Source organism: Myzus persicae, unplaced genomic scaffold (assembly GCF_001856785.1).
Source record: "Myzus persicae strain clone G006 unplaced genomic scaffold, MPER_G0061.0, whole genome shotgun sequence".
NCBI lineage: Eukaryota > Metazoa > Arthropoda > Insecta > Hemiptera > Aphididae > Myzus > Myzus persicae.
In genome coordinates, this window is record NW_019103784.1 from 1,079 (window position 1) to 73,167 (window position 72,089).

Genomic DNA, 72,089 nt, shown 5'->3' on the forward strand with positions numbered 1-72,089 from the left:
ATTGACTATAATTGCTATATTTTTGTGTATAGAACAATATAGGAAATTACCTATATATTAATCAATCGTGAAAAATTAAATATAATATACGTATAAATGTATAATGATAGTTTATGAACCATTATATAATAAAATAATAATTACACAAAGTACACGATATACGTATTGTCCATTTCATGAAATGGATGTCCATATACTGTATTTTCGTCAAAATTCACTATCTGGACGAATTTCGCTATCTGGATATCCAGTTCACGAAATGAGTAGTTTCACTATGTGGATGCGACATATATATAGCTCATTTAATTATTATTTCCGTGTATGTGTGAAAGCGTTTCTTGTCCCGAGGGTTCAAATCTACCGATCAAACTCCTCACCTGCGAGCGCTCCCCACTTTGCAATCTCTATGGTCCGAGCACACTCGACCGATACCGTGCATAAGAATATCGGCCGACTAATTTAAACATTACCCATAATGCTCACTATCTCTCTTACTTCCACTGTCTGCCTAACTCGTCGTCTTTACGTGAGTTTTGGACAGGCGAAGCCGGAGGTGGATGACACTTATTTTTAACCCACCGATAGCACCACGGCATGGAGGAGTAGACAACCGGTTTTGTCGCTGCGCTGTCGGGCAGCGTGGTAGGGACACCATTTGTGGCCGGTGATGTAGCCTTTAATAATTATTTTTCCTTGCTTTTTCATACACTATGGCCGGTATTCTTGTGTTTTATATCATTATTATTTTTATAATTATCATTATATACGCCCAGTAACCGTCCAGAGGGACCGGTGGGAATTGTTTTTGTACCCACCTTGTATGTGTATGCGTGTATTATTGATTTATCCACTTATTTATTATTTTACTTATCTTGTCATAGTCTTATGCTTGTTGACTTTCTCAGCGAAAACTTTCATAATTTATATATATATAACTTCTTTGACCTCATGTCCTCATAGCGCGTCCGGGTTTTATTATTCAATGTTAATTTTTCCGTATGAGTTGTATAAATCCACAGCGATCCGACTTGCCCGGGTCTCGGCTCGTGGGTGGCGACCTACTTTAATCCAAAGGCGATCACGTGATCACGTGCCTATTTTGGAACCTGCGGAGTTTGGTCGAGATGTCACAGATGGTGACAGTTGGCAGGATTTCATCATGATTATATTTATAGAAAAATTATAAATTATATTTTATTAATTATAATTAATTTAAAAAAAAAACACACATTCCATCGATTGAAATACGTCACGTGTATGTAGTTGCATTATCCCGGGTCCAAGTAAACAGGTTTCTAAAACATTGGATTTATACATTTTGGATCCGTCTACAATAAGGTGTAGGGGTATTTTCTTATTCGTCGGAAAATACCGACCAAGTTGAAAAATAATGCTCTCGAAGAACCATTATTGTTGGCTGCGTGGAATTTCAGGAATGCCCCTGGTAAAAGCTCAAGTACTGTGTAGTAGTGTCACACATGTTATGCAAGGATTGATGTCATACTGCGCTACGGTGAGACCCTGTGGCCCTCGTCGTGAAGCCGCAGGGCGACGACACTTTTTTTTAACCCACCGAAAACACCACAGCATGGAGGAATGGACAACCGGTATTGTCGCTGCGCCATCACGTACTCCACCATCACCTCGATCACCGTCGCTGCAGGCGTCACGGAGTCTCGCATCGGAGCTGTATGACATTGCGATCACCGGAAGTCGCGTTGGAGTTTGGTCGGCGGCCAGTAAATAGTAATAGGTTTGATTTTAAGCTTAATTTCTGCACACGTCAGCGACAATACCCTCGTCGTGAAGCCCGGGGCGACCACACTTATTTTTAACCCACCGATAGCACCACAGCATGGGGGAGTAGACAACCGGTATCGTCGCTGACGTGTGCAGAAATTAAGCTTAAAATCAAACCTATTACTGGCCGCCGACCAAACTCCAACGCGACGACTTAAACTTCCGGTGATCGCAATGTCATACAGCTCCGATGCGAGACTCCGTGACGCCAGCGACGGTGATCGAGGTGATGGTGGAGTACGTGATGGCGCAGCGACAATACCGGTTGTCTATTCCTCCATGCTGTGGTGCTTTCGGTGCAGGGTTGAAAATAAGTGTCGTCGCCCTCCGGCTTCACGACGAGGGTCACAGGGTCTCGCCGTAGCACGGGCACAGCATGACACCAATCCTTGCATAACATGTGTGACACTACTACACAGTACATGAGTTGTTACCAGAGGCATTCCTGAAATTCCACGCAGCCAACAATAATGGTTCTTCGAGAGCATTATTTTTCAACCTGGTCGGTATTTTCCGATGAATAAGAAAATACCCCTATCACCTCGTAGACGGATCTAATATGTATAAGTCCAATGTTTTAGAACCCTGTTTACTTGGACCCGGGATAATGCAACTACATACACGTGACGTATTTCAATCGATGGGACGTGTTTTTTTTTTTTTTTTGAATTAATTATAATTAATAATATAATTTATAATTTTACTATAAATATAATCGTGATGAAATCCTGCCAACTATCACCATCTGCGACATTTCGACCAAACTCTGCCGATTCCAAAAATTCACGTGATCGCCTTTGGATTAAAGTAGGTCGCCACCCACGAGCCGAGACCTGGGCAAGTCGGATCGTTGTGGATTTATACAACTCATACGGAAAAATTAACATTGAATAATAAAACCCGGACGCGCTATGAGGTCAAAGAAGTTATATATATATATAAATTATGAAAGTTTTCGCTGAGAAAGCCAACAAGCATGACTAGGACAAGAGAAGTAAAATAATAAATAAGTGGATAAATCAATAATACACGCATACACATACAAGGTAGGTACAAAAACAATGAAATGTACTTCCCACCGGTCCCTCTGGACGGTTACTGGGCGTATATAATGATAATTATAAAAATAATAATGATATAAAACACAAGAATACCGGCCATAGTGTATGAAAAAGCAAGGAAAAATAATTATTAAAGGCTACATCACCGGCCACAAATGGTGACCCTACCACGCTGCCCGACAGCGCAGCGACAAAACCGGTTGTCTACTCCTCCATGCCGTGGTGCTATCGGTGGGTTAAAAATAAGTGTCATCAGTCATCACCCTCCGGCTTCGTCTGTCAAAAACTCACGTAAAGACGACGAGTGAGGCAGACAGTGGAAGTAAGAGAGATAGAGAGCATTATAGGTAATGTTTAAATTAGTCGGCCGATATTCTTATTCACGGTATCGGTCGAGTGTGCTCGGACCTTGGAGATTGCAAAGTGGGGAGCGCTCGCCGGTGAGGAGTTTGATCGGTAGATTTGAACCCTCGGGACAAGAAACGCTTTCACACATACACGGAAATATTAATTAAATGAGCTATATATATATATTAAATTGTGAACCCAATTCTGGTGGTCACACAATTTTCACTAATTTTTATAATACAAATTTCAAAAAATTTTAATGTTTTAAATTTTTTTAAATTTTTTGGAAAGTCTCTAACAACAATTTTGAACAAAATAATTGAAATAGTAAATTTAATAAGTATAAGCTCTGAACAGAATAATTTTAAGAGTAAATCCAAATCATATTTTTAATAAAAATAAATAAATTATAAAATTAGATGTAGGTACGTATGTATATTTAGTTAATTTAGATTAACATTAAAAATCTATTGTTCAATTTAATAAAACAAATACACATTTTAAAGATTGCCAAAATATTTATCTGGAATTTTGAAGATAATAAGCTTCCTTTTGATATTATTATCAAAGTTGCTACTAAATTTAGATTTTTATTTTCCCAATTATATACAAATATTTTTGAAAACATTCAATTTTCCTTGTGTTTGCATACATTGAATGTCTTGATCAATGGCTTTTCAATGGAATTTTAAATTTATACATTTTATTGATTCAGATTTGTTGTTGAAAACTATAAATGTAAATTGTAATTAAATAATAATACATTTTTCTGAAATTTGTGGAATGAAAATTAGTTTAAATGCTTTCAAATTTTCAATATAAGATAAGTGTAACTAAAACATTTAGGAAAGAGTACGTGCTCAACTTGATCTAGATTTTACAGAAGGAACACTAAATTTAGCTTTTTTTTCCCAATTCCAAACAAATATTCTGGGAACCAATATAACTTGCTTGTGATTTAATTATATTTAATTATATTTTGAAGAATAAATTTTTAATTTAATTTTTTAAAATTATTTTATGAAGATTTGTTGTTGAAAACTAAAATTGTTAATTGTAATTGAATAATATTAAATTTTTTTGGAATTTGTGGAATGAAAATTAGTGAAACTGCTTTTTAATTTTCAATATAAGATAAGTGTAACTAAAACATTTATTAAAGAGGAAGTGTTCAACTTGATCTAGATTTTACAGAATGAACAAAAAATTCTGAAATTGCTACTAAGTTTAGATTTTTATTTTCCCAATTAAAGACAAATATTTTGGAAATATTCAAAATTTGCTTATGTTTTTATAAATTCAATATCTTGAAAAATAGATTTTCAATATAATTTTAAATGACTAAAATTATTTTATGAAAATATGTTGTTAAAATCTAAAGTAAAAAAACCTTTAAATTATTAACATTAACATTTTCTGCAATTTGTGGTTTAAAAATTATTGAAACTGCTTTTAAATTTACAATATAGAATAAGTGTAACTAAACAATTTTGAAAAAAATACGTGTTAAACTTAATTTTGTTTAATTTAATGTACCTATAATTTAATTATTTCCATTAAAAATATGATGTGAACCTATTCTTAAAATTTTTCAAAAAAAAAATGTTTGTACCTATTTCATTATATTATTCCGTGCAACAATAAGTAATTTTAAATTTATATTACCTATGTTTAATTATATTACATGATGTTCATCAGTCCGCAAATAGGTACATATATTAGGTACTTAGCTTCAGTTAAAAAGAACGACTCTGGGAAGATCAGGAAATTTGATAAAAGGAATAATTTCAACGTTCAAAAATAATCGAAGTGCTGAACATTTTTCCTTTTTTTGGAATGATTTAAAAAAAAAATTGTTGTCAACATAACATTTCAATTAATATCACATTACAAGGTAATGACTTACCTACACTATAATGTTATACATCAGTTTAAAATGTTTAAATGCAGAAAATACAGTTTAATGATGTTAACAGGATTTAAAAGACTCAAAAATGAACCAACTTACTTAAGTGACCATGATGTAACTGTTTCAACAGCCACAGAAGAGACTAACAATTGTTTGAGCGATGACTATTTGGATAAAAAATAATATTGGAAATTAAACGCGTTCAATGTCATCACGGACACAATTATTTCCAGCATGAAAATACGATTTTCCGAAGAAAGTTTACGCCTTGCTACTTCTGCTAGTAGACTAATGTAATTTGATAATGAAGGAAGCTCATTCTTGGTTGAACATTATAAGGTACGTTAGGTAAAATTTAGTATTTACAATTTAAAACATTTCATAGTAAAATGTATTTTCAGGATATATTAAACATTAACGAAAATAATTTGAAAAGCGAAATGTCGGAGTTCAAAATTGTTATTATTGGTGATAATATGAATATATTCAATTTTATAAAAGAAAATTTGAATAAAAAAGTGTTTCCGAATTTGTGTTTAATGGTACAAGTAGCTATTACCATGGGCGTCCCCAGGGGGGGCAAGACGGGGCACTTGCCCCCCCCTGGAATAATGTTATTTCCACAGAAATTGGTAAAATTCCAAATGATAAACAGTCACTAAGAGCGAACCATGAAACTGAGAGTTGTGAAGATTATTACCGGAGTTTCAATTTTTATACCATATATTGATTCAATTTTACAATCTATAAAAGAACGTTTTGATAAAAAAAATGATAATGCATTTTTACTACAATATCTTCACCCCAACATTTTTAAGAAATTGGAGAAAAAAATGTATTTTGAAAGCATTGAAAAAATTGCTGATTTCTATAAAATTGATAATCTCCAAGCTGAAGTGGAAAGTTGGTACAGTTTTTGGCAAAATAAGGACTGCCAAGATATTAATTTTACCGTAACTGTACGTTTTTTCCAAATATAGCTGTTGCTTTGGAAATATTTTTGTCTTTTCCGGCTACAAGGTGTACAGCAGAACGTACTTTTAGTACATTAAGGCGTGTTAAAACATGGTTACGATCAACGATGGGCGATGATAGACTGAATGGAATATGCATGTTGAGTGTTCATAGAGAAAAAGTAAATTCAAATAAAGAAAAATCTATTGAAAATGCACTGACACAATTTGGTAGAGAATGTCCACGGAGATTGAAATTTATATTTAATGAAAAAGAATGATGTATAATAATATTTTTTTATGTTTTAATTGTAATAATAATAATACCTAATTGTAATATTTTAATTCATAATTTTAATAATGACGAAATGTAATAATTTACTATAAATAAAAATGTATAAAAAAATTTTCATTTATTTTTTAAATTAATTTTGCCCCCCCCCCCTAGAAAAATGTCTGGGGACGCCCATGGCTATTACTTTGCTGATTTCATTTGCCACATCAGAACGCTCTTTTTCAGCTTTGAGGAGGATTAACACATACTTACGCTCCACAATGAACCAAGATAGGTTTAGTAACCTATCAATACTTCATATTGAAAAAGACAGTAAGATTCAAATTGAACAAATATTTAAAAAATGTATTGATAAAAATAAAATAAAAATGAAACTTTGCATAAATAAGTATTTGTTGGTGTGTTTTTATATTTTAAAGTGAATATATGGTGGAGCGACGCCCCCACGTGTTACTTTTCATGTATAGTCAGATGGGGGCTACCCCCCTTAATTTGTAGAAATCGATATTGTTATTTGTAATGACTATCTATGTTACTAAATTAATATCAATTATTGTTCCTTAAGTTTTGGTAAAGTTTGGAATTCACTTACATTAGTTACATTGTAAAAATAATTTTTGTTTCAATATTTCATAAATAAAATGTCAAAATAATTTTATACCAATTGTTTGTACTAGCTTATCAGAAGTTAATACAAATTATGAGTTCTGCTGTTTGTGAAGGGTTAGAGTTTGCTTACATTGTGAAATTAAATAATTATGTACTTGTGTAAATTATGTAAATAATTAAGGTATTTATTTCTATTTATTATCAGTAAATGATACATATATATATGTATGTATATAATTAAAGTAATTTAAATAATTATCATAAATAGAAAATATTATATTTAATCATTTCTTTTATATCCGACATTAAATTACATAATTTACATATTACAATAATTAATATTTAATAATATGTACAATACTAAAATAAATTTAATCAACAAATCATTTATTTTTGTTGTTACAAAAAAATTGTTGACATTGAATGCTTAACTTATATAAAAAATATTTAAAAGTTAAAATAAAACTAAACCATGTAATTATCGTTTTCTCCCAAGTCTATCATTTTCTTTCCCTTCCTCATTCCTTCTTGTAGATCTATCATTTTCCCTTCTGTCTTCATTTCTTCTAGATTTTTCATTTTCATTTCTTTTAGATTTGTCAATTTCATTTCTATTATGCCTGTCATTATCCTTTTTTTCTTCGTTCCTTTTTGGTCTATCATTTTCTTTTCTTTCATCATTTTTTCTAGGTCTGTAATTTTCTTTTCTTTCTTCATTTTTCTTCGATATATCATATTCATTTCTATCTTCATTTCTTCTAGATCGTTCATTATCCTTTCTTTCTTCATTTCGTCTTGATATATCATTATCTCTTCTTTCCTCATATCTTTTAGGTTTCTCATTATTTTCTTTCCTTTCATCATATCTCCTAGATTTATCGTTTCTTTCTTCGTATTTTCTTGATTTATCATTATCTTTTTTATCGTCATTTCTTCTCCAATTATCATTTTCATTTTTGTTTTCTTTTTGTCGAGGTATATCATTGTCCCTTCTTTCTTCATACCTTCTTGGTTTTTCAATTTCATTATTTGTCTGTTTTTTTTTAAGTTTTTCATTTTCCTTTCTTTCCAAATTTTGTTTCGATTTATCATGATCTTTTTTTTTTTTAATTCCTATAAAATACAAGAAAAAATATTAATTACATGTTTAAATTTATGTTAATATTTAATTTGAAATTATGTTATTTTAAAACATCTACAATAATTTATAAAACTATATTGGAATTTATGGTCTTTTTCTCATGGTTTATTTATTATGGCACTAACAGATTGCAAGGTTATTCCTAATCCTTTTAATTTTACATCAGGTGTTCCACAAGGCTATCATTTAGTTCCATTATTATTATTTTATTAATTTATGATTTACATTAGTAAAGTGATGCAATTACTAAGCATTCCATTCTTATAATATAGAATATACATTATAGATTGTTATTGGGCAATAGCCCATCTGAATAAATAAATAAAACATTCTTCATTAAATTTACTTGCAATATAAACTTTAATTATGGTATTTAAAACTTTTTAATTTATGAAATTTAACATTTATAACATATCTGAAAGCATGATAAAAATACAATATTGATGGTGATATTGCAGAATGGTATAGGTGACACTTTGGGTTTAAGCAGCATGGCTTATATTATTGGATTGAAAAATATAAACTGCCCATGGTGAGTACGCAAAATCATCACAATTTTAATGTTAAGTTTAAGGTCTAAATGACACTTAATATTTTGTCTTATAAAATATAGGGTCTTAACAACAAAAATAGGGAATAAACAACACAACCACAATTTTTTAGGGAATAAGTGACATGTATGGAAGTTGAATGGCGCTTGTCCGTAATTTCCAGTACTACTAATATTTCTAAATATATTATTATATTGTAGTACGACCGGCATTGATTTACAGCAATACTACAATCTTAATTGATATGTGAAGATTAAAACATCTCATTCACATTGGCCAGACTAGTAACTAATGGTAAACTAACTTTCACGTAAAATATTGTGTACTATTAAAAAGTGTTGTATATGCATTTGGTGTTATTTTAACCTTAGTTTAAAGGAGCACACAACACAAAAAATAAGTTTTTTTTATTTGAAAGAATGTTCAATTCTAAGGATGATGGTATAGGTTTTACGTTTCTACTCACATTATTGAATAAGTTATGAGCAATTGAAAAAAGACGTGTGACGTCACTGGGCCGGAGTTATCGTAATTGTCTATCTTATACATGTAAAAGTTCCTCGCTTCACACAACGATTTATCAACCTAAACACTTTATTTTTGCAATTTAATTTGCATGTAAATATGTGGTTTTATGTGTTTAAGACGATGCAAGTATCAGAATTGCAATACGATGTTTAATTTTTTAAATATTAAATATCTTAAAAGAGACATTTTGGTTAAACCGCACGTCATGGCGAGTGGCGCATGGGGTTCGAACAACGGGTCAGCCATTTAACCAAAATGTCTGTTTTCAGATTTTTAATACTTAAAAAACTAAACGTCATGTTGAAATTCTGATTCTTGCATCATCTTAAACACATAAAACCACACATTTATAAGTCAATTAAATTTTAAAAAGAAAATATTTAGGTTGATAAATCGTTGTGTGAAGCAAGGAACTTTTACACGTATAAGATAGGCAATTACAATGACTTCGGCCCAGTGACGTCACGCAGCTATTCTACATCTCTTAATATCTATTAAAGTAATATTTTTTTTTACATCGTATCTTCACAAAATCATTTCATATAACCATAACTACAATAATTTAACATTTAAAAAAAATTTAAAGAATTTTTTTATTTGTGTTATGTGCTCCTTTAATAGTATTTAAGTACAAAATAAATTCTAGAAATATGTAGTTAATTCAAAGAGACTGTTATAAAAGATTAAATTTATTTATTTTTATTTATTAACTTTGATAAATTAAGTCAAGTGAGAAAAAGCAACTTTCTATGCTATTGTTATTAAATTAGGGTCTTAAATAAAAATAACTGTCACTAAAAAACACAGTAATATAATGAAGATAAATGCATTAGAATCATCGGGTCAATGAAGTAAAAAAATGAGGGATAAGCGCCAAGATTATTGAATAAACTTATTCAAATTGCAACATACGCGGAAATAATAATCAAACGCTACAAAATATGTACATACAACAAGGATAATATAAAAACAAACAAAAAGTATTCTATGAAAAAATTCCCTGTTCTTACTGTAAAAGTTATAAATTGTCTAGAAAAAAAAGATTTAAATTATAAAAACAGTTTTTTAGTTCTCCTGAAAGCTATGAATTATGTCTCTTAGACTCTTTTGTCGTGTCACCATCATATTTCAATTGAAAAAAAGGTAAGTTTAAATTAATTCAAACAAATATTATATTATAATATACTGTTTACTGTTAAGTGAATGTTATTAACTATTAAGAGGCCATCGTGATAAAATAAAACTAATACAATTCTCAATAGATGGTGTTGTGGGGGGATATTCTGTTTTTTATATAGTTGAAATGAGTACACGTTTAAAAGGATGCTACATAGACATTTGCTGTCTCCGTCTTACAAGTGCGCAGCATACCAAATTGTACGCTCAGAGGATAATGTTTAGTTACATTAGCTTAACAATTTGAGTGAATTGATCTCATATAAAATTAAAAGATAGGATTAATATCTAAGGCATCTCATGGGCTTTTTAATATATTTAAATTTTAAGCGATATCAGTATTTTAAAAAAAATTGAAAATTCTTTGTACATCTTAGAATACTCATTTAAAAATAAAATATAATAAAAAGCCTATGAGATGCCCTAGAGGATAATCTTACCTTTAAATTTCATTCACACTATTTTAAAGGGTAACGGAGCTAAACGTGATCTGCTGAGCATAAAATCTGCTATCTTACGCATTTGTAAGACAGAGATAGCAAATGTAAGTGTAGTGCTCTCTTAATTTGTATACATTTTTTTTTCTTCAAATAATATAAAACAGCATAGCATAAAACTTCTACTTAGTTTGCTGTCATACTAACTTTTGTCGTTTGAACTATTACTACTGTTGCTGCTGCTATCGCTGGAACTACTACTGCTGCTGCTGCTGCTGCTGCTGCTACTGCTGCTGCTACTACTACTACTGCTACTTGAACTACTGTCACTGTCACTATCTGATGATTCCGATAGCTGGTCAATGATTTGAGCAACAGCAGGCACTTGTTTAGGTTGTACTTTTAAAAAGTCTCTCAATTCATCACTATAATACCAAATAATTTATTGATTAAATAATATTAGTAAACAATTAACATTTTAAAAATATAAACAAAAACTTACGTTAAGCCCCCCAAACCAATAGAGGTGAAAAAATTGATAGAAAACCTAGTATTTTTAGGGTTATCTTTGGGGAAAATTCCTTCAAAAGCTAGTTTTAATTCCCTGCAACAATCAATAATCAACAAATTATTTATATATTAGTAGTTAACAAACCTAAATTGAATGATTAAAATAAGTCTTGAAATATATTAAAACAATTTTTCTTACGGATTCTGAACTCGAGCATTCAATTTATTAAGTCCCATGTGTTCGGCTAATTCTTGGAACAGAATTTTAATATAAATTCTACTAGAAGAAGTTGTTTCTTCTTCATTTAGATGTATAGTAGATAAGACAACCCATGATATAGAGTCTGTAAACAATAAATGTGCAAAGAATCTTGCAACATTTCGTAATTTGTTTGTCTCTAAACGGTGGACAGTTGCATAACTGTCAATAAAAATTTTTTCCAATGGTTCAATAAACACATTATTTATTTGACAAAACCGCTGTAAATAGTTTAAAAATTAAAATTAAATCACGAGAAAATATAAAAATGTTCCAATGAATAACACTAGATTCTTTAAAGTATTTTTAGTTTCTTAACTATATTTTAGTTCAATATTTACTTGTGCTAAAAGGCCAAAAAACTTTTCATAGGTTCTTTGTTCACCACAACAATCCAAAAACATATGACACATTTCTATTTCTTGACCCGGTTTCAATTGCATTTTCATTAATTTATGAGCACATTCCTCATAATCCAATGATGAATGTATCGTTAAGTAAATGGTTTTTCTTAATGATATCATATTTGTTTCTGTGTTGTCTATGATTACTTTACCTTCTCCTTCTAAAAAATCAATACAAAACTTTAATAAATTATTTTTTTATATAATTAATAAAATTATTCCTAATCATTAAACATACAAAGTACACCTGCGTTAAAAAACTAAAAAATATTAATATTAAGATTACATAAAATCAGGGAGTACAAATTATCTTGTTTCTACATAATTCACATACATATTATAAACCCAAACATACTTTAATTGTGTGATTAAGTCAATGATCTTTTTTTCAAAGTTTATGTTAGTTAACATTACATTTATCAATAAGCTACTTTATTAATTTAATATATACAGTGGATTCCGCTTAATGTGACCACCGGTTAATATGGGCATCCGCTTATTGTGGGCAAACATGTCTGGTCCCAATACAAATGTATATTAACGATGTTAAATAAAACCGAATATTATGGACACTCGATTCGGTTTATGTGGGTAGTTTTATTTTATCATAGCGTTAGAATATACTCATATGTATTTAAAAAGGACAAATTTAATCAGGTTTCGTTGAATCTATGAGATTTTTTGGCAACCAGGCAATTGGGTAAGATACATTTTTTTTTTACAAATAAGTGTGACATAATAATATAAAAGGTTTAATAATAAAAAATGTCTAGACTAAATAATAAGAGTTTCAATTTTAAAGTTGTGTTGTTCAGAAGGTTAAATGAGTTTGTTCAATCCTGTCACCTGGAAGAACACGAATATGTTAGGTGATGGCACGACTGGTCCAAGTTTGTCATATAAGTCGGCGGATAAATGTTGCGGTTCCTTGCATCGAGGTATGCAAAGCATTTCGCGAGGATGTGTTTTATTGTGAGTTCGACCCCGCACGTCATACGTGAGGGGGGCTCATCTCAGGGCATTTGGTAACCATGAGTTATTCTGGTGAGACCTATTCCTAGTCTCTTGATTATGAATATCTATGAGATTGTGTTTATCGAAAGTATACCTTCTACATCCAAAGATTAATTTTATTTAGTATATTATATGTATTTAGTTTTATTTGTATACCTAGTAATTATTTAACATTTTTTCAATTACATTTATGATAATACAAATAAAAACTTTTTTTACTATAATTTTTTTTTTAAACCCGTTTTAAACTAATTTCGGTTTTTATGGGCAACCGCTAAATGTGGGCAAACAGGGCTGGTGCCGACGAGCCCACATTAAGCGGAATCCACTATATATCTTTAATAAAATTGGAATACTGACTAAGGATAATATTACTGTTAAAATCAATTAATAGAATTAGATAACAAAATACTTAAGTATCATATTTAAATTGTAAAAAAAAATTTAAGGGATGCATTTACAAAAGGTTTCAATTTTAATAACCTTACAAATGAATACACCAACTTGAACTTTTCGCCAATTTAATCATTTGTTTGAGAAATCAGAATTATTAAAAAAAATGGAATCACATTTTATTGTAGTTTTGGATTCTTCATATATGTAGATCGACAAATTTCAAGAGAATTTCAACTTATCCGCTATTAAAAATAAATTGAAAATTTTTAGAAATAAAGAGAAATCCTATAGAGCAGGACACTTTATTATATGACAATAAAACTAGTTATCAATTTAATAACAAATGATTAAAACATCAAAAATATTTGATATAAGGGGAGAGCATCGACTAAACACGTACCTTTAATTGGGATACTTATGTATTATTAAATTAATCAATGTTATTAAAGATTAAAACCAGTTTAGCAGCTATTAAGAGGAGAATACACTTGCATATTTTGTCTTAGTCTTATAAACTTACAACATAAAAAATGTTTGATCAGTACAGGTTATTTTGTGTTTCTAACTCTGATAGTTTTCTACTCCAAAGAAAACGGTGTCGGAATCTATTGGAAGGTTCAATCAGTTGTCTAACCGCTTATAATTAAGTTCACAAATACTTAAAAACAAGAAAATAAATAAATAATGTTGCACTTTATTACTGAATGGTCTCCCTTCTCGCATATGTTATTGTTGTTAATTTCTGTTTATGTTTTATAATTTCATTATTATTCCTCAAAGCATAGATGGTAAATATTCTTTGAAAATAAAAAAAATCTTTATTGTTAGAGTTATTTGGCCAGTTATCATACAATTTAAAGGTAAGAATATTATCTAGGGCTAATGTAGATTTCAGATTATATTTTAAGTGAGTTATGAGCATATTAAAATTATTGTAATATTTTTCATTGCTATAATAAAATTATAACGTAAAAGAATTACTTATATTAAAATTATAATATATGTATCAATACAAACGTATGATATATCCAAGACAATATTCTTACATTAACATATTTAATAATAGATTCAATTTAATATTAAGGCTAAAAACACAAAATTAATTCTGTCAAACCCAAATTGTTTATGTTGTATGTTGGGTTTAGTTACGTAAGGAAATAAAACATGCATGTAAGGCATACCCATAGACATAGAAAAACATCTTGACTTGGAAACGTGCTATTTTATGATAGAAGTAAGTGTTTAGCCATCTAAAATTATATAGTTCTCCGGTCTAAGAAAAACTGTGCAAAAACTAGAATAATTTAAAATGTACCATGGTTCATACAAAATAACAATCTTCACTAGAACTTCAAAATACCAACTAATTTCATTCATACACTAACATCAAATTCTAAAAACTGTTTTGTTATCAAGTGAAGCACATTTCTATGAATTCAGAATTTAACATACATCCTTAAGATTTTGCAGAAATTTATAAACCTAAAAAAATAGTTTTTAAGTTTAATTGCGTAACTCACCTAACTACTGTGCACAATTATTTTTACAGTATACATATAATATTATTGTTACACATTACTAATAGGAAAGATAACTTCTATATGAAAGTTAAAAATATAATACTAAGGTATAACTTGGCAATACAACTTAATTATATAATCATAACAATTTAAAAATCTAGAACTGTATTGTATATTAAATTTAACGATATGTTAACCAATAACTCTTAATTTTAATTGTATAGTAATTAAAAAAATATTGTTACTAATTCTGAACTGTATTGCTTATTTTAATTTATAAAACAGATATATAGATTATTGAATGTTTAAACTATGTACTTTGAAACTTATAAAATAACTATACATTTTAAGAATTAAAAGAAATAACATTTCATCACGCATTTAAAAAAAAAAATTATTTATAACTCATTAAGTTGTAATTAAATAATTAATTTATACCACTCAAAAGTAAAAATTGATTTTAATTTAAATAAAATTGTACCTTTTTCTTCACCATCGTCTTCTTCATTGTCATCATCATCATCATCGTCATCATCACCATCATTTTCTGAATCACTATCATCGTCATTGTCTGACCCTAATATTTCTGATCTTAATGACTTATAACGTTCTTCATTAGCTTCAAAGTCCGGATCAAATTTATATACATCTAAAAAGGGCAACTTTTTTAGATAAAATATTATTTCAGAATAAATTTATAATTACTGAGAATATCTTGAGGCTCTTTAGCAGAGTCTAAAGTTAGTAAATGTGTAAACTGATCCTCTTCAGGTACTAAATCGAGTTGTTCAATTACAGCTGGGTGATCTTTGAATCCATCTTTGCGAATTTGAAACATTACTTCTATCATATATTGAACCTATAACATTTTAACAGAATCATAAAAAAATTACTTAACAAGCATGCAGTTAAGCGCACAAATAAACAAAATATGCAACTACAAAAAAAAAAAATGAGTTTATTAAACATTTTTATAACTAGATTCGCATGTTTTTAAAATGAAAAATTACATTATCAAAGTAAGTTAATTTCGAATAAATAAATGAGTCTTGATAAAGATATGAAAAAGATATAATGAGTCCTCTTTACAATTGCAATTATTTTAGTATTCAAAATTCTAAATATAGTTGTTTGATTTTTGGTTTTTACATTAAAGTTGTTTGAAATTTGTTTCATACAAACTATGTTTACTTTAATAGTGCTTATAATTTACATTTTAATTTGTGTTTTAACAAATATTTTTATATGACATGAACCATGTATACTATGTATTTATTTACCCTTTTATCGAGTTGCCCATCATGTAATATATTGCGTAACATATCAAAAATGGCGTTCATTCCTTTTTTACTGACTTGACTCATTTTTTGGCCACATTCTTTCAAAAATGCAACAGCTACTTCTATTGAATCTTCAGTAGGTGTCTCTACAAATAAAGTTAACAACTCTAAAGCCAAAATTTCATGCGCCTAAAATACAAAAAAAAATAATTAGTAGTCATACGTATTGTTCAACATAAAAAATTCAAAGATTAAAACTTACAACACTTTGATTAATCAAATGAGCAATAAATGTTACTGATCCTAAACATTGGGATTTTTCACTTCTACGATATGCTCTTTTAAATTGTACAATACACCTTGTCAACAGTAATTCTCCTATGTTTGGAAACTAAAAATATATTAATGTAATTGTTTATTGTTTATTTGTTAATATGTTTTAATAACTTAAATTACTTTTGTGTTTATGATGGCCACTAAAGCAGCATACACATGGGTATACGTTGTTGAAGCTAATTGAGCTTGCATAATGGACCGGCATAGTAAACCTCTACCCCGAACAATATTCTCTCGAAGTAGGTCTCTAGTAACTTTTCCTATATTGTCTACATTAATCTTGTTGGTTAAACCATGTATTGACTTTTTCAAAGCTTCCCAGGCAATCCTTTGATATGCAGCACTAAAATTATCATAAATTTCAATTAAATGAAATGCAAAATTTAATATTGTTATTAGAAAAATGTCATTAATTAGACTTTTTTTTTTTAAATCTTTAGACAACATATAATTATTAAAAAAATATGGAAATGTTTAATGCCAGTGCTACAAATATTTTTATTTTCATATGTTATATGAAATGTGTATCAACCTTTTTATTTCAATGACATACTATATTTTACCACACAATAGTTATTACTTATCACTAATCATACATACAAGCCACACACATTAAATTTAACATAGTGGTTTAAATTTGACATAGTGGTTGAGAAATACAGGTCATAAACAGACAACCGTTTTATAAAACACATATCTGAAGGTACCTAATGTGCAGTTCTTATTATTATTTAAAATAGACAAATTAAATTAAATTAAACAAGCACCTTGATTTATCGGTGATACTTTCTTGCATCATTCTCAATTTTGCAGGTGGGATGTATGCACCTCCAGTTTTAGAGGTAAGTAGTTCCACGGTTTTTTTCTGATGTAATGGTACATCATTTATGTCACCCTAAGAAAAAAAAATATAATTCATATTTATCACAATTATTATTATGTTGATTATATACACATACATTTGGTTTTTTATCTTTATTTGCATATTTGTTCCAATAGTTTTCACTATTCTTTCTTTGAGTATCAGTTTCTGTAGAATAGTACCGTTGTCCAATTTTATCATCTTCATCGCTGCTTGTTTCTTCACCACTCTCGCGTTCATCAATCCCTGCTATTCCACCTGAATAGTATGGAGCCCCGATTTTTTCCTCTTTTTTGCTGTCTGCATTTCTAGATCTGTTTTCTTTCTCATGACGATCTCTACTCCTATGACGTCGTCTATGCCTAGACTCATCCTTATAACGATCTTCACCTTTACGGTTATCAGTAGTAGCAGCACCACCCGAGTAGTACGGATCACCAACTTTTAACTGTTCATAATTACGACTACCACCCTTGTCATATTTATCTTTCGTTGTCTGACGATCTCGACTAGTGTGTCTTCTTGTTTGTTTCGAATTTATATTATCGTCATCGTCGTCACTGTGGATTCTCTTAGAGTTAATAACTTTACACACTTTACTTTCCATGTCTAAAAAACAAAATATCTAAACATTAGAAAGTTCAGAAATAAAAATAACGAAATAACAAACTTACTAAGCTTTGTCAGGAACCAAATATTCTAGATTCAATCCTAAATCAAAAACAAAAACTACAGAATGTAATAAAACATAAGGAGCAGATAACATAACATAATATACTGTACAGACCGCAGGCGGGCCATGGGAATCGGACTCGTAAACAATGTGTTTGCAATGATGGAGTCTGATCGTATCAAAGTAACGTCAGTTGTGGTAACAACAGTAGTGATAACAACGGTAGTGATAACAGATACGCGCCCTTTTCAAGCGTTTTTGAATTAAATGATGATTATCTTATGTCGTTGTATAATACTATATACCTATCCAATTATATTGGCTGAAATATTAAATAAAACTAAAGCATTAAGGACGTTGTAGGAATTTTAGTAAACTATTTAATAATAATAATATCGTTATTTCCAACAGTAAGTTACATTTCATAATTAAAACAAATATACAATACTATTAAATTAATAAAATATAAGCCTCTAAAGAACATGATATCTAATAAGTATCTACCATTGATGAAAGCCGTAGTATTTTTAATCAATGCTAATACCTTTAATAAAATAATTATTAAATTAAACAAATATATTTAAAATTACATTAATTAAAAATTATATTTGTATACTCATGTATTCAAATGTTGTTGATAATTCATCAAGCATGTTCGCCATTTTTTCTCTTTAATAATGCGTTTATATCAACTATGATATTTTTAAATACCAGTTACCTACTTAGATTTTTTTAATTTTTTTATAAAAAATATAACTACAATTAATATTTTTTGAAATACAACATACCTATCTATAATAACTAGAATTGTTAAAAGAAAATGTTTTATTTTTTTTTTAAACATCCTATTACATAAAAAAAAATTGAAACTTCAGACACTATAAAAAAGCATGAATACACTCGTTTGATATTTTTTAATTACAGGAAAACAACTTACAAAAAACCTAGTAATTTTATATTCTCCAGTTGTTTTGACTTAAAAATAATTTTGGTAGGTATCATAAATCAAAAAAATTATAAATAAGTGAAAATTGAAGAAAAAGTAGTAATCGTGTATTTAAAATGATTGTATAAATATTTGGTGAAATTTTCAAGTATCCAAGGTTATTTATTTTTGAATTTTTAAAAAAATAACAAAATCGATTTTATTGAAAATGGCGGGTAAAATATATACACGCCTTTTCATACTTGTATTATAGTTCTGTACTTTTGTCGTGATTATATTGAAAAGTACGGACAATTTATAATTCGACTCGAACCTAAAGTACCAGCTTATTGTGGATACAATTATCTACCAGAAACTTTATATTAAGCACCTAAAAAAGTTGAAGATTGGAGCATTTTTATTAAGTCAAACAGCTTATTATGATGACAAACAAATAGTTACAAAAAAAAAATCAAATCACATAACTTCATTAAATCAAATATTTTTAATATTGTTTATTATTGGCTTTTTTAAAATATATTAAACTGTAAACTGATATTGCTCTTGGTGCATATTAAAAAACAATTATCTAAGTAGTTGAACGTTTATGTTTTTTTGTTTTTGTATAGAAATTATAAATTGAAGTACCTATTGAATGAACAACAATACCTATTTTTATTTAAAATAAATTGTTGTATGATATAAATTTATTTTTAAAATTTTTATGTTATCTGCTTTCTTTAGTATAACCATTATGCTTAAGAATAAAATTTTATCATTTTAAAATAATTAATAATTAAAATCTATATTTTGCTTATAATACATTAAGTATAAAATAAGTAACCATAGATTAATTATCGGTAATTTAAGACCGGATGTTATGAAATTTTAAATTGCAAAATATACATGCATACATGCACTAATAAAAGTCAAAATATGCAAGAAAAAATTGCAAAACATGCAAAATAAAATTTCAATTATTGTTTAATTGTATATTTGATATTTATTTTGGAGTGATAATTATTTATTTTATTAAAATTTTCATAAATAAAAAGTAAGATATATAATATAGTAAATATGCAATACAACAATGTAGTTTGTGAAATTGTAATTACATTTTTAATCATTAATAAATTGTAAAAAATATTTTATTAAAATTAAATAGTAGATATATTGGTGATGTTTAATGTAGTATTATTTTGGAAAAATAAATAAATGATCAAAATATGTTCCATGTTTATTTCTGTGAAATTATGACGGGGATCTATATATATATCTTATATATAAGAATGTAGGTACTTGTAGGATGATAAACTGTGTTCAACATCAACACTTGTTATTGGATAATATTTAAAATTGGTTACTTTATCCGGCGAATAATTTGGATCGGATAAATCGTTGAAATTAGTACTGTCACTGTTAATACTGTCAACATTTCTTTTGAAACCACAATCCTTTATTTTCTTTCAAAAGTTTTTATATTTTGTTTCAATTACTGTACTACTTACATTAGTAGAAAGTCCATTGACAGAGCTTTCCACTATTGTTCTAAAATGTTTAACAAGTCTACAAGGGACTAACTCATACAACCAACCTATGGAAGTTTAGTAATCTATTTTTAGGGTCCGAATATTCTTTGATATATTATATAAACGTAACTATAATCAGTTTTTTTTACTCAACACCTTATTGGATCGTTAGGTGTATATTTGAATGGTTGTTTGTTAAAATATGCAAAAATATGCAGAACATTCACTAACGTCTGCAGAATATGTAAAAATATGAATAAAAAATGTTTGATATTTAATCAATCAAGTAATGATTTGTGGACACTGGACACTCATTGACTGTATGTCTGTATATATTTGATGTTGAAAATAGCAACATGCATTTTATGCAAAATCCAGTCTTAATTGGTATAGTAGTTACTAGTTGTACATACATTTCAGTAGGTATAGACGTATTGTATAAGTAGGTACCTACCTACCTTGTACCTTCAATATTAATACAAAATAAAAATAACAATATTATAATGAAGTATAATATATTAATACAAAATATCTGTGTAAATTATGGGTAGGAACCCACAATTAGTATACCAAAATCGTTGAACTCAGTAATATGATTAAATTCTTCAAATTCAAATCGTGATAATACAATTCAATGTAATATTAGTAATAGGTATTATTGAAAACAACAATGTTGTGCCTTTATAATATATACTACAGTAACTTACTATAGGTACTATCTAATAGTTATAGCCTTATAGGTACATCGTATACATGCATCTATTTAGATTCTAGACCAACATTTATGCTTCTTTCTACAATAAATACAAAATACAAAATCAGCTTTCTCCGCGACGATGCGCTTTTACCTTATGGTACCTAATAGCTTGTATGTTTTATTGATCTTTAAATTTCAAACTATTATAATAATTTATAGTAAATTTATAATTCATATTTTTACGATTGTGATGATTAATTATTTATGCATTATGCACAACACATATAATAGTATATAACATATTATACAATATACATAGTAATATAGCCCCAGGGGTTGTATATACTGTATAATAACAATACATATTTCGCCAATATATTCTGTACCTATATGGCTATATAAAAAGCTAAATAATAGCATTCCGTTTCACCCTTGTAACAAGATAATGGAGGAATAATGACGCAGGACATATAATGGTCTGATTTTTTTTATATATATATTATTATTCGCACAGAGATCAGAATACCGTGACCGAATTAGGGGCGAAAACGGCTATGGCAATTTCAAGGAAGACTAGCCGCAGTTATATGCTCTTTGACTTTAATGTCGTACTGCTATTTCAAGCCCCATTTAGCTTCCTTTTTTCAGTTTGCTAATGAGAACCAGATTAATCCGAAGACTGCTGCACGAGTTCGGTAAATATGCTTAACGATCACACGCACTATTTACACGCGGTTAAAACGAAATTTTATATTCATCGAATCGATCGAAAGTGCAGCCTTGTTGAATGAATTAAATAATTCGTGCAAAACTATTAGCATATATTATATTATATATAAATGTATTTAAGCGTAATGCACGCAGCAGTAGTTTGTACTTTTGTAGTACATCTATACGACTCAGTGTTAATAATACACTGCTAGATCCTCCTCGTTACACCGACACTGTTATTTTTCAGTATGTGTCTGGTACACTGCATCGGCTGACTTGATGATACACGACTGTTATTTAGTGGTTTAATTTTTATTATTTTTTACAAAGTGACTTAATTCTTACGAAATGACTTGCACAACGTAGAGTCAAAATGGTTACATATAATATGTATAGCTTTATCAATATCCAACGCTGTAGTATAACTTCGTGAAATAACACAAAAACCAGAAAAACTTTATTATCTGTATTCATATATTATTATTACGCCTTTTAATTTTTAAGTTCTTTTACTGCACATAACTCTCTAGTCCTCGAAATGAGAAATCGACCCAAGTATCAGGTTTTTATGAAGGCGATTTGATACCTTATTCAGGCAAGTATAAACAATTTTCTTAGGCTTTATAACATATTATAGGCAACTGAAAGTGACTACTAATTTATTATCATTAACGTGTTTCAGACTTTAAAAGTTTAAGTGATGTGTAAAAGAGATAGTTACTAACTATTTATTTTTAGATGGTGAAATAACCGTTTTAAAAAATAATTCCATATGAGCCGTATAAGTTAATATTCTTTAATTTCATATTATGTAGAATATGTATTTGCTGTTTATATTTTCGATTATTATCAATCAATTTATATTTAAAATTCAAATAGGTATGTATTAATAATTATTAGCAATGACTACGTATTTTGAAAATAAGTTTGAATAGGTTTTTTTTATATATTTTGTTATTGTTATCTTTCACAATTATTGGCTTATGAGTTATGCAACTTTGAATTTTATAGTATTGTTAAATTTTAATATTTTTTAATATTTTGTTCAAAATCGACAATACAAGACTCCAATGAATGAGCAGTAATGTCCTCAATTGAGTATAATTGAGTATATTATTATGCTCAACCTATAAAAGTATGTTATAGTGATGTGAAATTAGGGAAATTATCTAAATATTTCCGGAGATCATTCTTAAAAACAGAGATATTTCGGTAGTAAGTAATTTTGTTTTTTATTTTTCGTTTTGGATTAAAAATTAAATTAAAGATTTTTTTATCATTAATATACATAAAAACAAGCAAAAACCTCTGAGAGTACTAAATACCTACCTAACCTACCTACTAAATAACTAAACTTTGCTAAATGCAATAATAGTGAACCAAAATAATAAAGTCAGAATTTTTTTAAATAAAAGTAGATAGGTTCTCTTAAAGGATCTACGAATGAAAACGCCAAATAATTTGGAGTCTTACCGGTATAAGTTACTAAAGTATATAAAACATTATAATTAGGTATGTATTAAGTAAAGAATTTTAAATTGGATAATCATTTGAACTTAGGTAATAAAATACAATTAGGAAATAATATGATTTACTTGTTCAATATTCCAATATATCTTTTGGTCAGTCTTTTGTAAATTATTTGGGACCAACATTTTTTTAGCTCCAATGTATATTGAGTTTAAAAAAAAATAATAATTTTAGGTGGTAGTATATATGTGTACTATATACTATATTATGCTTGTTGATATTCTACACAATAAAAAAAAGAAAACTGATGTATTGATATAATTATAATAATAAAATATTGCAGAAATACGCATACACGGCAACGGGCTCCCGTCACAAACTCACAAATAATCCTTTTGCCATTCAATAAAATATATAATATTATAATGTATATACACGCTCGGCCCCTCTTAAAGGCCCGACACGGACGGGCAAGCGGTTATTGAGCAGTTGACCGCGCTCCAGCGGTTCTCGGTCGTCCGGAAAATGAACTCTCGGCCTTTTTATCCTACGCGCGCGTCGCTTTTCACACTCGAAGAACGTTATTTATACCTATATTTCTGTCCGTCTATCTGTCTATCTGCACTACCACCGTCCATTCTGTTTTATCCCATTTCCCCTCCACGTCCGCGTCACTGAAGCAGTATAATATTTTTTGTTTCTCGAGATTTTTGATTTCGTCCTATATACGCGATTACCTAATACCTAAATTATATTATTATAATAGACTAGTAGGTACCTGCCAAAGTCGTTGGTTATAAAATAATATACAGTGTAAATTATAAAATACACCTATTATTAGTAACCATAGAAATCGGGTGTATTTGCACTAGAATAATATTATAATATATAATAATACAATCATGATGTGCGTAGGAACATGAGGGAGTAAAGTAGTATATTCGACGACAATACAATTTATATCAATAAATATTTGTAAATGATGTTTTTTTTCATTAAGTAGTTAGGTACCTATTATAAATGTAGTTCAATTTATACAATTTATACAATCTCCCGAGATGCCTCATTCAATTCGTTAACTTTTTTAAGGGTAGACAATTTTATTTTTTTATTTTTTTTTTTTTGAACTCTTGAGCCTAAAACTGGATTTGTGAAAAATATCTGTGTTTTCTTAATTTTTTTTTTAATAAATTATTTGATCAACGTTTTTACATCGCGTTTTAGTGTATAATGTGCATAAACTATAAAATAATAAAGCGATGTACGTTTCCGCATGCAATGAGCACGTGGACGTGGTATACTACCTTCACACTTGCATCTTGTACATTGATATTATCGTGTAACTATTTTTGATAAATAATTAACAAAATGTATACTTATTGAGTATAAGTAATAATAATCCTTCGGACTGTTAAGATATACTTGTGCGTTGTGCCGAAGAGGCCGAGATAGAATCAGGGAGTAACCGAGTTTAACTCTGAGGGTCTTGATTGTATTTTTGGTACATTTTGTATTCGACTTACAAGTTCTAATCTACTTTAACGATTGGGCTAGCAAAAGTTCCATAACTCGTTGGGTGAAACCAATCCGTCAATGGTGCCGAAATGGTCTCGTTTCGTCACTATTATGCTCCATGTATATTGCCATCGGTCATCGGTAAAGCAAAATATAAATTTTTTTTATAGTAACATTTTAATAATATACACATATCATAGTGTAGACAATACTTGATTATCCCACATTCATCCATTTATTGTTAGATAAGTGACATATTTTCAGAATGTTTTGAAAAGTTACTCAATCCCAACAAAATATATTACCAGTTACAGATGTTTCAATTGATTGATACAGAAGATTATGCCTATGATAATAGAAACCTTTCTTCTTAATAACTGGTATTGTATGTACTTAATATACTTAGATATAACCTCTAACGAATAAAAACATGCAATATTGTGGGTAGGTATGTATCTGGATTTATGCCATTTATGCATTAATGCCATGCAATATTGCAATTTAATTTATTCAATACTCAACTCTATGTTACTAGAATTGATGCTGGTTGTTCTTGGTTCGAAGGAATAGATTTATTACCTATTTAAAAATAAAAATAATATTGATAATTATCAGAATCATGATTTCTGTTAATCCCAGGTTATATTTTCTCATTAAATTGTTTGATACTGTGTTATAGTGCAATGTTGTACTATTATTTATTAATATTTAAAGAATTCGCGTATCACTATTTTCAGCACTGCAATACATAATATATTATACCAATATTTTCTAGACACAAATTGTGTTTAAACTCACCCAACCACCGTGAATAATATAATGAATTAAATCCAACTTTTTCCATGTATCGACCATACACAGCGGTTTGAGAAATTCACTGATTAAATCCTTCTGGGGACGCGGAAGGAAAACGAGAAATTGTTTTGGGATTTAACGGGCAGTCCGGCAGGCAATTACATCCGTGAAGCGTCTGTCGGGAATTGGCCGGAAAATGCGCGTGTATTGGAAACAAATCTATAAACAAACCGACCCGTGTATTATAATGGGTGTGTGTGTGTGTGTGTGTGTGTGTGTGTGTGTGTGGATTTTAGGAAGTGTGGTGGGTGATGGGCGAATGTGGGACGGGGGTGGGAGATCCACCTGACGCCCCGGAAGGAAAAAATTCGCTCATTTGTATTCATAAGTGAGGTTTAATTTTTAATTAAAAAACCCTGCAGCTCTCGCGGTACATTACAGTGGATGGTGACAAAAAAGAGACTCCCCAACGCCGCTGCAGAGTGTATCGATGACAATAATTAGACCGATTCGGCCCTCTATAACGTACCGCTCGGACAAAAAATGGGCGGGCCGCCAGTCGCGGTGGCAGGGCTGGAGGGGTGGTGTGACGGGGGAAAGAAAAACGTCGATGATAAATCACTGCCGCCGACACCGTTTCGTGTGACGGCTCGCATAGTTGTATGCGTTCGCGTGATATCTCCCTAATTGACATCTTGGAACCCCAGGTGGGTGCCGGTGGGTGCGGAGTGGGGTGGCGGCTGGCCGGTTCGATGGGCGTGGATGAGTGCGGTGGTTGAGTATAGAACTACAAGGCGCGGGGATCGTCGCCCGATTTAACGACGGTGTTGCATTACCCGTCAAAACGCATTATAGGTATAAGTACTGCACTAGAATAAACCTGAACAGTGAACGAGTGAACCTGCACGCGATGACGATGATGGCCGATGGAGTATTATTACGACTGGCGATTGATGGGTTGTATTGTATAGTATTGTATATATCAAGAAAATCAAAGGGTATAATATTTGAATACTTTGCGGTATTTGTGATATGCAAGATGAGTAAAAATAAGATCCTAAATAATTGCAAAAGATTCAATTTTCCCCCTTTTAAAAAATCGTGGATACATGCCTGATCGGCTGTATCCTCGGTTCACTTCTTCAGAAAGGGAAAATGACAATTCGTCACTAAACACAATAATATATTTTATTAAATCTGCATCGTTCTTTATTTTTTCCAATACATGGTTTCACAGAATTCTAACCGTTTGTCTTTATCGCCTTCTCTTAATTCTTGAACAATGTTCATTTTCAATGATTTATTTATTATTGGTTTTATAATAATAAATAGGTACGCCGAACAGCAAACACTGCTTGGCAATTTTTGATCCACCTAGAAGTCTTAATAAGTTAGATAATAAGAATTATTTAATAATCTAATAATCAATAGACATGATTTAAAATAAACTATTTGCAGTATATTTAGATAAATAGTCAATATCAATATAGTTCGAGTGCCTTTAATCTGAGTTAATTATAGTTTTCTAATATTATTGTAATAATAATCGTATACCGTTACTACTATAGCCACCTGCTAAAGAAACCAAATTTATGATATCGTAAGAAAAGTAGGTGTGATGAAAAAAATGTTAAGTAATTAATTCATTTAGATTAAAATAATAAATTACAATAGTAATATTGATTTATATGATTGTATGTTAAAATAAAAATAATAAACTATGTTTGCCAACTATTTTATAGACATTTAATATAATTTATTTTTTTGAGCGTGTCATTAGATTACCGATTTAAGTGTATAAAAATATAAAATAGTTAAAAGAAAAAAAATATTTAGCTCTTGTAAATTTAATTAATACCAATAGGTAATTTCAATTAAAAGTATTAATGCATTTACAAAACCTTAGAGGGCCATAGTTATAACAAACTAGAGAACCAAAATTGATGATTGGACTATCAACATTTTCAAAAAAAAAACTTTATCAGAATCCATTAAAAAATAATTTGTTACCATTCGTATGATACATGTCAAAAGTTGATTTTGCTATTGGTACAATTGCGTGTTCGACGAATTTAAAATTGTTATAAAAAAATTGACTATGTCAAAAATGAAGAAACGTATTTTTTCGAAATTCATCCACATCGTCGATCCATACTATCTTGAAAAAAACCTCCACGCTTGCAATGACATCAGATACACCCGGTAGGTACCTATATACTTTTATAAATAGTTTAGATACTTTTTGCTAGCCATTATATATGGGTGGTACTAGAAGTATAATAGTTCCTATATATATACCTGAATCTGTATATGTGAATAAGACCAAAGACGTTTCACGTATTTATATATTTAGTGAGGTTGTATTACTCGAGGGTTGAGAGTTGGAGAAACTGCGGCCGAATTGCCCAAGGAATACACAAACTATAAACTAAATATTTATATATATATATATGTGTGCGTGTGTAAGCGTGTGGTAACCAGCTACCGCTCCTGGGGGGGCATTAAATAAGAAATCGGACGGAAAGGAGAGTCGGCGGCGGCGGTGGCCGATAAGGGCGCGTTTTGGCGGAAGGGTGTCGGTGTGTATTACTAGCTCTCTCTCTCTCTCTCTCTCTCTCTCTCTCTCTCTCAGTACAGTTACATTGTATAAAATAGGTGTACGGGGGTGGCGGAGAGTTGTTGTCGTTTGGTCCAACGGGTTTTATCTCGCACGGCGCCGGCTGAAAGTTATGCGCTCAGGTGTTCGCGGAGACAGGGCGCAATTGTAATGAGCGGCTAACGGACATTAAGATAAACGCGCTATTAGCGGTGCGCCCGGAAGAAAGTTAATCTCGGGCCGGAGTCGACATCCGCAGCGGTGTATGTATATTATATAGCCTCCCCGCACCGGAAACCGCTCGGGTCTTAATTACTTTTAAAGACAAATTAGCCAACTTGACGGTTTTGTTTATTGCCGGTTCGCGCCGGGCCGCCGATTGTAAATTTAATGCGTCTTCCGCCTCTCAACCGCCGCACTGCTCTCCGCGAAAGTATAGTATTGTACATACCTATATATATATATATATATACCGCATATACCGCCAAGTCGCTACAGGTAACGGGACGCGAGAACGCGGTACAAGTTTGTAACGCGGTGTAGGTATATGCGGATATCCGGCATGTACACCTATACGGTGCAGGTATACCTAAATACAGATCCAGTGTGCGGTGGTGGCTGCAGAGTGACAAGACTGATGGTAGAGGTTGCGGGACTGCAGGAGATGACCAGGACATAAAATCTTAAGCAAATAATTCCGGCTATTCGTGAGAGCATAATACGGTATAACTTTTAAGTACGCCGATAGAATATTATTATTATTATTATAGCACATTCCGTGGTGTGAATAGCGGACAAACTGTCGTTTACGACCGACTGCAGCAGTAGTTGTACAGCGGTATATGATAGAGTGTAAAATATACATTATAATTTATAATTATAAGCTCCTCTGTGGTATCTCATTAATACAATCATTGTGCTTTCAAGGCAAAAGTCTGCGTCGACTTTGTTGTGTATATATTCTGCAGGAAATCTGTTTATCGCGACATCGAATTGCGTTTATAGACGTACCTATTGCTATATGATATAAACACACCAACTATAACTATATAGCTGTTGTTTGTCACGTGCATTATGTTATGCTAACAAATATTTTTTTTTCTTTTATTGGCTCCGACAGATAATTCCTTAGCCAGAGTTACATTTACATTGACATTAATTACCTATTGCTAATTATTATTCACTTAATTATATTTATTAGTGTAATGCAGGATTTACACAGAAGATAGACATCATACGTACCTATATTATTTTTTAAAAGCTATTTACATGGTGTTTCATTTTAATTTAAACTATTGGTATCCATACCGATAGTTTTGAAAAATCCGTAGATCAGTTAAGTGTTTTGTTTGAGATTCTGTAGAATAGCTTTATAGGAATTAAAACGAAAACTGCAAGCAATCACCTAAAGTAAAAAATATCACACATTCAGTATACCTATATATACAGCTATATAAATGTAAATATAATAGGTAATATAGGTAATAATAATTAAGTGCCTAGTCCGTAGTCGTAACTATTAAAGTAACTATTACTAGACAGACTTGTCTTGTAGGGCTGCAGTATTCCAAATACGTCTATATGATATATAGTAATAAAATTTAATTTTTTTTTTTTGAACATAATTAGTTTCGATCACAAGGGCTATTAGTATTATAGATTATATTTTATTTATTTTTGGTAACAATTTGACTATAATAATACAGAACTTATAATTATTTATTTGTGCTTCTCTTAAATGTACTCCTTCATTTCGATGCTCCTGAGAAATGACATTACGTTTTCTATCTGACAGTCAGTCCGATTATTTAATAGAGGTTAGTTGGTGTAATGGTATGTGATGTTTTCTCTTTCATCTTCATTCGATCTTTTTTTTTAAATTGATATTTATTGTTAAGTTGTAAATTTTTAAATTAAAAATGATTACTGTTATATATTTCTTTAAATTATTTTTTATTTATTCTTCAAGAAGACGATGGACCTCACTGAACATGTTTGTGTAATATAAATATTATAATATTTTAACATTGAGTAAAGTTTAAAATTTTGTACCATTTTGACATAATTAACCTATAACTTATACCTAAGTATAATTTTGTAATATCTTAAACAAAAAAAAAGTTTTAAGTATTTTAAATACATTATTTTAAACATTATTTTCAAGAAATATTCGAATAAATATTTGGATTATAATTATTATTCATAAGTATTCGATTATTCATTCCAAATACTGACATTTTTTCCCCATATCTGCTACAATGTAATTTTCTATAGGCTGCTCGTATTCGTTGTGTAGAATGCTTAGATCATAACCTGCAGATCCCACTTCTATGTATATATTATATTAAATATTTCACGAATCATAATACATCTACAACCTACTAACGAATATGTATGGATCAAATAAATCTCCATCAGATACGCCTGCAGTATGCTAGTTTCGTGTGCAATGGACGCACAAGACGATTAAATCGTTGAAAATATAATCAAAGGAAGTAATAAATATTAAATATTAACGCTCATCACACTGAGTTATAAATAGAGCAAAGAATTATAATATTCAATTACATTCGTCGCAGATAATAAAATGAAGAAAACTTTTAAAACATACGAAGATGGGTTTTTACAATTTACATAATATAATGAATTTTTAAGTTTCTGCATTTAATGTTTTTATATCGTTACCTATACGAATATTACGAAAATATTATTGTATAATATTATTTATTTACATTTAGTTAAAGGTCTGTACCTATAGGTGTGTCGAAATTAATACAATTATAAATTTATGTTTACAGCAAAACAATTTCATACTTCAAATTGTATACTTGGGTACTGTATATTGTATTTGATCTGTGTCTTATCGGCTGTGATTACTTATGCTCGGATAGGGGATCGTGCATTTTTTTTGTCTAGATAGCTAAGTAATTGGTACCATTCATGAAATAGAAATACATTTTTGATCCAAATTATAGGCCTTATGGTGATTTTTTAAGCATCCTACTGCATTTTCCCCTTTATTAGTACATTTATTCAAATTCTGATTTTTAGAATTTTTAAGTGAACCTAATGATCATATTTTAAAATCCTGTGGTGGTAAAATTTTCTATTTTTCAAATAAGAAGCTCCCATTTTTATTCAAAATTATTGAGCGAATGATTTTTTTGAAAATGTTGATGTATCTAAATCAAAATTCTAATGACTAGTTTCTGAGTTATTAAAATGTTTTCACTAAGAATATTATTCCTTAAAAATGGTTTTATAAAAATAATAACTATATCTAATGTTAGATACAGTATTTATTATACATGGATCATTTTTACCAATTATTATTTAAACTGATAAATCCACAGTAATTCCTAACTTTTTCTAATCATCTAAACCATCCATATACTTAACCCATTACCATACACATATTAGGTATCCTTAAAACACAAAGTTACATACCTAACTAGTAACTCAAAAACTATTAGCTTGAATTTTGATTTAGATACATCAAAATTCTTAAAAAAAATATCTACTGATTAATTAAAAATTAAAACGGAAGGTTCCTATTTGAAAAATTAAAGTTTGTATTGCTACAGGATCATCCTGCAGTGTTACGAAAAATTTCAATGATTCGAAAAATGGTCTTTAATTGTATTTAAAAATTTTAAATATCTGAATTTTAATAAACGTATAGCTTAAGCAAAAAAATAAAATAGGCGTGCTTATAAAATCACCCGGTATACCTATAGTAAATGAATTCTCTATTATAGACAATAATACTTTATTAGTAATTGTTGAATCATTTTAATATGGCTTATAGAATAAAACAATCACATAGCATAATATGATAAATTTACGTAGGTACCTATATGTATAAAATAATTACATAATTTCCCTATATTTTAATCCATTCGTCGTGTTCGTATGTGATTGTCAATAATAATGAACAAAAAATTCGTTAATAGGTACTTCATCACAATATATTTATCTAATATCTCATTTATGTAAATTTCCATGTTTACAGATCGATTATACCAGCCAGTTGTAACAAAATAATGTTCATCTAAAATATTTATACGTAATTCGGTAGGTAGGTACTCTAAAAAAAAAAACCGCTTTAGCGACAAAGTTACTCACGGCTGTAAACAAAATTTGACCAAGGACGACGAAAAAACATCTTCTAAATGAGGAAATTGCGTAAATCCGTCCTAGCCTGTAGAAGTATAAATTATACCATATAATGTATACTTCTAAATCATGTGAGAGCTATATATACTTAGTTACAAAACGGTATATGCTACCTTGGACTGTGCAGCAATTACAAAGGTATTAACAAAGATTTCCTGCAGTAATTGGTTTTTTCTTTCTTTTGAAAACGACAATATGTTACCAAACCAATCGATAAAAAAACAATAGTGCAAAATACTTCCAACATTAGTCACAAAAGATCCATTTCCAATTAGTGACTACCTATAATACGTACAGTGCCTATGATGTATATACATATTATATGCCTTCACAGATTATATTAGTTTATTCAACTGCAGTGCATGCTCTAGGCCGGCTGTTTTCGGCACTAATAATGTGTCACCCTATACGGTATAATGTTATGTATATACCTACATAGTATATAGTAGTGATGTCGACGACAGACAATTAAATCCTCGGAAAATAAATCGGAGCACAATCACTCTATTGTTGGCCATAACATGGTTAAAAAACAATTTTCCGCACGGCCGGTTATTGATTTTTTCCCTCTTTTATTTTTTTTACTATGGACGAATCATCACCAATAAACCGATTAGCATCGTTTGTCGGTTTTACACTCACGTTCGATGTAAAACGTTCCGTAATGATTGCTAATTAAGTGAATATCGTTAGAAGTGACCGCCAAAGGTATAATAATATTATAGGCCATGCAGATGCCGCCTGTGCTGCACCAATTAGATAAGCAATATCCCAAAGAGAAGAAATAGGTGGAAGGAAAGAACACGTGTAAGGGACCCGCAAAAATCTCATCAATCATCATTGTTATTTCATCGGACCCTAACGATTTTCCTACTGTACACCGCTTTATATATATATATATATAATATGAAAAAGTGTAACAGACGATAGAACGAATATATAGTGTTTAAATTTAGATTAACGAGTGTAAGCTACTATATGTACCGAACCACACAAAATCGATAATAAGTTATAAATTATTTTTAAAAATTCAACAAAGTGCATTTTTAGAAAAACAATATTGAACAAGAAAATTACTTTTAAATTTATTATTAACAACAGTTATTTCAATATGATGCAGTATATGTTATTGTATGAATATAATATTTGTTGATGGTTGGAAAGACCTGCAATAACAATATATATTGGTATACCTACATAATATCCCAAAGACCAAATGTCTACATTTTCATAGTAAACAATACATCTTTATGAGACGTTGAATGAAACAATTAAAGTTGACGATTTTCTGGACAATATACCAATACTAGGAACAATAATATGCTGAGGTAACGAGAAGGAACAATTTAAACGCGTGTATATTTAATATCTCAACAAATTACTAGTGTTTAGAGGATGCCATCACTGTTGCTTATTTTATTTAATATGTAAATCCCGTTAGTGCTCTATACGGCACAGATCCTCTTTAAGTAACTATTTGATGGAGTAAAATTGTTGCAGAGAAAAGAAGGAAACATATTTTACTATGTCTGAGCATGGAGTTAAATTTATGTATATTTTATCGTTTAAATTGTATTGTTCTATGTCGAAACTTTGATTTTTTTTAATCACCCATTTTTGGGTGGTAAACAATAGGTTTATTAGATAACTTCTTCACTAAAAAGTGAACATTATACAGTCTCGACCATTTTTCTATATAATTATATTATTATAATATGTCAAAACTAAAAATTTCATAATTACTTGTTATAGTTGAAATGTTACTTTGAAAAAATATTTAAGTATATTTTAATTGTTATATTTTTCATATTTCTAAATTGTGAAATTGCCCAACGGGTTTGCAAAACATCTGTAAGTTTTACAAAATTCCTCGCTGATCGGACGTGACGGCCGGTAAAGATGTACTTAAAAGTGATTATTTACATTTCATTAGTTTTTAGAGACACCATGGATAATTCTTAAAAAGTTGTGTTAATAATATTTACGGTATGGTATTTCTACCACGACTCATAATATATATAATATATGTCCGACGCTTAATATTAATTTTTATTTTTATTTTCGGCACGCAGGATTAAAGCATTCAAAATTGAAAATATAACATTAAACTAATTAAAATACTATACACACATATATATTATTTTTTTTCTTTACAGTGCATCAGTCAGTCGAGAGGTGGTCATATTATACCGTTTGAACAGATGCCCTCGTTTCAATGATAATTTATTTTAGTGAACGCAAACAAAATTTCGGTTAATTTGTCGGTTGGCGCACAAACAGAAAACCGATGCCAAATAATAGGGCTAGCTCTCTGTTGTAATGACAAATTAATTCCTACGGGTCGACCGTCGGCTGCTGCTACCGCGACCGTGGTAAATATTTAAGCATCGTAGACACTCAACTCCCCCACATCGAGTAGGTAGAATATGTTATACATATATTCGTACTTACATCATAGCTGGGTACCTCCTATAATTTTTATTAAATGCACCTATATGTTTAATATACCAATATACCCTTCACCAATCGTCGTCGAGTGTGCGTTTAACGAGTTTATTAATCAATTTGAATTTATATGGCTGTACATGTAATACTTGATTTTCAAAAGAATTGGTCTTATAAGCGATTGGATTGGTCATATAATGCATAATAACTGGGAATGTCTTAAGACGAAGGTTAGGTTAGGTTAGGTTATAGCGCGGAATAGAACTGTCTACCTAACCTAACCTTAGTCAAGCTCAGCGACTACGGTTTGTCTCTCCCGAACGTCGGTCTGTATTCAATAGATTCTATACTGGAACCAAAACAGGAAGACAAGCTGTTCGACGCAATAGATGTCGGCGGGTGCAACCATTTGTTGACATATAAATGGCAAACAGCGAACGGTGTACGAAGGTCGAAGGCGTGATGACGGTTGTCGACGACAATCATGACATAACAAAAACTTTTTATTTCGACAGACCTGGAGGTACCAGAAAACGACGAATTTCTCATAATTGGTCGCTTCATAACCGAGGTCGCCGGTGTTGTTCGTGGTATTTACCGGGATCACCACGTCTCTAGTGGACCGACGACTCTACATCGACTATCACCATTCAGTCTCAGCGAGCGCACAAGATACGTGACAGTGTGACGCGTGGCACTCAAACATGGTTTTTAGCTTTGAACTTTTTTACATACGAAAATGCACGTCATATAAATGTGACGGTATACGACACTGTATCCGCCACAGGTGGGTTGCTCAGTCTAGTATCATCTCACGCCGGTGATGGCTAACTTACTAGACACTCAAACACGGCTTTCAGATTTTTCGACTTTTTTAAAAGTAACAGTCAGGGCCGTATCCAACCCGAGGGTTATAATTATGATTAAAGACTTCAAAAAAGCACGATACTGGAATCATGGATAGGCTTACTTAAATCGATTACCGATTGCCAGACAATCAGATGTGGGCATGTGGCTTACATATATTCGTAATATTTATTTATGCTTTTCGACATTCTTCAAAGAACTCGATATTGGACAGTATGAGAGAGAGGGAGAGCAGCGAATGATAACGCCGGATAATATCACTTGTCCAATGTCCATGTCTTTGAATGGCTTTTTGCAAAATACTATATACACTTTCAGTTAGCTTTTATAACCTAACCCATGCCTACCTGATATGTTGGCTAAAATATATTGTCTGCGATCCGACAAATAGTTGATTGTTATCAATTTTTACTTGAGGTGACTAACTCGTAAGAAGCCCAAACATAGTTTCGACTTTACACTTTTACATATAAAAAAGCACCTTACATACCTTGTAGGAGGTCTGTGCCAAAACCGTTCAATAACCTATTTCCACGGGACGTGTGAGATTTGTAGACACTCGGCAGGGTCGGTTCCGGAACTACTATAATCGTCCTGTACCCCTAGCTTTAGAGCTAGTGGCACGATATTTACCACGTCAACGATATTTTTAAAAACGAAACTTCGGTTAGCCCCGACATCTTGTTGGTGAGGCTTGATATCCAATATGAGTTAGACTTCGGCAAGTTTTTTCGTTTAATTTCATTTCTATATTCTACGTTTTATGACAGTCAGTAACAGAGCTCAGTTCTTGTATATTTTAAGTCTAGATATTTAAAGAAGTTTAAAAATAAGTGAGTGCTAGGAAAATATTAATTACTTGATCCAAATAAACACATTATCATTTATGGCAATACAAGTTTAATATTAGTAAAATATAATGCTCATACCTATTGATCACATTTTAATTTAAATATTATGAATAAATATTCTACTTTAATTTACAACATAGTGGCTTGGTGTTTACACTCAGTTGTGTACCCGCTTTGGGTGTACTCAATAGCTAGTTTTGCTAGCTCCCGGATGGATAAACACCAAGGATTTTTAGCAACATATCCTTGCCACTCATACACAAGCACGTGTTACAACCCTATCAACACTAAAACCTACTAAAAATTACAAGAAACAAACTATTGTACCACCCCACACACAATGGCATATATTAGTTCCCCTGATAAAAAAAAAAAATGTATAATGCGTAACGAATTATTATGGTGCATAAGCTATGTGAACCTTGTAAAATAAATACTAAATTATTCATTTATTGTTTTTGGTTGTATATTTAAACTGTGTTGTTATTATTATTATTTACTATTTTGTTTTCCAAAATCATAAATTTAATTTAAATATTATAGCTTATACTGATATAACCCTGGCTATATATAAAAAGAGACAGCTCGCTCAGTCGAAGAAAAATCAATAATCTCATAAACCTAATATAGTAATATCTTCACAAAGACGATTATTTAATTTAACTCGTTGACTATGAAAACTTATACAATTACTTCAAATATTTTTTTATTGATATTTGATACAGTCGTTTTGTAACAATTTCAAATTATTAATATATTATGATTATGAATAAACGCCAACACACTATTGCAAAACTAACTTACGACGTGTGAAAACTTTGTCAATAATATAATGTACTATCAGTTTTTGTAACCTATTAAGTTTACTTTATTCTGACATATAGGAACAAAAATTCCATCAACATTTCCACATGGGGGGGGGGGGGCATATTTAGAGGGTGTAACTATGGGTCTCTTCTTGAGAGTTGAGACCCACCCGCACGAGACGCATATAATAAGGGAACGGCTTAATCCCTCCTCATATCTGTGTAATTATTTGTTTTGAAATCATCAGACAGTGTTTAAAATCTGAAATTTACAGAACCATTTAAAAATAATTTTTTATTTTGGAATATGAATTCACAAATGCTTATCATTGTTCAAAAGAGTAAAAAACTTAAAAAAAGGATTAGGTACGATAAAAAAATTTTGTTCTGTAAGTTTTTAATTAAAATTAGGTACATAAAAGAAATATTTTCAAAAACATTAGTGTTTTTTGAAATAGTATATAAGTACCCATCTTATGTCATATATGGATTACCCCATAAAGTACCTAGTTATTATTACTCATTATTAAATATTCTTCATTAATAGTTATTAAATAAAATAAAGTAAAAATAATTTAAAAATACTATACCTACACGTATAATATAATATATCATGATACTGCTATAATATGGTGGATCTTATTAATGTCTGACAGGTATTTTGTGTAATAATTATGTATTAAATACTGAAATACTTATGAAGTGATCGAACACAAATCAAAAAAATACTTATTCGAAATTCGATTTTTTAATATTATAAGAAATAAAAAAAAATTTAAACCTTAAAAAATGATTAGCACGAATTTTATTATAATTTAGTTGTTAAAACTTTAAAAGTATAATTTTTTCAATGTTGTTTTTTAATGAATATGCATTGGAAAACTATTTCAATGTAAACGTCAATATTTTTCTAGAGGCTCATGATATTTTAGTGTATACTTATAAACCAATAGTAATCATTTTTTAGGCATAAAATAATATGACCTGGGCCAACTTTCGCGTGTGCACTAAGTATATATAATATATTTCAACACGGATACCTATCGGCTATCGACGAGAACGAATTCGATAGTCGTCTACGCGTAGTATTATTTATAATAATAATAATAATAATAATAATAATAATAATACTTAATTGTGACTACTATACGCCATGCCGTTATAATAAACTCAATAAAGCCATATAATAGGTACCGCTGAACATCGGGGTGACGGGGGCGGTCGTGGCGACGGGGGGAACACGCGCGACGACGGTCGACGACCGGACACCACAAAGTCGTTTCGCGCCGCGTGTTCGCCGGTATGTTTACAACGGCCGCGCGCGCTGCTCGCGACTGCACCGCTCCCGCGTTCCGCAGCGTCGGCGGCCGCGGCGGGGGAGTACAGGCGACGGATGACGCGGGGATGCTGCGGCGGTAATCTCAGCGGTTTAATTTCGTTTCAATTAAAACGTAATGCCGGCCGTAATTAAAAGCCAACAAAAATGGCGGCGGACGACGGGGCGAAGCGCAAGCGCACCCCCTCCCCCCACACCAGCAGCCGAACAGGGGAGCGCGCGAGTTGTTTACACACAACATTCTCCTCGCTCGGGCCCCGCGCCGGTGTATGGTGTACGCAAGCAGAGGTACATAATGTACGGCGCATACCTACCGATATATTATTATGATATTATGATATAATGCACACACAGCAGAGCGGTTGGTCGCAGTGCAGTAATAGTGCGGTGTAGGTATATTATTATCATCGTTATTATTATTATTACTATTATTATTATGGTATATAACGCGCGCGCTCGTGTGTGCGTATTCCGCATATCGCGATATTATAATAATATGATATATTATGTATGTGTGTGGGTGCGCTTTTATTAAATGCCTTTACCGCACACTCCGCGCCCGACGACGGTGAGTGGGTACACACACGCACACGTACCAGAATATAATATTATATAATTCGCGAGTGATGTGGGCCGGCGGGTGCACACGATACGAGTGTGTTGTTTGCCTCCGTCGCGCGCTTGCCCGCGGGAACGATTTCTCCGCCGCGTCATCCGCGCGCGGTCGCCGTCGAACCGCGAGTCACACGCCTGACTAATCATCATCGTCATCGTCATCGTCACCGTCACCGTCATCATCGGTTTCCATTTAATCATTTTCCGTGTGCCGTTCCGAGAGATTGCACCCGCCGCCGCCGCCGCCGCCGCTGCATCGGCGCACGCGACTTCACCCGCCGCACAGGCGTAATTTGTCTCAATGATTAACTAATTGATGTGCAAATCGTACGCCCGCCGCCGACGCGCCACCACGCAATTCTCCGAACGCTCGTAGAACATATTAAACGTATCCGATTAATATATTATGATATATTATTATGAATTATGATATTATATGATAATTCAAGACCGACTTTAATCGATATAATACATACAATTACGTAATAGTTGGGTACTTACAATAACTGCAGTCTTGGCTTTTTTTCCTCACCACATAATTAGTAATTGCGTGTGATCAAACACGCAGAAGAATTATTAATACATTTTGTACAAGCACTAGGTATCTATTCATAGGTATTATACATTTTTACGTTACAACTTATTATAATTATAATTTTTAACGTTTTTAACGTTTTTGAAAATTTGTTTTTTTTACAACTTCGTATATTACGGGTGAAAATGCACACATTACATAAAATACTGTACTCACAAGTTAAAAAAACCTAAGGATATAGTTACTATACATATACATGTGCATATTATAATATGTCATAAAAGACATTTTAAAAATGAAAACTATAGGTATCCGCAGCGTTATATATAATATAAAACTTATATATTATGATAGAAATTGGCGAGAATTGTTTGTGAATTGAACATAAAAGTATGATACGTTTAGGTAATTTATTATAATAAATAATAACATAATAGTGTTGTGTGCCGATTCCACCCTTTCGCGTGTGTGATGCGTAGTATACAATATTTTTACTAATGTTTTAACTATACACCACAATTTTGCAAAAACTGCAATTTCCTGCTAATTTATCGGTATGAAATCAATAATATTATCATAGAAACAGCATTGAATAATATAATGTACAGCAATAAGTCGTCCCTCATTATCATACAATTATATTATTTTTGACTTTTGAGTCGAATTTTTATTTATTTTTGTATAGGTACCTATTATACACCTAATATCCTATACAATAATATTATAATGCACCTTTGCCCGTACTATAATATATTACTATATACGAACGAATAAACGGTTATAATATATATATATATATATGTTACGGGCAAAGTGGAAAATTCGGGCAATGTATAAAATGACCGGGCATTGTACACAGTGACCGGGCATTGTATACAATGTCCGAGGTATATTGGGCAATGTAAATTGTGAAATACTTATACAAATAATCTGCATAATATATTTTGTTAGATGATAATGATAAACTAATATGAATTTATAATCGACATCTGATTGTGCTTGCATGCCGATCAAGTCAATTTGACAGCGAGAATTCATTTCAGAAGATATGATTGGTTTTACAACCAACCCTTTTTTAGCTGTACTTCCCTTCTTTTTACACGATTCGCAATTATTTAAGTATAACATTATTACATCTCTAGTTATATTTTTGTACTTTTTATTAATCTCGTGTTCCATTCTATTTCTACCTCCATGTCCAATTGACAAATGAACTTCATGTATAATATCATATAACTGAACATTATGCACATAATATTTTATTGCATTACCTTTAAATACATTTAAAATTTAATTAATTAAAAAAAAATTCTAATACTCTTATATAAATAATCATATAAACGAGTATAATAATTATTAGTATATAATATCATTGATTAGGTAAAATAATATTATGCAGATTATTTGTATAAGTACTTCACAATTTACATTGCCCAATATACCTCGGACATTGTATACAATGCCCGGTCACTGTGTACAATGCCCGGGCATTATATACATTGCCCGAATTTTCCACTTTGCCCGTAACATATATATCTAATAGAACGACGAGTATATGATACTATAGGCCTGGCGATACGTATTATAATATTATATAAATCGTATTAAACGCCAGGCACGTGGCGCGTTATTCGTTTCGGTCGACTAGAAAATAATTGCTCGTGTTTTATATCGTATACAGAGTGATTTTTTCTTCGGCGGTCGCACGATGCAGCCAAACGCACTCGCACGCGCGTATGTTATAAAAACGACCGATCACCGGATGTCGTCCTCCAACGACTCGATAATAATAATAATAATAATATCACATTATACGATAATATTATATCCGGTCGCACGTCTGGCGCGAATAAAATGCTTGTAGTATTAAACGATTTACTTGTGCAGAAACGTCGCGGGGCCTCTGCGAATCCGTCGTGTGTATACGGAGTGATCCATTTAACGTACGACACTAGCATTCAATCGGAAAAGTAGAAAACTCTATAAACTTTTGGCAAAATGTTTTCTTTTACGACATTTTTTAAGACGCGGAACAACAAAGGTTTTTAGAAAAAATAATTTAATTTTTCTACACAATCGTTTTTGCTCTTTTGAATTATCCAATAAACATTTTTGATTTCTACACACTCCGAAGCAGAGTATTATTATTCGGAGTGTACTTCGACTTACAAAAATCAAATTTTGGACAAGTAGGTATAAAGTTTAGTAGGTAGTTAAATTTAAAGTTTAGATGAGCCTAGAGGTTAAGTTACCTCTAGGCTCGTCTAAACTTTGAACACTTTTATCTCATAGACTACACTGCCAAAATTGGATTTGTATGCTTCAAAGTATTCCAAGAATAATGAAAAAAAATTAAAGATACAAATTGTAAGAAATATTAAAATTCCGTTTTTTTTTTAAAATTATCTTTTATGTAAAACAAATATTTTCATCAACAGTTTTTGAAGTAACGATATTATTGTGTCTTACGCTAAATGAATCACCCGGTATATAGCCGTCGGTACATATACATAATATATGTATATATATATATATATTATATACGATCGACGAGCGGAACGGACGGGGTGTGGGCGGCCGAGTTCAATGGGGTTCTAATAAAAATGTTAATGAAGTAGTTTGTATACCGGCGGATTGATAAGCGCGACAAGGGGCCATGTCGCTAACACCCCAAAGTGATTTTCCGGTCGGCTGCAATCGAATTGCCGGCTGTAGCTTTCCATCCATTAACGGGTATCCCGGCACAATCCTTCATCCGCCGCCACCTGAACGACTATATAAATTCGGAACACCTCCCCGCCGAAGCCGCCGCCGCCGCGCCGCCGTACGTCACTATCGCGCGCTATATATCATTATACTGTATTCCCGCCGATCGCGGGTCCGCCGCCGTCCCTCCGCGTACACATATAGATCCTCCCCGGCGCCGCCGCTCGTCGTTTTCCACCGTCTCCGGGGACACGTCGAACTCGAACGAAACGGAAAAACGGTTTCTCGTCACGTGTTGTTTTATTCGTTTAGGAAAAGAAACACACACTGGCGGCGGCGTCCGCGTACAAATCGACTTGTCTCGTCGTGTCTCGTCCTGTACAGCTGCGGGTGGCCGTGTCGACGTTTTCCTATCTCTGGGCGTTTTTCTCTCTGGCATTTTTGTTATTCCTCTGCTGCACGTCTGCAGCGCGGAGACGAGACGAGGACGACAGTCGCTCGAGTGTGTTTTCTGTAACTTTTCCACTGTCGCTACGACTATTATAATATGATTAGGTATGTATTAAATAACTCAAACATTAATGCACTCAAATAAACAGCGTTGGATGTTCTAAATATTATGTTGCTTACCTCCATACAAATGACACAAATTATTCAGATATTCGATTACTAGAGAAAAACAAATGGAAATGCAGTAGGTACTAGGTAGTACATTTATTACAATCACATTACCAGATAATCCAAAATGTACACGAAGTATTCATTGCAATAATCGTAATTAATCTCGGTCTCTAGGATGTTATGTTTCAAGGGTACCTGTGTCTCTGAAATATCAAAGATATCAATAAAATAAACGTTCTAAATAACATATTAAACATGAGAATATTATTATAATTTAGTAGTTACAGCTATTACTAAGTATTGTGGAGAGGCTTTACTTAATATATTTAGCCATAAACTAATATTATATATTATTATAATAGGTATAATAGTTAATTAGTTAATGGATTATATTGGATCGGGACATATTAGAAAAAAATATATATATATGTTCGATTTTTAGGTTCTGATAATGGAGCAAAGAATGTAATGAATTTTTTTTTTATCTTAAATGTGTGAACTGTGAAGTTCTATTCAAATCTATTCATTCAACTTCCATAAATCAAAAAACATGAATTATATAAATCTAGTAAGTTCAAATATACGTTCATATGAATTTACTGGTACAACCAAAAGTATATAATAATATAGCCAGTAAAAAACGATTTTAATATTTTATAATGTATGCAGTATAGTATGTACTATTCGAATAATATTGCGTGCAACATTCAAAAGATATTATTATAATTTATAGGCGAATACCTCAGATTTACAATCTTCTCTCTACAATGAGAATTTTTATTAATCCTCGATAGATACTCGAACTCGATATAGACGACTGTTGCTTTAAGATATGTGGACGTGTACATTATAATTTATAATACTTTGAAGTATTTAGGTATATCTTCTGATAATAATATTATATTATATAATCATGCTCGTAACAAACAAATATTTTTTAAACACTTATTATTTAATATTATACCTACATAAATTAATATCGAATAATATTATAATAATGTAAATATGAACCATTAATGGAAAACTGGGGAAAAAAATGTATTCTAAGAAAAATTCTTTTAATTTAATCATTTGAAAAAAATAACTTAATTAATGGATGTAAAAAATAATATTATTAGAGTGGGATACTGGGATGAGTGACAGATTTTCTACACTTATAGTATAGTACAAAAATGAAAAAATAATAATTTGCACTACTTGCAGATGCGATGATAATTTTTTCGTCTTAATCATAAATCATTATAAATAATAAAGCAGATTAGTTGTGTGTTTGTTTGACTAAGCACTCATAAACATTTTAAACTTCTTAAATAACACAGATATTTCTTCAGCTTTTAAATTTAGTTGTGACAACATTTTAAACCATAATAATTTTAATTTGTCAAATTAGCTAACATTTGTTTTATTTATGTATAAGAACATCTCACTAAGAATAAATAATAAAAGTAGTTGTATCATGTTAAAATATATTATATTTTATCACAATGTTTTCACCGAAACAACATTGAAACATTGAGTTCGTAATTTTAATATTTCTCTGTGCGTTATCGAATATCGTCATAATTATTATTATTATTATATTCACACGTTGAAAAAAAAATATAACAAGTTCATTATTTGTATTTATTCAATTTATTGTAAGTGACATATTATATTCTTCTGCTATTACCGAGCACCAATATATAGTTCATAAGCTTTTCACAAATATTACACATATTATGCACACGAAAAAAACACTACCAAAATGTGATCTATACCTACCAGCTATACTACTTATGTTTTACACTTAAATGGTATAATATTATCATCTATTATTATTAAATACGATCTTAAAGGGCTAGAGATTTATATATTTATTTTAATGTTATTTTTGCAGCATGCTTTTATAATTATTTAATTAATACCTAGCTAAAGCCCTATATTATAGGTCCACGAATCGCCTCACACCAGTCATACTGATAAAATTGTACCAAAAATAATATATGTATTATTTTGTTTATACTAGTAGATATAATATATAATTGTTTATTTTATCATATTTTTATTGAGCATTAAAACAATTAACTGTTGACTATATTTATTTTTGTTGTATACAAATCATAACCCTAATTATTATGATACTTCCGTATTTAAACCTCACCAGTAATAAAAATCTGGAACTTTAACTGGATAAAATATATTTGAAATTATTGTAAATAAGTATGTATTGGGTCTTAAATATTATTAGTAATGTTATTTTCAAAAGTGGGCAAGTTAATGAAAATAAAACTTAACTTGCAGGGTTAATGAAGTCAACTTTCACAACATTAAGCTATACGTTTAAATAGTTACCAAACGTTACTATATTGACTCTTAAAGTTTAAAGTCTAAAGGAAAACATTTACCTAACTATCAATTAAAAATAGATAGTTTTTAGTGATGAATATTAATATAATTGTGTAACTTCAAATTTTTTTTAAAAATAATTAACCGTTTTGTTAAAAATGAATTTGCTTACTAATTTCCTTTTTCTCGTAGGTACATTATAGACTGTAGTGGTTTAGTGGTTTAATCAAGTTATAATATTATGTTTAAGTGTTGTGTCTACCAACTTCTTAATCAAGGAATATTTAAATGTTTACTTTAATTTAAGTTCATTGACTATAGCGTGATTAAACCAGCAATATTTAATCAATTCGCTTTAATTGTACAATAATTATAGATTTAAAGTATAAAGTATTGACATTTCATTAACGCATTATTTTCCTAATTAGCTGAAAAAGTTAAGTTATTATTTTATTGGAAATTCATCTAGTTAAGTCATTAGTCCATAAAAAAATTAATCAAATAGGTAGTTAAAGTTATAATTAATAAGTTTAAAAAAATTTTCTACGAATTAGTTTTTTTGCACAACCATTTATTTCGCAGCTGCACTTTCTATCATAATAATAATATTTGAGAACAATTATTCAATAAACCTATATCGTGTCGTCTAGAATGGTTCCAGCAAGAAATAGGTAATCAATTATGATTTTTAGTCGAATTTAATAGCCATTAAAAAATAAAAAATAAATTAATCACTATATATTTTCGAGAGAGGTGTATATAATTAAACGAAAGTTTTAATTTTAATTTTTTTTGTTTCTTCTCTTGCGTTAAGCGTATATAGACATATAATGTATATAGTACAACGGTAGCGAGTGCGTGCATAGGATGTTGGATCCAATTTGTGACTGAGCTAGGGAACCAATTACGGTCAGAGACCGGTAATTAGAAACGCTTGACAAATTACGTGTCTCACGTTCCTCGATGATAAATGACACTACACTGGGTTAGCCTGGGACCAGAGAAGTCGAAATAAAAAAACAAAAAAAAAAATATATATATATAACAAATAAATAATGTATTAAATGTCTCACGAGATGAGCCAATAACGAAATCCGTTACGATTTGGCGACAATATTATATAATACCGAACAGAAATAATAAATGATGGCCATGTATCGGCGTCTGCAGCCGAGAAAACAATATTTAATATCGTCATTATTATGATTACCTACAATAATATTATTATCATTTTGACAGTTTTGCAGCATGAGAATATTATAATGATATAATCGTGGCCAAATAACATTTTTAGCAGCACGATATGCATTATATGGTTAGTTTTAAATAAAGATTGAATAATATAATTATATTTAATAATAATAATACTTACTACCCTTTTCGCGCCAGGTTTGCGATGCAGGTTTTGCTATACCGAGAGGTGCGCTTTCCGTGTTCACCTGTTGTAGATGATATTACGTACCTATATAAATGTCAGTAACGCGATGTTTCCGGTACGCCGGGGTTTATTTTTAGACGTCACGCAAATTGGCTGCGACATCTATATATTACGCTCTAATTAATGATGTACAAAGTTTTCCCCTTACAACCATTGGTTTGAAAAACCCCAGGTCGCGGCAAAAGACGGTGCCAGCAGGTACCGCGGCGGGTGGGAATAACTATTATTAATATAATAATAAATGGCGGCCGAACGTTTTTTGTGATGCGGAAAATTCTTGTTTAATGAGCAAAGAGAAAAAACGTCTGACTACGGAGTTGCCAATTTTAATAATTGGACGACATCAAAGATATATAACGGTAGGGCTAAACGGTATTTATTAGGAGCGAGTGAATGAAACAGAGGAAAAAAAATCAAAATTTAAAGAAAACAAAACTGGCGCGCAAACAGAGTCCACGATTTGCTCTCGAATTCAAATAATGAATACAATATATAATATTCATGAAATAAAATAAATTGATATTCAGTTGAGTTTTGATTGCGCACTTGTTTTTCGATGAAAATAAGTCAGATGTTATTTTCAGTTGTGTAATAGTTGAGCTAGATATTATTACCTGAAATACATTTTTTGAAACTTATGATAATTATAATAATAATTTAATTGGCGAATGAATATAATATGATTACAAGACACATGATTATAAATATAATGGTTTATTTATTAGCAAATGCAAATGTTTAAAATTGATTAACGTTCACAACGAAATTACATTAGTTACTATACTAGAAAATACATTTTTTTAACAAATTAAAAGTCTGGAGTTAAAAATGTTATTTTGACCTCTATAGTTTATAGTTGTACATAAAAATATATTATGAAAACTTAGAAAATAAATGTTTTTTAGTACTTACATTAAAAACTTATTCACATAAAATATAACTTAACGTTCCATTTGTCTTTTTTAAAAGCTTTTAATTTGTATTTTGTTATGTTTCAACTGTTTGCTTTTAAAAACAAATAGTTACATAATATTTTATTACATATTTATAATATATACACGGTGATAATATTATAATAATATAATAAACAAGCAAAAATAACTCGTACTGCTTTTATCCGGTAATTGTAATTTGTATGACATAATACATCATAATGGGTCACCAAATAGCTGTTAACAAAGTTCGTCTCGTCAGCAGACAAGAAATTCATTTTTTTTGATTTTGAATTAAATTAAGTTTTCAATAGTTTGATTTTAAGTTTTTGAAACCTAGCATTTCTCCAGATAACATATAAATTAAATTATTTTCAAGGCCACTGAAAATTTCGTGAATTTCTAAAGTGGCCCTCAAAAAATAATATTTGCTGCTAGCCGGTAAGTACATATAAATATTGTTGAACATATGAATTAATTTTTTAAAAATTAAGTTTTAAATAAATATACTAATTACCGTACTTTTGTTAAGGTTATTGTTCGTAGGTATACCTAATAATACAATTTTCAAACGTCGTATGCTAATTTACGTGGTTTACCTGCTGCAGTCATGGCTGTTTGGGTAACCTAACAACGAGATGAATCATTTATGACTAAACCGTAATGACCATAAGTTGAGTTACAGCAATCTGATTACTCAACATAATTATAATATAAATTATTAACGATGTTGCGTGTTTAAAGAGAAAATTAAATAATTTAATATTTACAATACTGTTAGGTCTAATCCAGTTTAAGTTAAACCATATTACAACAACTCATGAATGTAAATTGACCATGTAACTACAAGCGTCTCATACATTTTATATCCATTAGAGAATTTAGGGTTGAATATAACCCCGTAAGCGAAAGCTATTATGCTTTTGTAGTCGGAATTTAAATTTGGATAATTATTACTAAAACGCTATTAAAAATCATTAAGTGCTACGATTCCAGTAGTCGTTATTTAAAATATGCAAATAAAAAGTTAAAAATAAAAACCGTCAACCTTTCAGCGTATACCAAAGCTTAACAAAAAAAAAAAAAAAATTAACAACGATTTGTTCCTCACTTCCACGTAATGTGTATTCAAAACTTAATAATATCATATTATCATAATACACATTATTATACGATTGATTTAAATAATTTAATATTTAGTTATAATATATATAATAATAATAATTGCAATATTACATTAAGTGTTCACGATACCATACCGCGCCAATAATCATAGACGGAAAACAGTGATGGATTTTTTCCGGGGGGAGTGGGTGAAAATAATGGAAAAATAATTATTGTTATATTTTCTTTATAAAAAGACTTGAAGTATTTTCATTGTAAAAGTGATAAAAAGTTTTGACTGAAAATATGACTTGTTCTCCAATAACTGCAGCTTTCGTGCGATTATTTTGAAATAAATTATAAAAATATACGTTGGAAAAGATACTATGATTTAAACTCAGAAAATACTTAAGTAGCTACCAATGTCTTTGTGTAATACTACCAGTTAAGAAACTGTTACATGTTTTTACGGGACGAATCGAGAAGTTTTTTTTTGATTAGGTGCACATTTTCTAAAGTTAGTTCCTTCTCTACCCACCCTACCCCATCAATAATCGTGCCAGAGTTCCAACTAAATAATATTTGAAAAAAAAGGTCTATTATGGCGTACCTACCTGCAGTATGTGAATCGTAGCAAAAATATTAGTACCTTTATAAAAAATTGATCCGTCCATAGTTATATATTATACCAACAACGGATACCACTACAACTCAGTGGTACACAATAATATTATTACGAATAATCGCCGTGTCGTGTTAGTAGTCTGGTCACTCGTGGGCGTCGTCGGCCGGAGCTTCGGTTCTGTCGTCGTCTTCGGCGTCGGTGGCAGCGGATAGACCGTACGGCAGTCCTAGGTCAACGATCCGGGGGAAGCTGATCTTGAGCACGTGGTCTTGGACGATGTCGCCGACCACGGCGTTGACAAGCACCGACAGCGATACGACGTTGTTGAGGCCGCGGGCGTCCAACAGCCGTTCGCTGATGGCCGGCGACCGGGATCGGACAGGCCGGGTCCGGACCGCGGTCACGAAGTCGCCCAGCAGCCGTATCCGGTCTAGACGGTTCAGGGCGTCCAGGTACACGGCCGTCTTGCGCTGCACGCACGTGTAGCTCATGGCCCGCAGGCACTCCATCATGTCCGGCGCTTCCGGTTGGCCCGGTTCCGGGACCGACGAGGTACTCTCCGGCGGCGGTTTGGGAAACGCCAGCACTCGGATCGCCGACGCTTCGGCGGACGACGACAAGGCCCAGTGCAACGCCACCAGCGCCGTCGTCCACCTGCAAGCGGTTGCATGCCGGTGATGGAGATGACGATGCATATTGCAGGTCATTCGAGCCGCTGACCGTCGAGTGACGCGATCGCGGTGTGCGGTTGACGGTTATAGGTCCGCGGACTATCGATTTTTGCCGTAAATCGTCATCGCACTAAATTCAAATGTACAATTATGTATACTCGTGTAGTAATAATTATGTTAACAATATCAGAAACGGACTGAATCCAACCGCATCGCCACTTCCGGTAGTACCCATAGGTATAATATAGCTGCAGATAGTAAATGGTCTGCAATAAGTGTAGAGTTTGAGTGAAATTTCTACATTATTTATAATAATTGATAGTTGTTTTACGCGCATCGCGGGAAAGTTGGACGCACGCGACTCACCGTTTAAACTGCAGTATAGGTTCCTAGACAAAATATTATTATGCTTATATACATAAAACCTATGCAATCGAGCTCAAAAAAAAATCGAGTTATCGAGACTCGACTGTATTATGCGGTGTGGCATGGTGGTTGTGGCCTCAATCACTATACCATGTGCCATGTGCGTTCTGTGGCCAAGCATCGTCGCAGTCCCCCGGATGTGTGACCACCCGGGTTCTTTGTGAGGAATATTATCCACTTATTTCAAGGGTAAAAAAAAAAAATAAATAAATATGCATTATTATTATAAATATTAATTATTACTAGTGTTATTACTTATAACTGTTCTATGGCTTTTATGAGTTTATTTTTTAAGTTTCATTACGTCATATACATTTTCTTATACATTTACTGTTACAGGCAGCATAGAACTAATTATTTTAGAGTCTTATTCGTTCGATTACGAAAGATGGTTCATTTCTCGTCGTCTGAAGAGATGTTTTTAGGATACACACTATTTTAAAAATAAATTTCCATGCATACGTGTAGCAAATGAGCTAGTTTTAAGTCTCCCTGGGTTTAACCTTGGAGGGGGAGGGATTAAAGATATCGATGTCCAGGTCTAGGTAATAATGCCTATCCACCCCTTCTGTGGCTATCATCCTGTACCAGCAACAAAACATTACACTTTCAATTATTGCATACATCTTAGACTATAATACACAAAAAGATTATAAACATTTTTATAATAATTGTGTACACTATTTATAGTGAAATAATGACGTATATGTATTTATAGAAATACGATTTTACTTGATAATTTTATTGTCGGGACAATTTATTATTGTCCTACTTGGTTTAAAAAAAAAAATCAAAAACAGTTGATTTTATTTTTGATACGATTAAAGTTACAGATGATAAATTACACTGCAGAAATCAAAACTTATATAGTAATTTATTGAGTTATGTATATATTATAAATCAGCTAGGGAAGTTTAAAATTGTTTGTGATAGTTTTAAGTTTTTCGTACGTGTACATAATACAGTTATTTAATAAAAATAAAGTTTTGTATGTCGTGTAGGAGTAATTATGACAGTCATTTGACACATTCTACAGCTTGAGCGTAAGTGGGTTTGAAAGAAAAGTGATATTGTCGTTCAGCGCGCGTGTAGTGTTTCATTAAATGTGTTTATTAAAACACATAATAATATATAATATACAATTTCAAAATAAATCGCATGTCTAACATTTGAACTCGTCATGGACCGAAGGAATACCTACTTGTCATAAAAATGTTTGACGGAGCGTAACTACAGCGTTCATATAAGTCGTAGTATGGATTAGGTTCAACTATATAATAACACGAAGAGATGACAGAAATGAACACGAGGAAAATAAACTCATTTTCCATATGTGTTCAATTTTTCGGTTCAAAGCGGAATGTAACGTAGTTTGTGATATTACTCGAAAACAATAATAATTCATAATGATTGTAAACCATGTAAGAATACCATCCAAGTATAAAGTTATTAACGTAAGTAAAATAAATATGTACTAGTGTAAATCGATATTCCAATGTACCACTGCAGCACACGTAGTCGATTTAAATTTATTTTTCGCTTCCGTTAGTTACAACTCCTAAAAATAGTTGTAATTATCTTGACGAATAGTATTAACAATTTTAGACAAAGTAAAAAAAAGAATGTTAATGTTTTTTAATTGTACTATTATTTTATTAATAGAACTACTTTACTAGTGATTTAAATATTTACAAATTGTTTGGCTGCTGTTTGAGCATTATATCATCAAAGTTGACAAGCCCATCAGCAAAATAAATGAGTAAAATGTTGAAAACGGTTTGTAGAAGTAGAAAAGGGCCGCGGCGGCGCTTTAATGGCGTTTGGCCTATTAGTGTTTTAAACAATAATACTCTCATTTAGTAAACCATGTACAGGGTGATTCATCAAGCGCAACCCTCCCCTGATTTTCTTCAACCATGCAGCTATAGATTTTAAGAATTTTTAAATATTCTCAAAGGGTAAAGACCATATTTTTTTAACTCTCGAGATTTGTTGTACTACTTAAGGCATGCTCTGTGTAGATAAAAACTGTTGTTTTTCGAATGAGAACACCCCTTTTCTACTGTACATTAATTGGTGAATAATTTGTCTGAACATTTTAACGTACCAGAATCAATGTTCGAACGAGTAATGCCAGGGATTGATGTTAACGATTTGTAAAAATGGTCCATTATATACCACATCCGATATTACATATAATATACATTTTATAATTTTGTAAAATGATTGTTATGGAATTTTATACCCAGTACAAACATTTTTAATGTATATTGGCCGCACATGCGCTCGATAATATTTACAGTCATTTGAAAAACAGAAGCTTATATCATCGCAAAACGGGGGTATAAGCGCGCTCGGCGAATCGCTTTGTGTACGCATCACATTTATATAATATGTTATGTGCACATCAAAAACGCGCACCTCTATAATACCTATGTCTATTTGAGTAAAAACGGTATATAGGTAAGCCTAGCAGCAGCAGCAGCAGCGAGGCCTGAGTGACACTGTGCGAAATGATGAGGACGACACACATTAAATGCGCGCTACGGCCGCGGGACCGGATCAGCTATCTGCAGCGTATATAATTGGCGGTTATCCTCCCGTCTCGGATAAACGCTCTGTACTGTACGTTTTGAAAAGTTGCCACGGGTGGCCCGGAAAAACTAATCACTCGTCGCTAGTTAAACGCTAATGAAACGCGATATGAACAACACATGGGCCGCGTTATTATAAATAGAGCCCTGCCCTGCCTGTCCGACGGGTGGGGAGTGGGTGGGGGGTAGGAGGGGAATAATAACAAAAAAAAAACAAACAAAATTTAATACACGGCGAACATAATGTTGACGAACAAATGGACGCCACATTTCAATCCGTAACTGCTGTTTATTCAGCCAGCATTTTATCGCACGGCGGAGAGGTTATATTATTTTGTATTGTGTCCAAACGTCTAAATTTTTACTCCCCCTCTCCCCCCCCCCCGTCCTTAACCGACACCACAATTTACGATCGGCCCGTTTACATTCTCGCACACCTAATAACTCGTCGTACTCGAGACGTCCATTTAATGTGTCGCTCGCTACACAATATTATTATGAGATGATAACGTAGGTACCTATATTAGTCTTATTATTTTTAAATTGTATTATTCAATCGGCGGAGACTGAAAGGCACGCTCGAAGAGATAAAAGTAAATTATTATAAAATCATTTAATGTCGATCGCACAGATTCTACGCGTCACTATAATACAGTTTCATATTTTAATATTGACGTATATAATGATATATCATGGTATCATTGAAATACTTATTATAATAATAATTTTATTGTAATAAGGTCGTTGTGCTGAGTATCTTATGTATTGCGTTGCGGTCTGTTTGTTTGTCGTTTATATAATATTGTTTTAATTGACGCCTTGTCGGCGCTGGTAACATTTTTCGAAAAATTTCTCCAACTGAAAACTAAGTAATACCTATAATTGCCATCACGAGTCATGGTTAGGACAATAATTAGTAATTACCTATTAATAGTCTACAGCGTACCTGCAGCATATTATTGTACATGATAGTATGATACCTATGTCGTTGCCATTTGGTTAAATCCATCTTTTTATAATAAGTTGTCTATTTAATGAAACAAAAACGACTTTTCCATACTTGGCGAGTTATAAAAATATTTCGCAAAATGATCCCATTTTTCCTCATATCTATTTTCCACAGAGTGCATGGTCATCCCACTGATAGTTTTATATCTATGGGCCATGCAATTTGTAGATTTAAATAAAACATTTACCGCAGACAACCATAATTTTATATTGTTTATATTTAATGGCTTAATGCCATACAGAGCTTTTAAGCATATAAATTATTCACGTTGTGTTTATTTAAAAATAAGTTAAGTTATACTAATACGTATTCAAAAAAAAAACATGCAATTATTTATTATTGTATTCCACTTGTACACATAAATATTATGTATCATTTGGAAAATTGCAATCACGCATGCTGCATATTCCAATGGTCCTCAATATTTTTGCAGATGTTGTCAGTTATTATCACTGATTAATACAATATTTAATTCCATGTAATAGGTGGAAGATAAACACATTTTTGATTTTCGCTTTCGCTTTCGCTTTCTCAATAATTGAAAGATTCCATTATTCTTTTTTCAGTGTGACTTTTTTTGGGTATAGGGGGATAAATACAAAAAGGTCGGAGAGTCGATCCCAAGTGAATTTGACGACAAATTTATAACTGTTGATATAGGGAACTGTTTTCGTTACGCACTTGATCAATAGGTAAGCTGCATTAAATGAAAACATATCTAAATTCCTTTGTTCCATTCGTGTTGGACAAAGACAGAACGTCATCACTCTCGATCTCCTTAAGACTGAAAAATCGTGTGCGACCGTTGATGATACATCGCAGATTTATTTTAGGATACCGCGCAGGGCGTTTGATTAGAAAACCGCGTGGCTTAATGAAACGAGTCGGGTCACCACTTAAACCGCAATGGACCGGATTCACGTAATGAATCACTGCACAGGACGCGGGATCCTGTGATAAAATAACGTACCACTAGTAATATAATCTGGGCTCGGGGACGATGTGAAACAAAGACAATGCGTCCGAAGAGGGTATAAGGAGCTCCAGTAAAAATAAAATATATTATAATATACAAAAATACCAAAAACCACCGCCGCCGTCGTCGGTTACGCGTATAAATTATAATATGTATATGTACATTGTGTGTGTGTATATATATATATATATATACATATGAATTATATTATATTATAAAAAGTGAGTGTTTATCGTTGCGCGAGAATGACGACGACGGCGAGGAGGAACTGGCCGCGGCGTGGTAAATATGCGAATGCTGGAGAGATTATATTATATAATGTATAATAAAAATTGCCGTTGCAGTCGGTGCGGATGTAGTGGTGGTGGTGGTGGTGGTGGTGGTGGTGGTGGCCGAACCCGCGGGGACCTTTGCATTTTTTATCACTATCTGCCATCCCGTAAAACATTTCCCGGCACTGATTCGCGTAGAGCATTTCATTTCTCCACACCCCCTCCCACAACATGCCTACATAACATATCGCGCCCCTCCACTCTGTCCTTGCAGCTTGTTCCACACTCTCCCGGCTTCTCCGTCTCACATTCCCTTCCTCATTTTCGAGTTGTTTTTCTTTGACTCCGCATTCGACCCCATCGCGTCTCCGGTGTTATTTATATAATATAGGGACCAAAAATGCAGGATTTTGTTTGCTTTCAAACGTTAATCAAACCTTGATAACCGCCCCGCGATCGTAATAAAATATTTATAACAATATTATATACCACGTACAATGAAGGTACTTACATCATGGAACGACATCATATAATTGTAATAATTATGAATTGCTGCAGACATTATAATATTATTATATACTTGAAATCAAACAAATATATTGATTGTTTAATAACATTGCGTGCGGTATAATAATAGTATAGTAGGTACCTATATTGTTAAATACCGAAAATGTGTATTTTGAGCATTAGAGCCCCTGACGATAGTAATATGTAGGCAACTATAATACACCTAAATACCTCTACCCTTAAGAGATGTTGGTTTCAGTGTGTATATTATCTATATTCTGTAAAGTCTGCATGCACCGCGAATTCCGAATCTTCGGTCAATCTTTTCTGGTGGTCGTGCACACATATTGTACACAGCATAATAGAGTCGTTTATGCGATGATTATTATTCAGAGGTGGTAAGCCACTGCCAACGACGACCACACTATAATAATAATGTGGCACGGTCCGATGATCTACAGCTTGTAGCAGGTCTTACATCTAGCCCTTTATGTGAACACTGAGCGCCGAGTCTGTAAAAAAAATTGAAATCTTGCCGCTTGCCGGTTACGAGCACCGACATTCGTCGTCAGTTAAGTATATTAAATTCGTATAACCGTAAATGTATAGGTAGATATAGGTTATTTGCCGTGGGTATACCCTACCGGAGACGTAGGTATACTGCAGTTGCAATATAATACAAAACGCCGATAAAATGTGATTCATATACGTCTCCAGACGTGCCATATTGTTAATAGACAATATTTCAGTAAATATTTAAGTACCTGCTTAATTAAATCGAATGACTATTTTTTTTTTATTGGAAAGCAAGTCTTTATAATATCATAATAGTTATAGGTGACACGTAGACATATTCAAATACAATATCGACTTAAAATTTGATAAATATACACTATAGATTTGATGAATAATATATATTATTTTAACAATAAAATAATTTATACTAAAACGTCGGAACGAGTAATCTAATAACGTACCAACTTTAACTGCAGAACGCATACCATCTTGGTGACTGCAAGAGGACGGTAGATATGTAAGTGGAATGCAGACAAGGAGTTTCAAAAAATGAATAATTATAACTTATAAGAAAATTAAAATACAGAATATAGTAATTAGTAGGGTTTCGTCGAGAGGTGATTTTAAAGGAAAAAGTCATCAAGAGATCCAGACAAGTCGTTCAACGGAAGAGTAAACAGGATATAGCTTATCGCGAGGGGGTGAGGTAAATATATTAGGAAGTGCATATACTTATATTGAGTCTCATGTCTGAACGGAGAAAAGTAACGTGCCCCAATTATGGAGTCCCGGTATTTATGAAGAATAATAAACTAATTGAGTCCGCACTTGAGAAAATATAAATATCAACAAATTTAAACAACTATAACTTAAACATAATATTTTTTAGTATTACACACGTATTAATCAAATTTTTCAAAATTAACGTTAAAAACATTAATTGTCAACCTAACTAGAATTGTTGGTTACATGCAGTCCTAAAAGTCTGTACAAATGGGAAGGCAAATGTTTTTTTTATTCAGTTATTATTATTATTATTATTATTAAAACACAGGCACAGACTCAATTCATATTTTATTTTCAATTTAACTGTACTCATTCTTTCTAAAAGATTGTATTATGACTCAGTTGGTATATTCCATATTGACCTAGCTATGGACGTCATCAGTGGACATTGGCGATGGTGAATCCCGCATCGCGAGAGTCGGGGTCCGGTATCGTGTAATAATTATTGTTATTGGTTGAAAATTCTAGTGCTTTGGGGTAGAACTTCCCCCTCCCACCCCCCGGACAAACTTCAGTCACGCGCTGTGCACTGACACCGAGCGTTGTTATTCATTCGTATCTAAATATCATAATATTATTGTCGAGCTTAAAAATTGTAACAGGACTTAGGTAGGTACAACAAATAGCCCTTATACTACTAGACAAACAGTGCCAACATAGAAGGAGCTTTTTCTATCACTCGTATGCACAGTAGCGGGGAGCAGTAGGGTAAGAATGGTAAGATATGTGATATATATATATATATATATAATATATATGCTCAAATTATTGTATTTTGTCGTAGAGACACTGGTCAAATCTCTGAATTTTTTCGTAAGGACAGCCTACATCACTGCGAGATGTAGTTAGGCCGGTCGTAATGATGTTGTTGATGACACAGTTCTCGTCTAGTACCTAAGAGGAGCATAAGGTCTATGGGTACGACCGTCGCGATGTAAGGTACTTATAACGTAATATTATATTATACAGGACACTCCTTGCACTTCCGTTCTTCTGTTTCATAACATTATTGCTATTTTTATTATAATAATAATAATAATAATAATAATAATAATATAAACGCGGTGACTGCTATTTATATACACACCTACTTAATATACGTACGTATCACTATACACGCTTATAATAATATATCGTCGCGCGGCGGCGGCGGAGGCGGTCCATCATGCATAATACAGCCGAGTTGGGTTTTTTTTTTCATTCGACCCGCGCGGTTTATTGCACCCCGGGGGACATTAGTTTTTAAACAAGTGCAATTCTCACCGTAATCACGTTTACGCGCCCGTTCCCCGCGCCATGTAAGTATATATTATTATATATTTTTCATGCCATATTTATGGGCTCGGCATCGTCGTCGTCATCGTCATCATCGTCGCCGTCATCATCATCATCGTTGATAGAATCGCGATGGCGGGCACGCCGACCGTGTAAAATACATGACGTATAATATTGCGTGTGTATACATAATATAGCGTCGTTGCAGGCGGATAAATATAGTACTAATATGTATATATATATATAGAGAGAGAGAGAGGGGTGGTAAGGTTAGAAAGCGATCATTTTCCGAAAATACATATTATGATTATTATTATTATTATTATTATGATATTATGTACAAAACGCGTACCGTGCTGCAGCAGTACAATCATAATATAGTCCCGCGGGGAAATAAAACCGATGTTAACACCCTGCGGACCACACGAGGCTGAAGCCTGCAGCAGCGGATCGTATATAATATCATAAACGTAATAATAATATCGTCAATTCATAGTATATGATGTAATTATTATAACTATTGTTGAATTTTTTACTGTATACATATAATATGGAATGGTATGATAGTGGCGGGTTCGAGGAGAACTTAATATTAACAGTGTTAAGATATTGTAGAGCGTGACGTAAAAAGTTGAAAAGTTTTATAAATCTGATGACAAATAATACCTATAGTATATTATGCAAAAATAATATTTCGAAAAATATTGTTAATCTCACTGTATAAGTTATTCATTCAAATACGTTCGTGCGACCCTGAATAAGCTTTTAATAGTTGTTATAGTTAAAAGTTTCAATTTTAGATTCCGAGAGGAACGAATGTGTTTTTTTTAAATTTGTTGTGTCTATGTACACGATAAGTGGATAGTCAAATAATGTTTTGATTTTTAACTTTAAATTGTGATTTCCGGCTATAGTAGAAAATTGTGTCTAGTTGGGATTAAAAAGAGGTCAAAACGGAAAATTTTCGGTAGTTTTCAAAAGCGTCGGTAAAAAAATAATGCATTTTTACGCATAACTAGTGTTTTGACAAAATTGTTGTTGTTTTTTTGTTGTAAATCAAAAAACAAATAATCGTAAATACATTGAATTTTCATAAAATATTTATTACTATATCCATAATAATAATTTAACTAATTTTTTTCAAATGAGAACTATACATACTATTTTATTAGTAACTATTGTAGATTGTTCATCAGAATTCTTGGTGGAAAATGTTGACCTATCTAAATAATAATGAGTTTCAGAGTTATCAAACACTTTGTACTAAGGGAAAACTAGAGTTAGCATAGTATGCTAGGTGAATCACTCTGTATCTAGTTAATTTTATTAATGGTTTTGTTTGTTTGTATAGTATTATACTATAATGTAACTGCGAGTTTAATTAATTAATTATTTTTAAATCTTATTTATACTATTAATCACCATTAATCATTTAATTTGTATCTACTATTTGTTTTATATGTCAAGTGAAGTGGCATTCTGTTTATAAAAAACTTATAATAAATGAGACTCGATGCATATATTTTGTATATGCACATGATATATGTATTATATATTTATAATACTCCTAAACACGTTAAAGTGGCTATGTAAATACCGCAAGTATAATTATATGCCTTCGGGTTCTTTTTAGTTCCCCCTTATTGACAAAACTATTTTAGAACTCATTATTAGTTTATGTATACAAAACATTGCATAACTTGTCAAATACACAAAATAGAATGTATAAAAAAGACTAGTCGAGCATAAAATTATGAACTCTACGTACTTTTTTCTCGGAAAAAGTAATTTGCTTGAAACATATGTACAATTCTACGAAACAAAAAATACGCTTTACTTTGCTGTATGTTTTAAAAAATTAAATTTAGATAGTAAAAAATTATAGTATTATGATTAAATTTCATTACTATACACTTGAAATAAATATTAATTAAATGTAACTGTGTCGATAGATTTGTCATCATATTATTATTTGGAATTCTGCTCATCTCTCATTTAGAGGAACTTGAAAGAGTACAAGGAAAATGTTTTCGACTTATAGAAAATTTAGCTAATGCACTTAATGGCTTAGTAAGTCCCTACAAAATAATTTAAAACTCGATTCTCTCAGAGACAAAATATTTGACATATATTTCTTACATGAATTAGTTAACTTTACATATATTTTCCCCCTATTCTCGATCGCATTTCTTTCACGTATCTCAATATAACACAAGTATATCATTTCATGTAAGAACCCACCACACAAACTATGGACAAAATAGTTCACTTGCGATAGACTCCTAACACTGAGAAATTTAAATAACTTTAATTTCTTCTTTCATCCTCTGCCAGACCTAAAAATATTTTATTCTAGTCTGTAGCATAGTCTTCTTGCCTATTATGTTAATATCCTATTATATCTTGTAAAATTAAAGTTGTAATTATTATTATTACAATTAACTTTATTATTATTTGTAATACACGTTTGTTAATTGTAAATGCATTATCTATCTGAAGTTGAAACTATAAGGCGTCAATTTAATAATAAATAAATTTATAAATTAAAATTGAACGTTTTATTATGTATCAATCCATAATAACTAGGAATCAGAAGTTTATGCGATGAAAACATACAATATTACACTTGTAGTACAAATATGCACCACAAAAGTGCATGCCACTTACGCACCAACAACTACCAAATATGTATCAATATAATTATTAAGAAACAATGATTTTTTTGATTAATTCAATGGTATTTTTTTAGTGGTTCTACCTATTAAATTTAATTATAAAAATGCTTAGAATATATTTTACACTCAATAGAATACTGTTATTAAAACAACATTCGTTTTTATTGGTTGGAAATTTATGTATAGTTTTCCAAAGACACTAAATACATAATAATTTGTAAAAATTTAGATGTTTACAAAACAAAAAGTTTATTTACTAGATATTTATAAATAAATATAAAGCGAACTTGGCATTTTGCAATAAAATCTGATGATAAAATCAACTTTTAAAAATTAAAAGAAATCGCATCTGTAGGTATTCAAATGTAACTTTTAGATTTAACAAAAATGTATTTAATAACATAGGTACGTCATGTAAATTAGTAATTTATTATTAAAATAAATTATTTTTATTAACGTTGCGTTGTTATTGTAAATAATTAACAATTTCAAACTGAAGTTAATAACATAAAAAACACAATTATATAGGCACTAACTAATAGTGTAAAGAAAATGCAGTAAGTAGATAAATGCAATATAGAATTTAAACTCATAACACTCCTAAAATGAAATTATAAGCGGGAAAAATTCTGTCCATGGTGAAATTAATTAAATTTAAAAAACACTCATGTAATTGCACACTTCAACCATAGAAAATCAATCATTTTTTCATACTATAATCATACTGTATCTAACGTACTTGCAGCTCATATTTTAGAAAATATATGAAACATGCGTTTAACACAAAAATGATTGCGGTAAGTCAGCAAGCAATAACGTTCAAAAAACATTTCAAAAACGTTTTATTTTTAATATAAGATCAATTAAGGATTATTTATCGTTTGGGTGTTTTTTTTTTCTTTATGTTTCTGCGGTCTTGAGATATTTATTTTCCGTCTGTAAAAAGGGAACTCTTAATATAATATATTATTAATATGTCAAAATCATGTTCGGTGTGTCATTTCCTTTGTGTGCGTAAACCGGTGCTGCTGGCGGATATTTGGCAGCTCGTAAAAATAATAATAATATAATACGATGTTCTGATTCCAATTAGTCGAACGACGACACAGGCACCGCTGACAGACAACCGACGGCGGCAGTGGACCCATACTAATAATACACGCGCACACACAGGGACGCGCGAACCGATTTATTAATGTCAACTTAAAAACTAATTTACGCGTTTAGACGTAACCTTGTGAGGTTTTTGTATGGGTTCATTTTTTTTTTCTGTCGTATACCTCACATGTATGTATATTGCGTTCATTTTTTTCCCGATATGGTGGGGCGGAGGTGGAGATTTATTACTTGCGGCAACGACAAATAACGTTCCGTGCGAAAGCCGAAAGCAAGTGACACGGTTAATAGCACTGTAGTTCGGTACAAACTTGCGTTTTGGTTGAACGGATATGAGTTTTTTGAACGGGAAGAGTAGTGTGTGTGTGTGTGTGTGTGTGTGTGTGTGTGTGTGTGTGAGGGGGGGNATCAGTGGCGTAACCAGGATTTTTTTTCGGGGGGGGGGGGGGTAATAGTTGGAAGCAGCGTAGCTAGTCTTCTTCTGAGTAGGTGCATCTGAAACGAGTCCAATAACTACCCCGTAATGTTCATATTCGTCCGTTTTTCGAAACCCCAGAAATTCTCAAACCCGCACAAACAAAGATGACCTATCCACACAATTAACTCTGTTTATATCCGATTTTAAAAAAAAATGTATATTATTCCTCTCATAATATAATATGACCAGAGTAATATTTATTAACTGCAAAGTTCTGCTGAAAAATATCAACAAATCCAAATACAGTATAATTAGTACCACTCTGAAGACTCTATAACCTAAATCTACCAAACGACTCCCATACACCCATTCTCAAAAACTAACCCATCAATATTACCTCAGATTTAACAACATACTTACAAACCACAAAACTTAAATTAGCTCCCAAAATCCTAACTAACCTTCGTTTTACAAACTCATAAAGAAGCAAATTTTAAATTATAGAATTTCAGAATACCCGAATAATCATAATGATCTGAACAATCTGTTTTGTTTGATATAAGATTGAATTGACCTACTATCAAATTTAAAAGTAAGAATATTAACTAGAGAATCTATAGGGTTTTTTATATTTTAATCTTAAAATCGGCTTACCAATTAAAATTGTAAATTTTTTTTCGTAAATTCAACTACCAAATTTACTTTATGCTTTGCCCGCTGTGCATAAGTGAGTATATATATTTTTTTGATTTTTTCAGTTCTATCATAATCATTTTAATTCAAATTTATTCAGTCAAAAAACTGAAACATCAAAATTTGAATTTAATTGCCAAATGGAAAAATCCATAAGCCTATTATAGAATTATCCCAATCTATTTTATAGTGTCTGTAAATGTTCAATAATTATTATAACTTTAGTTGAAATATGCCAAATAATTACTATAAAATGTTCGAACACGATATACAATAATATGATTATTGTAAAACTACAGTCTATAATAATTAATCTAAGAGGTAAGGTCCATAAAAATCACATAAATCCAATGTCCTATAAAACGTAGAAAGTGTTGATCTTATGGCTGATATTTTTTTTAATTGCATGTCGACGTATCATCGTTGCTGCCACCGACAGTATTGTAATGCGGTCAGCGGCACGAAAGCGTCATCGTCCTATATACGTAATCTCTGTATAAAGTTTAATTTTCTGAGCACAATTGCACAAGTATCAGACTTTCGAAAGTTTGTTTGTTATTACTACTGAAATGCCGTTATAAGTGTTGACGGTGGACATTATGTGCACTTATATATTTTCCGTTGAGTTTCAAAAGTTTCGAAATGGTCTCCACTTGTTTAAAATAATTTGTCATTCCAACTATATGCATTATGCAATGACCATTATCTTTTATGAACACGAGTCCACTGGTGATCTTTTTTAATTATGAATGTTGCAGATTTCGCATTAGAAGATGATACATTTTAAAGGATGAGTCGTGCTTACACTCGCAGGTATTACGCTTTGCAATAATTATAACATTTCAACTACATCTGACCACATGCGGGTTTCGGTTATATTATTATTTTTAATTTTTATCTTATGCGTTCGTTCAGAGTTTTAAATGGTTATTAGTTGTAAGTATATACATCGGCGTTATCGTCGTTTTAAAATGTCTTTAATCTTCGTCATTTGACAATATTTATTTGCAGATGACGTGGAAAAAATACCAACTACGTTGTATTTAATGTTTGAACTTTCTGTGTAAAAAGAATTTTGTACATCGCTTGTTTCGTAAATAATTAGCTTTTATAAAAAAAAACTAATGGAGCCGATGATGGTCACTTGTTGGTCGTATAGCAGTATAATAATAATTAATAATTATAGCAGTGCCAAAAGCTAATGTGTATATAAGTAATAGTAAAACGAGGGAAAAATTCTAGTTAAATAAATTCTTCAAAGATAAACCATCGGCAGTTTAAATCGTTCTCGCAAAACTGCTGTGTTGTATTTGAAAGAAAATCATTAATAATTGCGTGACTGTGGGTATAAAGGTAAAACAACTGCAGGTACCTAAACATCATTAGTTTACATCGTTAAAACAATATTTTTTAATTTTAATATTTTTTAATAACGTCTTCGCCGTCATCGGTCCACCGTTCGAATTAAACGGGAGTAGGTACACATAATATAATAATATACCATTGGTTAGTATTCCGTGTTCAATGTTCACAATGTATTATATTTTTTTTTATGGCATCATGGTCCGTTGGGTTTAAAAATAATTCAAATAATTTGATTGATTACATAATAATATATTGTTCACTTATTCTAACTTTTGGTTTTAAATTTTGGTCGGAATGAAAATTGGCTGCTGTGATGAGTTGGATGATGTTGGGAGTTGGCTATGGACTGAGGATTATTGCTTAGTATTTCGGCTAATGATTCGAGCAGGTTGTGATTTGTTCTGATGTTGTGATGTTGTATTATACTAGTAAAGTCAATAATCGCATAATCTTATGTGGCCTGCACTACGTCAAACCATACATTAAAAAACAACTCAAATTTCGAAAATATAGTAATTATTAACGCATAAGTACACAACGTTGTCTGCGGGCTTAGTTTAGTGAGCAAACTGTTGGTTATAACTTATAATATATAATATGCGCGTGGCTAACAACGCGATTCGATTAATATTATCATTTACGATTCTATTATACAAACGCATATTATATAATAATATGATATAATACAATCACGATCCATGCATAATATACACTCGACGAATGGATATTATAACCATAACACTCTATATATATTTATATTGATTATAATTTAAGTCCGTCCAGGTATACAGTTTAATCAATGACGGTACCTAACTAATGGTTAATTATGCGAGTATATGCGACCCACCAATACATTTTGTCGGCTTAATTCATTATTATCGTAAGTTCATATTGGTAAATACTAAATTTACAGGAGAGAAAAAAACGTTTCGTCCTTTTTGTGAGCCTAATTCCATAAGTATTTCCATCATTTTTTACAATGACGATAATATGGAGATACTTCTTTGTCTAGTTCTTAAAATCATTACATCGTAGATACGACGATTTCTAATGACCAATTTTATGAAGGATAAAATTATAAAATACAAGATATGAATTTATCATAAGCTGCATTTTTCTCTTCATTTTGATGACAAATAATCAAAAAATCAAAAAAATGGAGTTACGTTAATTGTGAACTAGGCCGAACATTTATATAATTATTAAATCATTTTTATAATTCATTGGAAGATTTTTTTTTTAATTTTTAAATTAATATATTGAATATTAATGAATAAACTAAATAAAACACAAAAACTATAAAAATCTTATTGGGCAATGTTTGTGTTTGAAATATATTTTTTTCGAAATTAATTGTCACAACGAACACAATGAATAATTTATCATACATTTTAAAAGTTACATTGTACTTTTAGTATAATATTATTTTGACTGTCGTACCTTTATTTGACCATGTCGAAAACGAAGCACTCGAGATGTCTAAAGTCAAGATCTTGGAGTCACCGTCCGCAACCCATCCCATGCTCTATGTTTTCTCCAAGCTCCGGACAAATCGCACGGAAGCGTTGGAAAGTTGTGGTCAAATGAGTTCGAGTCCTCACTAAAGAGTATTATCCCTCTACTATATTGCATTGTTGAAGGTGGCAGTAATGACAACTGTCGATGGAGAAGTTTGCTAGATAACTCAGCTATCATTTTTTTTATGCTTCACCCACTTCGTTTATTACATTGAAAAACCTTACAAATATCATTATTATTGTTTACGAGCTTTGCCATCTCAGGGGTCTAGTTATCTGTCCCTCTTATACTCCAACTTCGGAACACAACCGTGTTCTTCTTAAACTTTTTGACAGCTTCCAAACCCGACTACTTTGTAGTCCTGAGATTTATTTTATATCAGGTTCCATAATATTTTTTCCGATCTCCACCTCCAATACTCTTCGTTCTCTCCGCCGCCTGTCGCATTGAAATAATCCTCGTTATCCACCCACGCCTGACAACCCATCCATGTAGGTTATTCTACTTTCTTAAACCTATGAGGGTACTGGCTGAAACGATGACCATTGACGGACAACATCTGTGTTATGTAAAAATACATGCTGCCATGAGAGTATGAGACCAGCCTATCCATGGCTTAATATTTCAGATTATTCTCTAAGTCTATCTTCCTGTTTCTTCCCATCTCACTCAACCTGCCATTTATTGATGACTTCTTCTCGGATTTTTATAGTAACCTTCTAGGTGTCCAGCTCTTGTCTTCATTTGTGTCTTTCTGCTCGTTCCTAGACAAAGAGATTCGCCGAGATCATTCCTGTAATCAGTATTATTGCTGCGGTCGACACAGTTCCATACGACATTGCTGTAATTATGGCTAATATCATTTAAGGTCTTAAAATCGTCGTCACTTGTCCGTCAAAAACCAAGGCCCTCGCCCATATTGGCAATGCGTTAAGTAGCTTACTCTGTAGCACCGTAGATAGGAGCTTCCTTTTCCTCTCTCCCGAGCCACCCTCATTAGGCATCAGTCTAGACAGTGCTAGGGATGTAGACTGTACCTCCGCACACTCTCTTCCACCTGAGCTTAAGTCCATGAACTCTGTGGAGCTCCGCGTTTAAGTATTTCATCTGCTCTTTGATCAGCACGCGCGACCCCTTAACCTCCTCTTTGTCAAAATCATATAATATGTTCTTCGACGTTAATATCACCACCTTCGTTTCACTTACCGACAGAGTTCCGGCATTCGCTTTCAGTCAGAGACGCTTTAGCGACTCCCTCCCACTAGGCATGTCGAAGACGTAGAATATCGTACCCTTGACATTGCCCCCCATGTCCAGTTGGAGTAGCTCGTACTACATCAGGTTCTAGTACGGATCCTCGTGATACACCGCATGTGTTTGGGTCTGGATTCGTTGTCGTATTCAACCATCATGTCGCTCAGGTAGCTCTGTATATTAGCAATGATATAAGCATGCACAAACTTCATATGCAGTGACACAACTATTTTATGCCATTCCTACTCTCAGTGCTACTACCATACAGAGCTTTTTACAGTACCAAGATACTTTTTTGCCTCTATCAATGATATCCACCGCTTGTTTGATAGCGTCTACCGTAGATCGCCCCTTCCTGAATTTAAATTTCCGTGCGCTTGTGTCACTATGTTCTCTTTTAGGTATTTTTAGAGCTGATATTTTATTACCCGTTCAAAAAGCTTTCCGATTGTGTTCAGAAGTCATATCGGTTTTTAGGACGAAAGGTTCTCCAACATAGCATACCCATTCATAGTAATGGGTAAAAACTACGACAGTAGAAGTCTATAGTAATAATGATAATTAATAATAATAATTTAGAGTAACTTCTTAAAGACACTTAACAAAATCTTTATCTTCTTAAGGTTGTTATTGAATAAGAATTAAAAATGGAATAAATATTCATTATTGAAATGCAATATTCTAATTTTGTACCTACACATACACACACATACACTATATCACAATATCATTATAAAACCAATTCATGCTTCCCTTGCTCCGCTGAGGATCAAAGGACAAAGATAGTTCAGAAGGCTATTGTCCTATAATTTATGGATTAATATAATGATATAGAATTTAATATTATTATAATGTTGTGCACAGGCGCCTTTGTTGCACCAAATATCAAAACGTATTCGGCTTGGCGCCTTAGTAGAATTAAAATAATATACGACTCCCCGTACGTACAACTGTCGTCGTCTAAATAATATTATGAAACATTGCTGCCCCGTCTGAATTCTCGAAAAAATAAACCGCAGTCCATGAAACGGGTGGTGATTCGCTGAGAAAATAAATTCTCGAGTACCTATGTGATGTAAATACATATTATTTATGACTCGCGAGTATACAAACGCATCGCATTTTAATGTTATACTATTATTGTCCCGTAACATAACGTGTATAGTGTATAATCATACCTCTACACCAAAGTCGGTACCCCTCGATGAATGATGATGATGAAGACGATGACTGCGGCGACGATAATGATAATAAAAAAAACCATTATATTAATATTATAACGCGACGTGCTCGTAAATAATGCGAAAACGAAAAAGTCGCGATGATATCCGCCGAAAACGTTTGCGTGTTCACCGACCGCTGTTGTACCTACCCCTATAGTCATACCCACAGTGGCGCGGGGTGTATTCTTAAGCGACAATAATATTAAACATACGCGAAACTGCTGCAGTGTATAATACGGTACCTATATATTATTGTGTAATATAAATATATATATAACACCGCGTGCGGCGCTAAACGAATATAAATATATCGCTCTAAATATCCATTTGTACAACACTGAAGAGTGCAGTAGGTACTACCGACCGGCGGTGGAAGCGGCGGACGGAATTTATTATTCATATTCCTATTTCGGTCGGGGCGCGCGCTCGTTTTGTGACACATTGTTACGCGGGCTCTTACCGCCAACCCTTACCCCACGCTCACCCCCACACACAATATATATATGTAACTTTGGAGTACTATATATATATATATGTGTGTGTGTGTGTGTGTGTGTGTGTGTGTGTGTACAGAAGAATACGGTCGGGTGGCGGAGATATACGCGTGTTGTTATATATATATATATTATATTACATAAAGCGCGCGCGTGATGATAACGAGAAAACCGTTAAGGTTGTACAAGCCGTTTAAAATATGAATGAGATTGGCGTCGGGGGACCACCACCGGTGAGCGGCGTGGTATGTATACATATATATATATATATGTATTATACCGAAATAGAGAGAGAGAGAGAGAGAGAGAGAGTGCTGTACTATACACAGAACGTTTGTCGTATAGATCGGAGAAAGAGAGGCGACTACTAAACATATTTTATATACACACACACACGCAGACACGCGGCAAGGGGTGGGAGTCGGTGATGGAGGTAGAGATATTAAACCCGCCGGTTTCGATAAATAATACAACGGTGGAGGCTATATAATACGTATACGCCCTCGTTACGCGGGCGAGGCTGTCGTTAACTGCTTTTCGCCCATTATGTACGACCCGACGACGACGACGACGACGAAAACGCGCAAGATATGCTCTTGATATCCGCGGCGTACTTTTCAACGGCGAAATCGTTTCGTTACAACAACTATCCCTCCGCGCGCGTGCCCACCCAGGTCGCCACTCCATCGTTCATCTCTCGCGATGATTTTCACAGAGCTATACAATTATATTGCGAGGTGTGAACACTGCAGTCTGATAGGCACTATTTCTGTTGCAGTGCAATCACTGGTCATTTGGCCATTGTTTTTGGTTTCCTCGAGAAGACCGATGAACTAGCAATAACATTTCTACTACCCGATGGATCGTAGATCCTAAAAATGCATACACTGCAGACACTCGTCTATAGAGCTGCCTTACTGTTTATTGTATAATATTATCAGACGGTAACCACATCGTTATTATTACGGTCGTCGTGCGTTGAACGAGGTTTCGCGGACGTATAATGTATCGTTTACTTTAAGTTCATTTATTATTTTTCAGTTTTAAGAATCTAATTTTTTTTAATTATTAGTTAATAAAACATTCATTTATTCTGTAAATGTGCCCACAAACGTTTAATCCAGCGTCGGAGGACGGGTGTACGATATATTGATATTATTCCCACTAGAAAATACATTATTATCAATTTTAAATGCGCGTGGTATCGGAAACGAAAATATATTTATTTGATTTTTGTGCGTACAAAAAATGTCAGCTATTATTATACATATTATTTTATATATTTATAATACTGATGAGTGAACAAAATCAACGAGTGCAGCAAAGACTGAAACGATTAAATGTTTATGGATAAAAAAATACTATATTTGCATACCAGACAAATAGACGATTACCTACCTGCATTATATCATTATATGTAGGTATGTCAAAAGTGCCAACTTTAGCTGTCTAAACTTTCTTGTAGGTATATATCTACCGTCACTACTATGTCACAACTAGACAAATAATATAATATAAACATTAATAATTATTGTTGATTGTTTTATTATATTTTTACGTTTATTTATTTTTTATTTTATTGATTTACGCCGTGACAGGCATTGATTTAAGTACAATATTTTGTTGGTAAAATTAAATATAACAAAAACAGTTGAATAATATAGTAACAAAGAAGTGAGAAAAAAAAAAACTATAGTATAATATATGAAATAAATATCTGGTAAAAATGTGGAAGACTAGGCTGAGTTGAGGCTGCGTAACATTCTGTGGAGAGGGTGGTTGAATCCATAGGAAGTGCGGTGGTAAGGTAATTGATAAAGAGAATGATTTCTAGTAGAGTGAGACGGAACACGGAAAGAGATTGAAGAGAGCAATTCAGGAAAATCTAGAGATCCCTCAAGAAGTGAAGAGATGAAATGATGGTCAGCCCCTACGCGGCGAGAGGCTAAAGAAGGGATTTGAAGATTAGAGGAAATGAGTGAGTAATCATGTAGGGGATGTTTAATTTTTAATTTGAAGGCAGCATAGGATAAAAATCTGTTTTGTACTCGTTCTAGTCTCAGTTCACCGCGCGCTAGGTATGGGTGCCATATCACTACTCCATATTCTAAAACGGAGCGAACTAAGGCGAAATACAGTATACGGAGGCAAGAGCTAGATGTGAAATTGGCGGTATTACGTTTAATAAATCCTAATATTTTGAGTGCTCTACCGATAATAGTATTGATATGGTGGTCATAAGAGAGCGTGGGCGTGAGATAGATACCAAGGTCTTTAACAAGAAATATGCGATTAAGAGGAGAACCATTAAGGAGGTAGGTGTGGTGGAGAGGTGAATTACTTCGTGAGAAGGACATTACGTGGCATTTATCGATGTTAAGTGTAAGATTAATACGTCTTACCCAATCTGAAAAAGTATCAATTTAATTGTATATCTACTATAATACCGTCATGATTATGTCCAATGTTATAGGTCCAAACACAATTTTGACCGAAAACTCTTGTCAGACCACCCTTTAATAGATCCAATCACTGATGTCTCCCAAGATACCTTCCAATATTAAGTTATATGTTCAAAGTGCATTTAGGTCTAATTTCTGTTTTTAACTTGCTTTATTA

General features: G+C 31.9%; 1 protein-coding gene across 1 annotated transcript; it reads right to left on the minus strand.

Annotated features, from left to right (window-relative positions):
• Nucleotides 1–7,346: 7,346 nt before the first annotated feature.
• Nucleotides 7,347–18,201, minus strand: LOC111035274 (pre-mRNA-splicing factor CWC22 homolog). Its single transcript, XM_022316817.1, has 13 exons — nt 18,064–18,201; nt 17,487–17,998; nt 17,295–17,422; nt 16,648–16,870; nt 16,454–16,582; nt 16,192–16,380; nt 15,617–15,770; nt 15,393–15,560; nt 11,919–12,142; nt 11,518–11,798; nt 11,311–11,412; nt 11,016–11,233; nt 7,347–8,088 (listed from the first exon to the last, which is right to left on the minus strand). Exons 2-13 carry the CDS (start codon nt 17,994–17,996, stop codon nt 7,454–7,456), a joined length of 2,961 nt encoding a protein of 986 aa, XP_022172509.1. The 5' UTR covers nt 17,997–17,998; nt 18,064–18,201; the 3' UTR covers nt 7,347–7,453.
• Between the last annotated feature and the right edge of the window lie 53,888 nt (nt 18,202–72,089).

Excerpts from the sequence above, each read along its gene's own strand:
- LOC111035274 (XM_022316817.1), bottom strand. The coding sequence starts at position 17,996 with ATGGAAAGTAAAGTGTGTAAAGTTATTAACTCTAAGAGAATCCACAGT. Across the intron at positions 16,871-17,294 it reads AGTATCACCGATAAATCAAG|TGCTGCATATCAAAGGATTG; the intron begins GTGCTTGTTTAA and ends TGATAATTTTAG. Across the intron at positions 16,583-16,647 it reads TGGCCATCATAAACACAAAA|TTTCCAAACATAGGAGAATT; the intron begins GTAATTTAAGTT and ends ATATATTTTTAG.